This window comes from Hemitrygon akajei, chromosome 2 (genome assembly GCF_048418815.1).
Source record: "Hemitrygon akajei chromosome 2, sHemAka1.3, whole genome shotgun sequence".
Lineage (NCBI taxonomy): Eukaryota > Metazoa > Chordata > Chondrichthyes > Myliobatiformes > Dasyatidae > Hemitrygon > Hemitrygon akajei.
In genome coordinates, this window is record NC_133125.1 from 148,977,619 (window position 1) to 149,049,707 (window position 72,089).

A 72,089-nucleotide genomic window follows, 5' to 3' on the forward strand; every position below is an offset into this window, starting at 1 on the left:
GGTCCTCAGAGAAACACATTAAGGAACTAGTACTGCAACATGTTGACCTTTTAACCATATGGGAAACTGAGGAAGTGACAGATAAGATCTATATGGAGGTTGTCACCCCTAAGTTGGCATGTACCTGCGTGATTGTCAGGAGAGGGAATGGAAGTGGGCAACCAATGCAGACCAACCCTGTGGCCATTCACCTCACTAATAACTGTGTATATTATTGGGCGATGATCTACTGGGGGTTGTGGAGAGGGCACAGCTACTGGGCCTACGGCACAGAGTCTAGCACTATGGCTCAACGGGGGAAGAGGAAGAAGTGGTCTGTATCAGTAATAGTTCGAGGAGCAGACACGAGATTCTGTAAACGTGAAAGTGACCTGATGGTACATTGTCTCCTAGGTGCCAGGGAATCTGATGGCTCAGATCTGGTTTACGACATTCTAAGGGGACGGGGTGAGCATCCAGCAATGTTGGTATATATTGGCAGGGATGACGTAGGTATGAAAAGTAAGGAGATCCTGGAAATAAAATTTTGGAAATAAGGTACAAAATTGAAAAGCAGGAACCCCAGAGTCGTGATCTTTGAATTGTTTCCTATGCCACGTGCGAGTGAGGGAAAGAATAGAAAAACTTTGCAGATGTATGTGTGGCTCATTAACTGGTACAGGAAACAGGGTTTCGGAATCCTGGGTCATTGTGATCTCTTATGGGGAAGGAATGACCTGCCTGCACACAGGGAACTGGTTATTCCTGAACCCTGGGATGGGGCTCGGGGGAGGGTGTGTCCTTTTCGGCAGGTTTTGAAAAGCTATTGGGCAATGTTTAAATTAAATTGGTAGAGGGATGGGAACCAGAATTATAGGGATGAGAATGGTGTATTTGGTATACAACTGGGTGCAATGTGCAGTGAAACTCTCAGGGAAGAAATTGAACTTACAGGGCAAATTGCAATTAGTGGGATGAGTTGCTGTGTAACCTGGGAGCAAACTCTAAAATGATAATGAATGCAAAACTGAGTGAGGCCACAATCAGGTTGAAGGAATAGCACCTTATACTCCATTTGGTAGTCACCACCTGATGGCAAGAACATCGATCTCTTGAACTTTCGGCAATGCCTACCGCCCCACTCTCCTTCACCATTCCCCAGCCCCTTTTCCCTTTCTTATTTTATCTCCTTGTCTACTTATTGCCTCTCTCTGTTGGTCCTCCCCCTTTTCTTTATTCCATGGCATTCTGTCCTCTCCTATTAGACTCTCCTTTCTCCAGCCCTGTATATCTTTCGCCATTCAACTTCCCATCTCTTTACTTTACCACTCCTACTCCCAGTTCCACATATTGCTTTGTCTTCCTCTGTTTCTTCCCCTCACCTTTTAACTTTACTTCTCGTTTTTTTTCTCTCCTGTCCTACTGAAAGTCTCAGACCAAAATGTCAGCTGTTCTCGTTTCTATAGATGCTGCCTGACCTGCTGGGTTCCTCCAGCATTTTGTGTCTGTTACTTGGAGTTCCAACATCTGCAGATTTTGTCTTGTTTGTAACAGAACATATGCTATTTCTGAATACACGTTGCATAGGGAATAAGGTAGATGATCTTGCAGCGCAGTTAGAAATTGGTAGGTATGACATTGCCGGCATCTCTGGTCCATGGATGAAAGAAGGTTGTAGTTGGGAACTTTATAACTAAGAATATACATGCCATCAAAAGGACAGGCAGGTAAACGAGGAATTGGGGAAGGTCCGATGGTCAAACAAAATGAAATCAAATCCTTCGAAAGAGGAGACATATGTTGAAAAGTATAGAATCTTTGCACAGAGAGGTAGAGGCAGTGCTGAGAACTGATTTGTTCTGGTTGTTAACAGCGTGTGTTCACCCTCCGTATGATAGGACTGGTAGTGAGGGACCCACCCCACCCGTCTAAAGGGGATTGCCTATTCAAGGGCTGCGTGTGGCAGGGGTTCCGTGAGAAGGGGGACGGCTGTGTGCTATAACTGTGGGGAAGAGGGACACTTCCGGCGGGAATGTGAGCGGTAGGAAGCCCCTCAGCGAGCGAGCCCCCGAGTATCTAAGTAGGGAGAGGTGTCGGGAAACTTAGAGGAGACCCAGTCAGGGAACGGCCTGGTGTCTCTGGGGCAATACGTTCCCAGCAATGGACCAAGGAACTAACGGACGAGTAGTGGGTGAGCGTTCCTACCCCTGGGGTTAAGGACATGTGTCAGTTTGCCATCACTGTGAAGGCAGAGGGCAAGGAGAGGCCGGATCGAGCAGTGTATCAAATGTGGGCATTTGATGATGCCATACCCCAAGTTAACTGTAACGTGACTGCTCTGAAGACAAATCAGCTGCCGGAATTGAGTTCAGCAGCTCAGTGAGATGATCCTGGCATTGGCCCTATTTGGTCCGCGTTTAGAAAGGGAGACATTGCTCAAGCGGAGAAGACGAAACACGCTTCGGTGCGTCCATTACAAAAAAGAATGGCCTCGGTTGGAGTTCAAGAACCAGATGTTATACTGGGTCACGCCTCCCTCTTGTGCACATGTAAGACACAGTTCCTTTCTGTACGACTTTAGTCTTTCCCTTTTCTGACTTAAACTCCGAAATTTCATTTTCATTTTTAGAATCATTTTTATTGAAACGTAATCTTCTACAGCTATAAAAGGATACAAAACTTTAACAAGATGATAAATATACAATTAATAAAGCTGAAAAAAACTTAAAAAAGAATAATATATGATACTGAAAAAATATTTTTATGTAAGAAAAGAAGGAGAAAAGGGGAACCCCAACTTCCTGAAAAAAGAAACCCGATTAACTACAAGAGGAAGAAAAAGAAAAAGAAAAACAACAACAACATTAGGAATCACTCCCGGAGTAATACGACTTATCATCATCTATATATATATACACACACACATATAAAGTATCATCAATCGCCAATTCATGTTTATATAAAATAAAATTGGAAGGAAGCCATATGAAATTATTCAAATTCGCTGATAATATTTGGCAAAAGAGCCTTATCTTCTCTCAGAATCAAATCAAGGATCAAAAGTTCTGCTTCTGATATTTTTCCAAACTAAGGCATTAAATTACATGAGAAAACCACTGAATTGATATAGGGACAGAGGTATCTTTCCATTTTAATAAAATAGTCCTGCTTGCCAACAATGTAACAAATACATATTGGTCTTACGATTAAATACCCTGAATATGATGTGGAACTATTCCAAATAGAACAGTTAATGTATTAGGTTGTAAATTAATGTTCAAAGCGTTAGAAATTGTAGAAAATAAAGATTTCCAAAAAGATTTTAATGAAGGACATGACCAGAACATATGAAACAAAGTGGCTACTTCAGTTTTACACCTATCACACTGATTGTCTATGTTAGGAAATATTTCAGGTAGTCTCTCCTTTGTTAAATAATAACGGTGAACAATTTTAAATTGAATTAAACAGTGATTGGCACATATTGAAGAAGAATTGACCATTTTCTGAACTCGCAACAAATCTTCGTTAGCCAATGTCATATTAAGTTATCTCTCCCAATCTTGTTTAATCTTTAGTAAGAGGTTATCTTTTAGTAGTAAAAATAAATTATAAATTCTACCAAAATAATCTCTTACTAAAAGATTCAATTTCAAAGTAGTATCTAACAGATCAGATTTTTGCATATATGGAAATTTAGATAAGTGTCATAAGTATGGTGTTGATTCAGGACCCAACTACAGGACACAGACACTGGAGTCTCGGAAACAGGACGAGACGGAACCCAAGGACGGGACGGAATGCAGTCTAGGCAAGGGAAGCAGGACCAGGACGAGACATTGGGAACAAGGACCCTGGAGTGGACTCTGAGTCCGAGACTGGACAAGGACCCAGAATCTGGATCTTGTTTCGGGCTCGGACCCGCAAACCTAGGCGAGGACGTGACGAGGCTTCTCTAGAGACTTGGGGTCTTCAGGCTTGGGTGGAGGCTTGAGGCTAGAGGCTGCAGGCTTGGGTCGAGGCTTGAGACTGGAGGCAGCAGGCTTGGGTCGAGGCTTGAGGCTAGAGGCTGCAGGCTTGGATCGAGGCTTGAGGCTAGAGGCTGTAGGCTTGGATCGAGGCTAGGGACGAGGCTTGGCTAGAGGCTGGGGTCTTGAGGCTTGGCTAGAGGCTGGGGTCTTGAGGCTTGGCTAGAGGCTTGGGTCTTGAGTCTTGGCTAGAGACTGGGCTCTTGAGGCTTGACTGGAGGCTGGTGTCTTGAGGCTTGTCTAGAGGCTGGGATCTTGAGGCTTGGTTAGAGGCTTGGGTCTTGAGCCTTGGCTAGAGACTGGGCTCTTGAGGCTTGACTAGAGGCTGGGGTCTTGAGGCTTGACTAGAGGCTGGGCTCTTGCAGGCCTGGGTCGAGGCTGGAGGCTGCAGGCTTGGAGCTTGGGGAACTCGGAGGCTGGAGCTAGGGGCAGACTAGGAACTATACATCAACATGGAGCCGGAACTTATCCTCCGACAAGCCGGGACTCATCTATAAATCCACACCAAGGTGGGGCAGGACCATCCATCGGGTAACGGCAGAACGGCCTGACTTACCCCACGGGGCGAGGACAGGAAGTTAAATGAAATTGTTTGATAGCTTTTATTTCCAAATCAATCCAAGCTGGTTTTTGGCTTTTGCCGAACCATAATCGTCGAATATTAACAACCCAGTAATAAAATCTTAAATTAGGAAGTGCAAGTCCACCATTGTTTTTAGATTTTTGTAAATGGTACTTATTAATTCTTGGTCTTTAATTACTCCAAATAAAGGACGAAATAATACAGCAAATTTGATCATTTTTTAGTTAAAAAAGATAGGTATATTTTGAATAATATATAAAAATCCAGGTACAGTCATCATTTTCACGGCATTGATACGTCCTATTAAGGAAAGTGTAAGTGGATCCCATCTAGAAAACAGTTGTTTCGTAAAGTCTATTAAAGCAACTACATTAGCTTTATAAAGATCTTTATATTTTTATTAATTATAATACCTAAAGATTTAAAAGAATTAACGATTCTAAATGTAATATCGTTATATATATATATACATATATATAAAAGGAGCTTTTAATGGAAACAATTCACTTTTATTTAAGTTAAGTTTATATCCTGAAAATTTTCCAAAATCATTTAGTATTTCCAGAAGATTAGGAATAGATTCTTCAGGGTTCAAAATCGAAACCAAAAGATCATCTGCATAAACAGAAATCTTATGTATAATCCCATTTATAGAGATACCATGAATATTTTTAGCTTCACGAAGTGCTATGGCCAGAGGCTCCAGTATAAGATTAAATAATAAAGGGCTTAATGGACATCCCGGTCTAGTACCTCGTGAACGTGAAAAAAGGACCTAAGATTATTTGCAATAAGAGTAGCTGTAGGATTCTTATAGATCATTTGAATCCGTCCATTGAAATTATTACCAAAAACATTTTTAATACCTTAAACAGATATATCCACTCAACTCTATCAAATGCCTTTTCTGCATCAAGAGTAATCACATATTGGGTTTTCTTAGATAGTGATGAACATATAATGTTCATTAGTCACCAAACATTGGAGAAAGAGTAACGGTCATTAATAAAGCCTGTTTGATACATAGAAATAATTTTAGATAATATATTTTCAAACGGTTAGCCGTTATCTTAGAGATAATTTTGTGTCCACATTAAATAACGAAATGGGTCTATATGATGAACATTCAGTAGGATTTTTATCTATCTTAAGGGTTAAGGAAAGAGAAGCTTCATAAATAGAAGAGAGTAAATTACCTTTTTCAAAAGATTCATGAAATATTTCCAAAAGATATGGAGAAAATAATTTTTCTTTTTTTTTGTAAAATCCAACCGAATAGCCATCAAGTCCAGGAGCTTTACCTGATTGCATTGACAACATAGCTTTCTGGATTTCATGCTCAGTAATTGGAGCATCAAGCATCTGTTGATTTACAACAGTAATTTGAGGAAATTTAATCTTATGTAAAAAGCATTCATTTTAGAGGAATTTGCAGGAAATTTAGATTTATAAGGATCAGAATATAAATCCTGAAATATGTTATTAATGCCTTCATGGTTATTTACTAAATCTCCATTCTCATTACGAATCTTCAACATTTGTCTTTTAGCTCTAGCTGCCCTTAATTGGAAAGCTTAGACCTTATTATTCTTATCCCCAGAATGAAAAACTGACTTTTCAATTGAAGCAAATAACCTTCAACAGGATAAGTTAATGATAATTTATATTGTGATTGTAATTCCACTCTTCTTGTAAACAAATCAATAAATGGAGAGGTTACATTGATGTTATCTAAATCTTTAATTTGTTTAGAAATTTTATCTAATTCCATTCTTGTCTGTTTCTTCAGCTTAGCTATATACAAAATAATCTGACCAGGCAAATAAGCTTTTAATATATGGCAAATCTCTAACTTTGAAACGTTTCTTGTATTATTAAAGAGAATAAAACTTTTTTATCTGAGTCTCAATAAACTCAACAAATTCTGAACTTTCTAAAAAATATTCTGGGAAGAGCCAAAGTGGTCTTGTAGAAGTAACATCTTTCAATTCATATGTTAAGGTTAAAGAAGCGTGATCAGAGATAACTATTGCATCATATTCACATTTCTGAACATCAAATAAAAGTCTAGGGTCGACTATAAAATAGTGTAACCTCGAATATTTATTATGTACATGTGAAAAGAAGGATTATTCTCTATCACAAGGATGCACGTCTCCAAATTTAAATTAAGCCATGATCCGTTAAAAAGGAATTAGTAAGTGATGCAAAACGATTAGTGAGTTGATGTTTGGATGAAGACTTATCCATTAAAGGATTTAAACAAGTATTAAAATCACTACCCATTAATAACATATATTCATTTAGATCAGGCATTAGAGCAAAAGCCGCTTTAAAATGAGGGATCGTCAACATTTGGTCCATATATATTAAACAAAATCATTTTCCTGTTGTAAATTGTTCCTTTAAGAATCAAAAATCCACCATTATTATCAGCTATAGTATCCTCCTGGTTAAAAGGAATATTGGAATCAATAAAAAGCCAATCACCTCTAATTTTATTTCGAGAATTTTCATGGAACTGAGGCTCTTTCCAAAATTTAAAAAATCGATATTATCACATAATCTGATATGCACCTGTTGTGCAAAGATTATACCAGGTTGGAATCGGTTAATAGCTTTAAATATTTTCTTGCCCTTAACAGAATGATTCCAACCACGTACATTCCAAGTTAAAACATTTAACTGTTTAAATATCATCATGAGCTTTCTATATATAAAAAAAGTAGTTAGACGCATGTCAGAAAAAGGTAGTCTAAAATGGTGGAGATAATCAGCAATAACAATAATTTGCGTATGCTCCTGAATTCCATAATGGGGATCAATAATAAGAAAAGAAAAAAGAAAAAAAAAACATCCAAACTACAAAGCCTCGAAATACATCGATATCAATCGACGCAAGCCCCAACGAATGCATAAAAAACAATTATAACCTCCACCTGCCTGAATAAAAGATAACAATGAAAAAAGTAACCTCTATCTCCTTTTTCCTGATATAGAACTCATTACAGTCAATATACAGTTCATTATAACTGAGCTAAAAAGAACAGTATTTGACATGACCTTCAGTTTTGGACATAGCCTTCATAATATAAGATAAGGAAAAAAAGCACTTGTAGAAAACAATCTTGAAATATTTGCTCAGAAGAGAAACAATCGCCATCTTTTTAATAACAAATCTATCTTTAAAGCGTAACGATACCCAGATAATTACTTAAAAGTTATTTATACATGCATACGAAGTGAAAAAGCAATTAGTTCATTCAAATGCTGCAGAAAAAAAACCATTCTGGATAGTTCAGAGTTATCTACAGTCTTTCTACAGTTCCCTCGCTGTGACTTTTGAGGATAAAACTACTCAAACCAGTCTTTTTCAAAGCAAAAAGAGCATTTTAAGGTCAAGACATTGTACAGCCATCAAATCTTCCAATTTCATCGCTCCTTAAATCGCGAGACAATCCAACATTAATAAATCAATCAATCAATCTTCAGGCTTCAGACTCATCAGGGAGAGAATTAACAAGACGAAGTGTTTCAGCAGGGTCATCAAAAATACCAACCCTGAATTTTTGACGGAAAACCTTAATTTAGCTGGGTATTGAAGAGAAGAGTACAGCTGTTTTTCATAAGCCCTATGCATAACGGCGGCAAATCTCGAACTTTTCTGAACAATTTCAGGTGGAAAATCTTCGAAGAAGCGAATTTCAGAGCTTTGAAATTGAAACAACCTTGTTTTCTAGCAAGCTTAATAATACGGTCTTTGTCTCTGAAATGAAGAAAACGCACAACCACATGCCGATTTTTACATTGACCCAAGGATTTTAAGGAGCCGTCTCTATGAGCCGGGGTTTTCAGCAAGCCTCCAGAAATAAAGATAGAAACATTTAAGCAAAATAATCAAGTGTGCTGGTGGATTCTGATTTCTCTTTTAATACAACAATTCGAATATTGTTCTTACTGGGGGGAGCCTCCAAATCCACTATCCGTTGATCAGGCTTTTCCAAACGAGGAGAAATATCAGCTGCATTTCGACGAACCTCTTTAAGATCAACTCTCAAAGAGTCAATTTTTTCCTTCCAGGGGAGAAATCTTTCTTTTCGTTGAGTTAGTTCAGCAGCAATATAGCTGACCGGAGACTCTAATCTATATACCCAGGGAGGCTCCTCTGAAGTCTTCTCAGCTTTCTTAGGCTTACTGTTACCGGCTTCGAGATTTCTTTTTTTTTTTGAGCTTCTGAGGTTAGACATCGTAATAACAGTCGCTCTATGGAATCCGACTGAATAACGTTGAAATTTCGGAGTTTAAGTCGGAAAAGGGAGAGACTAAAGGCGGACAGAAAGAAACTGTGACTTAGATGTCCACAAGCCGCAGGAGGAGTCCTGTCGGTGTCATGGCCTGGTCCGCGAAGTCCACACTTCAGCTCACAGTCCGGTCCGTGGACTCGAAACGCTGGGTTTTTCGACATTCCCTTGTCTCATTTGGGCTTAATCATTAGCACCTGATTCTCGTCTTGGGGCCTGGAATATGTAGCCCTGGGTTCGAGGGTGGTTGCTGGTTCGTCTTATCAGCATCCTGTACTAGTTTCTGTGGGGTTTGTATCGTCAGTATCGTATGCACGCTGTATGCACAAGATTTTTAAAAATAAATTTCTTGACCATACTCTCCCTTTCATGAAACCACATTACTCTTATCCGATCCAGTCACTGTAAGTGCTCTGCTCTAACCTCCTTTAGAATGAACTCCAGGATTATCTCTACAATCATCGTCAGGTTAACTACTCCACAATCCATTGTTTTATATCTACCGCCTGCTTTTCAAATATTGGTGTGGAACTAGGTACCTTCCAAAACATAAGAACTTCTTTATAGTCAAGGTAATGCTGAAAATTGACATCTAATATATCCCTCAGTTTTCATGCCAACTGGTCACGTACTCTAAGCCATATATGTCAAACTCAAGGCCCGCGGGCCAAATCCGGCCCGCGGTGGAATTATCTTTGGCCCGCGAAATAATATCTAACTACTATTAAAGCTGGCCCCAGTAATCGAAGCGCCTATGGCGTATGATAAGGCTAATGCTGAGTTTATTCAGGTACCAGGTTTTCAGGGTTTTTATTGTTTATTCGGCAGTCTTCTTCATCAGAAACGGAATATGTAAAGTGAAACACTTTGTAGTTATAGCGGAGACTGAGACACATGAGAGCAGGCTGAAAAAACGGAGGCAACGAAAGCTGCGTTCGCACGCGTCCGACTGATCCGGCCTGCATGAAGCTGCATTTTGCTCAATCCGGCCCGTGACCTAAAATGAGTTTGACACCCCTGCCGAGTCTAAGCTTACTATAGCTTAGACTATAGGGCTCTGTGGATTTATCTGCACTGCACCTTTACAATTTTCCTCATACTATTTTCCGCACTCATATATGAGGCTTCCTTTAGGTATTCACACTATCCCGTGTTCCAAGATATATTTGGTTATTTGTGCAGCCAATGCACTATAAGGCATGATCTCTGGGGTGATAACCCTCTGCCCGGCCATACTTTAGAACTCCTGAAGTCGCGTCTCCACTCTTCACTCCCCTTGCACCTTCTTGTCCAAGGCAGTGAAACTCAACAGCTTTTATAGAGACCAAAAGGAATAACATCTCTTACATTGGTTAAAGACTCGTTATCACTAGTCATAACCCAAACATTGCAGTTACAGAGAAACGATTACATCAGCAGTTAACATTACAAGAAAGCCATTACAGTAGCCTTAGCAGTTAACATTAAAGAGAAGCCATTACACTCACCCCCGACCAAAGTTAGTCATGTGCTCATGACGACGAGATAATTCGCGAATCCTTCCTGTACAAATCAAAACCCAATCCAGGTACAAAAGCAATGACATAACGCCCCAAACGGTAGACATAACGCCCTGTTCCACAGGCGTAACTTAGGCCACCCTATCCGATGGTTTCCTAATTCTCTGAGACCTCTATACCCCTCACCTAACCCTTCAAGCTCGGGCATCATTGGGAATAGTTCGGGTCTGCTTGGCGAATCCTCTCTAGATTTATCACTCATACTCCTGCAACTCGGATCCCCCTGCCCAGTGTCCAGTGCCCGCTTCCTCTCCTTCAGTCTCCTGCAGTAACTTGGGCTGCCCGCAGCTAGCATCCACCTCCCCTCACTTCACCTGACTCAGTGGGCGAAGGGCCAAGAGTCTCTTCCTCAGTCATGGGGAAGTTAGCGAAAAACAGCATGTACCACACGTCCAGCTCATCATCCTCGAATCAGCATTCCTCTCCTTTTCCTCGAAATTCACGGTGATGGCAAACTGACACATGGCCTTCACCTGAGGGGCAAGTGTGAGCCCCACTCCTCCTCTATGTCCAGCCCCTCAGGCAGCCATCGGGACAAAACATTGACATTAATGTTCCGGTTGCCTGGCCGGCACTACAGACTGAAATCATAGGCGGACAACGCTGCCACCCTCGGACGGCCCCTGGCATCCAGTTTCACCGAGGTTGTGATATGAGGTAGGGGACTTTTGTCCGTCCGCACCTCAAACTTGGCCCTGTAGATAGAGTCATTAAGCTCATCCACTCCCGCCCATTTCAACTTCAGTATGTCCAACTTGTGCGTGGGATAATTTCTCTCGAAGGCCGACAAACTCCGGCTGACATACGCCACAAATCTCAATCCGGTGCCCTGATCCTGATACATGACGCCCCCTTAACATTCTCCACTGTCATCTGTGTGCAGTACATACTGCAATCGGGCATCCGCAGAAGCCAGCACCAGCACCTGGCTGAGCAATACCTTCAGCCTCTTCACATTTTACATCCCACTCTGTCGAAAGGGCTCCGACATGTTTAAATATTCTCCAACTCCACCCTCTGGTCCTTTTTTTCCATCTCCTTTCTTCCCCAAGGGAGGGTAACCACACAGAAGTGGATTCACCGGGTGTCTCACTTTGGTGTAGCTCTTCAGAAACTCCGATAAAACCACAGAACCCCAGGAGCGAGCACAGAACGCTCACAGTCTGGGGCCTTGTCCAGGGACCTTCTACACCTGCAGGGGCCAGTCGCCACGACTTCTCCTCAAACGTGGTGTCCTCAGCGGTCAACCTTTTCCTCTCGTGGTATTCAGGAACGTCCATTAAGAGGGCTTCTCTCTCAGTCACTCCGGGAAATTTAACAGTCCCCATCACTCTCACTACTTTCCAGGGCCGTAGCACCATTGACTTCGACGGGGTGAACCTCACAGTCCCTCGTTTAAATTCGGTACCCAGCCCAATGCTGCCACACATGTCGTCTGAAGCACTCGAATCACTAGTTGCACTAGAATGACTCCGAACAGCCCTCACCCTCCTTCTTCTTGTAGGACCCATGAGCCTCCTCACAAATGGAGGTTTGATCCACTCCAGAATCGAAACGCCGCCGGTCTCAACAGAGTTCGGATACATCAGCGCTATCGATCTACGAACCTCAAGCACCCACACATCGGCCTCCGGGAACTCGAGCTCTACTGACCAATTACCGTCGTCTGGATAATCACCAGCACTGATACACCAAATCTCTAGAGCTCTGAATGGTGTCAAGGGTAAATGCTTCGGATACAGGTTGTAAAGCGAACGGTACATTAACTTGACCTTCGACTCGGTGTCGAGTATTGTATGGCTTTAGCATAGCTTCCATCTATCCGTAGCGACACACTGGAGCGTGTTGCCACTAAGTCTTCAGGAGTAGGGTCTTTTTTTCCTTCGGGAGGTCCTTTGTACATTGTTGGGAACGTGCTGCCCTAGAGACACGAAGCCGTTTCACCACTGGGCCTCCTCTGTGTTTCGCGACACCTCTCTGATCAGCTGAACAAATGAGGGAGGGGCTATCTGATCCACCCTTAACTTATCAAACTCAGACGCCTGACTAACCCCCCGGCGCCACAAACAATTTCGCTCTCTTTCTAGCCGAAAAAGATACACTGAAATCTTTTCCCCATTCTCCTGACACTCGTTTTCAAAACCTGTCCTGAGCTGCATTTTGCTTCCAGTCGAATCAAACGCGCTTGCAGACAGCTGGCAGCTACCATTACGGGGTAATTGAACCTGATTGTTCTAACAATGTTAGCGGCCCGCCTATTCAAACTTTCAACCAAACTCTGTCGCTTTTGCTCAACCGAGCACGGCCAACCATCTATCAACTGAGAGTTTCGTTCTGACCATGTTTTATACTCCTCCCCCTCCCCCTTTAGGGGTGGGCAATATTGCAGAGAACAGGCGGAGCCTGCCGTAGCTAGAACATTTATTCTGAATGGGGACCAAACCTCCGCTTGTGAGGATGCTCATGGGGGCCTGCAAGAACAAGGGCAGATGCTACCTCAGAATTCTCACTCTTCACCGAGGAACGAGGACTAATTAGACATTCCAAATACGACACTCTTTCCTGACAATATGGACAGCCCATGATCCCGCCTCACCTATGGCACCAATAGACACTGGCAGTTACGAAGCGCTGGTCTGAACTAGGACAAGGACTGAGCCCGCCATTTCATCAAACCTTCGCGCCACACTTATAAATTTGCCACCAGCTTTAACCATACTCAAAGATCGAATTAGCAATTCGTACAGCGTACGAATATACACCCCACTCCACACATTACTAACCGTAATCCCACAGAGACACACCAGCACCGATTTAAACAGGGCGATCACACAGAATCCTCCAGAATCAAATCGACGGGCGAGCCCCCACGTTGTAACACTCACTTTGCCTAATGGAATGATCTCATGATCTCTGGGATGCTAACCCACTGACGGCCAAATTTTAGAACACTCGTTTGGGCGGATGCAGCACGATGTGACCCCAGTTTCAAATCAGTACACCAAAATAACAAGCAGTACACTATATGCTGGTACACAATTAAGATTTTATAACTCTTACTTTGACTGTGATATTAGTAGAGAAACAAAACATAAAATAAAAGGCGCACAGAACTTTATTAAACACTTCGTGCTGAATTCGTTGGAGCTCACGGTTTCCCGTTCGCTGATCCTCCTTCTATCATTGTGTAGTCACGGACTCAAGTCTCGTATCCTCTCTTCATTCCCCTTGCACTTTCTGGCCAAAGCTCGCAAAATCCAACAGCTTTCATACAGACAATAAAGAATAACATCTCTTCCATTGGTCAAAGTCCCGTTATCACTAGTCATAACGCAAACGTTGCAGCAATAGAGAAACCATTAAATCAGCAGTTAACATGACAGAGAAGCCATTATAGTAGCCTTAGCATTTAACAGGACAGAGAAGCCATTACAATTAACTTGATGCTTTTTGGAAATCAGGTCATTTTTGCGCGCTTAGCTATTCACAGTAACTGAAATTTCGACTGGGGTGCCTAGACTTTTGTATGGCACTGTAGATAGTTTCGCTGAGTGGGCAAGGTCTGGCAGGTAGTATACAATGCTGTTAAATGTGAATTTATGCAGTATGGGATGGGGGGGAGAAAACTATCATTCAAATAATAAAGAATTGCAGCATTCTGCTGTCAGAGGGAGTGCAAACAGTCGTCTTGTACGTGCAGCAGGCTATCAAGAAGCGAAATGGGGTGTTGGCCTTCATAGCTAGAGGGATTGAATTTAAGTGCTGAGAGGTTATGCTGCGGTGCAGAGGAGGTTTACCAGATTATTTCCAGGAATGACGGGATTAGACTATTAGGATAGATTAAGTCGCCCCAGACTGTATTCCCTGGAATTCAGAAGAATGAGAGGAGACCGTTACAGGCATATAATATTATGAATGGGAAAGATAAGATAGAGGCAGGAAAAATGAGACTAGATCTATGGGACGTAACCTCAAGCTTAGGGGGAGTAGATTTAGGATGGAGACGTTGAGGATCTGGTTTTTTTTTTCCTAGACGGTGGTGAAACTGTGGAATTCTCTGCCCTTTGAAGCTGTGGAAGCTACCTCAGTAAATATATGTAGGACAAGGTTGGATAAAGTTTGCATAGTAGGGGTATTAAGGATTATGGGGAAGAGGCAGGTAGGTGGAGGAATGAGCCTATGGCCAAATCAAAAATGATAATATAGAATGGCGGAGCAGGTTCGTCGGACCAGATGGCCTGCTCCAGCTCTTGCGCCGAAGGTGTAACAGTGTAATTCTATTGTGTAGTAGCATTATGGTGATACCAGTTGTGGACGTTGCTTTTGAAACAATGTTTACTCTATTTATTTTCTATAGTCTTTGAAATTCCTCTTTGAAGTCAGCATATTTCTGGCGCATTTCACTCACTGATTTCTGTATATTTTGTGTGTTTCTAATGACCATATACATTCAGTAGTTTATTCTTGCTTCTTTATCCTTCAGTATTATATCTGGACGGTTATTATGGATAACCGTACGTTATAATCAAAATTGAGGACTTTAAATCTAGATAAGGCTACTAATTATGAACATTTGGAGAGGCATAGTATGCTTAGTAATAGTCAGCATGGATTGGTTAATGGTATCGTGCATTATGATCTGAATGAATTTTAGGAGGATGTGAGTAAACACATTGATGAAGGTAGAGCAGTAGATGTAGTGTATATGGATTTAAGCAAGGCATTTGATAAGGTACCCGTGCAATGCTTTTGGAGAAAGTAAGGAGGCATGGGACGCAAGGGAATATTCATTTCTGGATCCCAAATTGGTTTCCCACGGAAGGCAAAGAGTGGTTGTAGATGGGTCATATTCTTCATGGAGGTTGGTGACTAGCGTTGTGCCTCAGGGAACTGTTCTGGGACCGCTTCCCTTCGTGACTTTTATAAATGATTTGCATGAGGAAGTGGAGGAAGAGTAAATTTGCTGATGACACAAAGGTTGGTGGTGCTGTGGATAGTCTGGAGGGCAGTCAAAGGGTACAGCGGGACATCGATAGGATACAAAACTGGGCTGAGAAGTGGAAGATATAGTTCGACCCAAATAAGTGTGAGGTAGTTCATTTTGGTAGGTCAATCACGATAGCAGAATATAGTATTAATGGCAGTGTGGAGGATTAAAGGGATCGTGGGTTCCTAGTCCATAGAGTATTTAAATCTGTTGCGCAGCTTGACGCTGTAGTTGAGAAGGGATATGGTGCATTGGCCTTTGTCAACCGTAGGATTGAATTTAAGAGCCGAGAGGTAATATTACAGCTTTATTTGAATCTCGGTCAGATTCCACATGGCGTACTGTGCGCATTTCGTTTCACCTCAGTACAGGAAAGATGTGTATACTATAAATAAGAGGCAGAGGAGATTTAGAAGGATGGTCTTTGAATTGAAGAGCATGCCTGATGAGAACAGGTTGAGTGAACTTGTCCTTTTCTCATTGGAGCGGCGGAGGAGGGGAGATGACCTGATAGAGGTGTATAAAATGATGAGAGTAATTGATTATGTGGATAGTCAGAGACTTTTTTTTTAACAGGGCTGAAATGGCTAGCACGAGAGGGCACAGTATTTAAGGTGCTTGCAAGTAGCTACAGAGGAGATCTTCAGGGGTAATTTTTTTTATGCAGACAGTGGTGAGTGCGTGGAATGGCCTGTCGGCGACGGTGGTTTAGGCAAATATGATAGGGTCTTTTAAGAGACTCCTAATGTTTCTATGCTTCTATTAGCTCAGCTTGTTTATGTGCCAGCTTATACTCAACAAACATCCCCATATACCCCTCACAGTCACAACCAGTACTACATACACACACCTGCACTTCTTTTTCTATTTGCGTGTATTGGGGTGGGAGGTGGAGGATTGGAGTCCTTCCTCCGTAACTGCTCCTACGCAATTGCTGATCCTATACATGATCTACAATTCATCCCATGAGCTACCCGGTCTTAAGGTACAATGGGCAGCTTTTTTTTCCTACATGCATCTTAACGAGCTTCTTTTGACTCATTTCAATTTCGGAGGAAGGAACTTCGATCTGAAAGATAGATTTTGCAACTCTTCCACCAATGGCTGTCCGACTTGTTGAGTATTACCAAAAGCTTCTGTTTATATTTTAAATGTTATCTGTGAACCTGGGATCTAGACTCGGATCAGCTACGTTAAGGAGTCTTGATCGTAAGGATCATTCATCAGTACAATCCTGGTTCAAGGAAGTCAAACAGCTTTAGAAGACTTAGCGCTTTATTTCGATCTGTGTGCACATTATAATATATAAACACATGAAATATAGAAGGTCGCAATTTTGCTCAGTGAGAGTCTCAGCTTCTATCTGCTTAATCTAGGTACTTTACCCTGCTCCTACTCTAACCTTATTGTCTTTACTCTCCAAAAAAACCTCAAAGTAAATGCCGGAAACGCTTTCTATTTTAGCATGCTTTTCAACATTGTACTAATTTCAGCTAATGAAAGACTGCTGCATTTTTTGTCGATGAGTGGAAGGGTGCCTTAGTAAGCCCGGAGATGACAATAACATTGGTAGTGTTGTGGATAGTGTAAAGAACGTCGAGGGTTAGAATGGAACCTTACTAGGATGCAGAACTGGGCTGAAAAGTGGTCCAAAAATGCGATGTGCTTCACCTGCTAAAGTCTGCTTTGAAAACAGAATGACGAGTTAACGTTAGAAATCTTAGCAGTGTGAAGAAACAGAAGGACCTTGGAATCCACGTCCACAGATACATCAAAGATTTCGCCCAAGATCAAAGTGTTGTTGGCGAAGACCTATATTATGTTGACTTTTTAAGTCGGGCAATTGAATTGAATTAGATTTGTTACTTATATCCTTCATATACATGAGGAGTAAAAATCTTTACGTTATGCCAACCTTATAAACTACTCCAAGATCAATCTAACCCTTCCCTCTTACAAAGCCCTCTCCATTTTTCTATTATCCATGAACCTATCTAAAAATTTACACAGAACATAGAACATAGAATAGTACTGCTCATTACAGGTATTTCGGCCCACAATGTTGTGCCGACCCTCAAACCGTCCCTCCCATATAACCCCCCCACCTTAAATTCCTCCATATACCTGTCTAGTAGTCTCTTAAACTTCACTAGTGTATCTGCCTCCAGCACTGACTCAGGCAGTGCATTCCACGCACCAACCACTCTGAGTGAAAAAAAAAACCCTTCCTCTAATATTCCCCTTGAACTTCACTCCCCTTACCTTAAAGCCATGTCCACTTGTACTGAGCAGTAGTGCCCTGGGGAAGAGGAGCTGGTTATCCATCTATCTATTTCTCTTAACATCTTGAACACTTCTATCATGTCTCCTCTCATCCTCCTCTCCAAAGAGTAAAGCTCTAGCTCTCTTATTCTTTGATCATAATCCATACTCTCTAAACCAGGCAGCATCCTGGTAAATCTCCTCTGTACCCTTTCCAATGCTTCCACATCCTTCCTATTGTGAGGCGACCAGAACTGGACACAGTACTCCAAGTGTGGCCTAACCAGAGTTCCACTGATTTGCATCATTACATAGCGTCTCTTAAACTCTATCCCTCGACTTATGAAAGCTAACACCCCATAAACTTTCTTAACTACCCTATCTACCTGTGAGGCAACTTTCACGGATCTGTGGACAGGTATTCCCAGATCCCTCTGCTCCTACACACTACCAAGTACCCTGCCATTTACTTTGTACTCAGCCTTGGAGTTTGTCCTTCCAAAGTGTACCACCTCACACTTCTTCGGTTTGAACTCCATCTGCCACTTCTCAGCCCACTTCTGCATCCTATCTGCAATCTTCGACAATCCTCAACACTATCTACAACACCACCAACTTTTGTGTCTTCTGCAAACTTGCGAACCCACACTTCTACCCCAACATCCAGGTCGTTAATAAAAATCACGAAAAGTAGAGGTCCCAGAACAGATCCTTGCGGGACAACACTAGTCACAACCCTCTAATCTAAATGTACTCCCTCCACCACGACCCTCTGCCTTCTGCAGGCAAGCCAATTCTGAATCCACCTGGCCACACTTCCCTGGATCCCATGCCTTCTGACTTTCTGAATAAGCCTACCGTGTGGAACCGTGTCAAATGCCTTACTGAAATCCATGTAGATCACATCCACTGCACTACCCTCATCTATATAGCTGATCAACTCCTCAAAGAACTCTATCAGGCTTGTTAGACATGATCTGCCTTTCAAAAGCCATGCGGACTGTTCCTGATCAGACCACGATTCTCTAAATGTCCATAGATCCTATCTCTAAGAATCTGTTCCAACAGCTTTCCCACCGCAGACGTAAGGCTCACTGGTTTATAATTACCCGGACTATCCCTGGTATCTTTTTTGAACAAGGGGACCACACTCGCTTCCCTCCGATCCTCCGGTACCATTCTCGTGGACAACGAGGACATAAAGATCCTAGCCAGATATTCAGCAATCTCTTTCCTCGCCTCGTGGAGCAGTCTGGGGAATATTCCGTCAGGCCTCGGGGACTTACCCGTCCTGATGTATTTTAACAACTCCAACACCTCCTCTCCCTTAATATCAACATGCTTCAGAACATCAACCTCACTCATATTGTCCTCACCGTCATCAAGTTCCCTCTCAGTGGTGAATACCGAAGAGAAGTATTCATTGAGGACTTCGCTCACTTCCACAGCCTCCAGGCACATCTTCCCACTTTTATCTCTAATCGGTCCTACCTTCACACCTGTCATCCTTTTGTTATTCACATAATTGAAGAATGCCTTGGGGTTTTACTTTACCCTACTCGCCAAAGCCTTCTCATGCACCCTTCTTGCTCTTCTCAGCCTCTTCTTAAGCTCCTTTCTTGCCACCCTAGATTCCTCAATAGACACATCTGATCCTTGCTTCCTAAACCACATGTATGCTGCCTTCTTCCACCTGACTAGATTTTCCACCTCACTGGTCACACTTGGTTCTTTCACCCTACCATTCTTTCTCTTACTCACAGGGACAAATTTATCCTTAACATCCTGCAAGCGATCCTTAAACATTGACCACATGTCCATAGTACATTTCCCCGGAAAAACATCATCCAAATTCACACCGCCAAGTTCTAGCCTTATAGCCTCATAATTTGCCCTTCCCCAATTAAAAATGTCCCTATCCTCTCTGACTCTATCCTTTTCCATGACAATGCTAAAGGCCAGGGAGTGGGGGCATCACTGTCCCCCAGATGCCCACCCACTGACAGATCTGTGACCTGACCCGGCTCGTTACCTAATACTAGATCTAGTATGGTATTCCCCCTTGTGGACCTGCCAACATACTATGAGAGGAATCCGTCCTGGATACACTTAACAAACTCTGCCCCATCTAAACCCTTGGAACTAGTCAGGTGCCAATCAATATTAGGGAAGTTAAAGTCTCTGCTGCTAAAAAGGGGCCTATAGAATACCCCCAGGGGAGTAACTGCTCCATTCCTGTTCCTAACTTCCAACCATACTGACTCAAATGAGGATCCTGCTACATTACCCACCCTTTCTGCAGCAGTAATAGTATCCCTGACCAGCAATACTACCCTCCTCCACTCCCCCCCATCCCTTTTAAAACACTGAAATCCAGGAATATTGAGAATCCATTCCTGCCCTGGTGCCAGCCAGGTCTCTAATGGTCACTACAACATAATTCCATTTATGTATCCAAGCTCTCAGTTCATCACCTTTGTTCCTGATGCTTCTTGCTTTGAAGTACACACACTTTAGCCATTCTACCTTACTACCTTTATACCCTTTATTCTGCTTCTCTTTCCTCAAAGCCTCTCTATATGTTAGATCTGGCTTTACTCCATGCACTTCTATCACTGCTCTATCGCTCCAGGTCCCACCCCCCTTGCAAATTAGTTTAAACCCTCCTGAACCATGACAGTAAACCTACCTGCTAGCATATTGATCCCCCTCGAGTTCAAGTGCAACCCATTCAATCTGTACAGGTTCCACCTTCCCCAGAAGAGATCACACTGATCCAAAAATCTAATACCGTGCTCCCTGCACCAACTCCTCAGCCACGCCTTCAACTGCCATCTCCTCCAATTCTTACCATCACTATCACGTAGCACTGGCAGCAATCCTGAGAACGCCACACTTGAGGTCCTGTTCTTCAGCCTTCTGCCTAGTTCCCGAAACTTACACTTCAGGACCTCATCCCGCTTCCTGCCTATGTCGTTGGTACCAACATGTATCACGACTTTTGGTTGCTTTCCGTCCCGTACCAGAATGACATGCACCTGTTCAGAGATATCCCGGACCCTGGAACGCGGGAGTCAACAAACCATGCGGGTGTCCTTCTCTCGTCCACAAAATCTCTTGTCTGCTCCCCTGACTATAGAGTCTCCAATGACGACAGCTCTCCTCTTCTCCATCCCATCCTTTTGCACCACAGGTTCACACACAGTGCTCACACCTGGTCGGTCGTTCTCACCAACAGTATCAACAACGGTAAACTTATTATTCAGGGGAATGGCTACAGGCGTGGTCTGCACTACCTGTTTACTCACCTTCGCTTTCCCCTTCTGGCTGTCACCCAACGACCTGCTTCCGGCAGCCTAGGTGTGACTACTTCCCTGTAGCTCTCATCTATGACTGCCTCATTTTCTCTTATGAGTCGAAGATCATCCAGCAGCTGCTCCAGATTCCTCACACGGTCTTTCAGATCGCCCAGCCGCATGCACCTCAGGCAGATGTGACTCTGCGGGAGGGCGAGAGAGGGGAGTTCCACCAAGACTAACACATCTCACAGGAGAGGCATATCACCGTCTCAGGAGGCATTGTAAAGACTAACTGGGAACAAAATCGTCCTTCTCTTCTTCTCGTCGAAGCCTCTCGAGTAAAGGTCTCAAATCTCCACTCCTTCACTGGCCGCTTTCCACAGGCCACTCTGCTTGAGCTTACCCCTCCATTTATTTGTTTGAGCTTTTCAAACAGCTTGGTCACCTGACCTTGATTGCCCAATCAGCTGCTTTCTGCTTAGTCTGAGCTATTCAAATCTTGATTGTCTAATCAACGGCTTTCTGCTGAGCTATTAAAATCTTGATTGACCTGACAGCACAGGAGACAGAGACTTCTCTCCCAGGGCGTAAAGTGAACGCCCAAGGGGGCATAATTTTTAAGGAGATTGGAAGAAAGTAAATGGGAATGTAAGGCAGACATACAGAAAATAGTGGATGAACTGAATGTTTCCGGCAGCAAACTTTGAATGCGCCAGCAGGGAGATTAGTGGGGAGGGACGAAAATAGAAGGAAATGACCAATGATGCAATCCCTGTTGAAAGCGCACAGTGAGGAGAGGTAAAGATGTGTTAGATGGTAGCATTCAGTTAAAGATGGCAGAGGTTGCGGAAATGATGTGTTGAATGCAGGGCCTCATGGCGTAGTAGGAAAAGATAAGAGAAAGCCACAGGCAAGATGAAATGAGTGCAGATGTCCAGGAAATGGAGGAGCGGCGGGCCAGGGTAGCATTAATATAGGAGGAATGGAAACCCAGTTCTTTAAAGCAGGAGGATATCTCTAAAGTTCTGGAAAGGAACATTCATCCTGACAACAGTTGTGACACAGACAAAGGTACTGAAGAAACAGCATTTTTATATTATACAGGGTGAAAAGTGCTATAACTAAGACAGCGAGTTCAATGGCAACACGAGTGAATCTGCAAATGCTGGAAATAATTAAAAACATAAAATGCTGGCAGAACTCAGCAGGCCAGACAGCATCTGTGGGAGGAGGTACTGACGTCGTTTCGGGCCGAAACCCTTCATCTGGAGTGAAGTAATATGGGATGGTCGAGGGAGGATAAGAAGTGGGGAAGGTATTTTATATTTTGTGTTTTTATAACTAAGATAGTCGTGGGCATCGGTAGACGGTTTGTCTATAGAGATGAATGCAGCGAGTTCGAGAAGGGGAAAGAAGTGTCAGAAATGCATCACATAGATTCAAGGGTGAGGTGGAAGTTGGAGGCAAAATTGGTGAAATTGACCAGCTCAGTATGAGTGCCAAGCAGTACCAATGCAGTCCTCAGTGTAGCGCAGAAAGTGTTGGGGAGCATCACCAGACCACGAAAGGCTTGGACCATGGGCTGTTCTGTACAGCCAACGAAAAGGCAGGCGTAGCTGGTATGCATGAGGGTACCCATTGTTTCTCCTCATTCTGGAGAAAGTGAGAGAAACCGAAGGAGAAACAGTTGAGGAACAGGTCTGGTATTACAGTGGCATGCAAATGTTTGGGCACCACTAGTCAAAATTTCTTTTACTGTGAATAGTTAAGTGAGTAGAAGATGAACTGATCTCCAAAAGTCATAAAGTTAAAGATGAAACATTCTTTTCAAACTTTTAAGCAAGATTCGTGTATTATTATTGTTTTGTACAATTTTAGACTGAAAAATAAAGGAAAGGAGCTCCATGCAAAAGTTTTGGCACCCCAAGAGATTTGAGCTCTCAGATAACTTTTACCAAGTTCTCGGACCTTAATTAGCTTGTTAGGGCTATAGCTTGTTCACAGTCATCATTAGGAAAGACCAGGTAATGTAAATTTCAAAGATTTATAAATACCCTCATTCATCATACCTTGTCGCAATAATCAGCAGCCATGGGCCCTTCTGAGCAGCTGCCTAGAACTCTGAAAATTAAAATAAATGATGCCCACAAAGCAGGAGAAGGCTATAAGAAGATAGCAAAGGGTTTTCCGGGAGCCATTTCCTCAGTTCGTAATGCAATTAAGAAATGGCAGTTAACAGAAACAGCAGAGGTCAAGTTGAGGTCTGCAAGACCAAGAACACTTTCCGATATTCTGCTCGAAGGATTGCTAGAAAGGCAAATCAATACCCCTGTTGGACTGCAAAAGACGTTCAGGATGATTTAGCAGACTCAGGATTAGTGGTACACGGTTCTGCTGTGCAGAGACACCTAAAGAAATATGACCGCCATAAAAGAGTCATCCTGGGCCCCCACACAATGCAGCGTTAGAAGTTTGCAAAGGAACATCTAAACACGCCTGATGTAGTTCGGAAACAAGTCCTGTGGACTGATGAAGTTAAAATAGAACCTTTTGGCCGCAGTGAGCAGATGTATATTTCGAGAAAAAAGGGTGCAGAATTTCCTGAAAAGAGCACTGCTGCAACTGTTTAGCAAGGGGATGGGGTGGATCGACCATGCTTTGGGCTTGTGTTGCAGCCAGTGGAGCGGGGAACATTTCACTGGTAGAAGGAAGAATGATTTCAATTAAATACCAGCAAATTCTGGAAGCAAACATCACACTGTCTGTAAAAAAAACTGAAGATGAAAGGAGGATGGCTTCTACAACAGGATAATGATCCTAAACACACCTCAAAATCCACAATAGACTAGCTCAATGGGCGCAAGCTGAAGGTTTAGCCATGGCCCTCACAGTTGCCCGACATAAGCATCATCGAAAATCTGTGAATAAACCACGAAAGAGCAATGCATGCAAGACGGCCCAAGAATCTCAGTAAACTAGAAGCCTTTTACAAGGAAGAATGGGCGAAAATCCCCCAAACAAGAATTGAAAGAATCTTAGCTGGCTCCAGAAAGCGTTTCCGTCTTGCAATCCTTGCCTAACATGATAAAGCCAAAGAAACGGCGATTGCACGCATGGATCCGACAGAGGATGAATTAACGGGCAGGTCCATTGCAAACGGCGAAGAGTGTCCCGGGAGTGTGGAAGGGACTGGATATGGACGCCATGTACGTGTTCATGGAGATGGAGGTGTCGTCCTCAGAGCACGAAAGGAGAAACAACGGTAGGCAGAGTCAATTAAATGTGAGTACCTGGGATCCTACGAAGGTACAAATTGAGAGTCTCGAAAACGAATCCTGAAGCCAACTGGAATAAGTTGGAGGCGGAGATATGTACCAAGGAAGGATATTTGGCTGCAGTAACGGGTGTGGGTCAGAGTGTTTTCGAAAAGTTGAAGGGCCGAAGTAATTACAGATGGGGAACAGTGAGAGAGGGTTTCACTGAACTCTCGTCGAGAGAAGATTTAAACTTCCTCAGTGTAGTCATCACTGGAAGAAGCTTCGCAGTAGTGAATTTAAAAATGCAAACTCAAGGAACTCTGCAGATGCTGGAAATTCAAGCAACCCACACAAAATGCTGCTGGAACACAGCAGGCCAGGCAGCATCTATAGGAAGAAGTACAGTCAACGTTTCGGGCACAGACCTTTCGTCAGTACTAACTGAAAGAGAGTTGAAAGTGGTAGGAGAAGGGGGAGATCCGAAATGTTAGAAGACAAGAGTAGGAGGGATGAAGCTAAGAGCTGGAAATTTGATTGCCAAAAGGGATACAGAGCTGGAGATTGAGAGGATCATGGGACGGGAGGCCTAGAGAGAAAGAATAGGGGAAGGGAGAACTAGAAGAAGATAGAGAGCAGGCAAGGAGTGATTGTGAGAGGGACGGAGAGAGAAAAAGAAAGGTGAAAATAAATAGATAGATAGATAGATAGATAGATAGATAGATAGATAGATAGATAAATTAATGAATGAATAGCTCGATGGATGAATGTATGAATAAGGGATGGGGTAATATGGGGAGGCGGGGCTTTAACGGAAGTTAGAGATATCAATGTTCATACCATCATGTTGGAGCCTACCCATACTGAATATAAGGTGTTGTTCTTCCAACCTGAATGTGGCTTCGTCTTGACAGTAGAGGAGGCCATGGATTGACATATCATAATAGGAATGGGACGTGGAATTAAAATGTGTGGCCACTGGAAGATCCTGCTTTATCTGGCGGACAGAGCGTAGGTGTTCAACGAAACGGTCTCACAGTCTGCGTAGTTGTCACCAATATATAGAAGGCCGCACCGGGAAGACCGGACGCTGTATACCACACCAGCCGACTCATGGTTGAAGTGTCGCCTTACCTGGAAGGACTGTATGGTGCCCTGAATGGTGGTGATGGAGAAAGTGTAAGGGCAGGTGTAGCACTTGTTCCGCTTACTAGGATAAGTGCCGGGAGGGAGATTGAAGGGAAGGGACGGGGGGGGGGGTGACAAATGTACAAGGAAGTCGCGTAGGGAGGGATCCCTGCGAAAAGCAGCAAGTGTGTGTTTGTGTGTGTGTGTGTGTGTGTGTGTGTGTGTGTGAGGGGGTATGGGGACAGGGAAAGATATGTTTGTTGGTGGGATCCCGTTGGAGGTGCAGGAGGTTACGAAGAATTATCTGTTGGACCCGGAGGCTGGTAGGATGGGAGATGAGGACAAGGGGAACTCTAACCCTAGTGGGGTGCCGGGAGGGTGGGGTGAGAGCAGGTATGCGTGAAATGGCAGAGATGCGTTACAGAACAGAGTTGATAGTGGAGGAAGGGAAGCTCCTTTCTTTAAAAAAGGAAGACATCTCAATCGTCCTGGAATGAAAGCCTCGCCCTGAGAGCAGATGCGCCGGGGACGGAGGAATTGCGAGAAAGGGATTGCATTTTTGCAAGAGACAGGGTGGGAAGAGGTATAGTCCAGGTAGCTGTGAGTGTCCTTAAGATTATAATAGACATCAGCAGATAAGCTGTCTCCAGAGATAGAGACAGAAAGATCAAGAAATGGGAGGGACGTGTCGGAAATAGACCAGGTAAATTCGAGGGCAGGATGAAAGTTGAAGGCGAAGTTAATGAAGTCAACCAGCACAGCATGCATGCAGGATGCAGCGCCAATACAGTCGTCGATGTAGCGAATGAAAAGTGGGGGACGTATACCAGTATATGCTTGGAACATGGACTGTTCCACAAAGCCAACTAAATAGCAGGCATAGCTGGAACCCACACGGCAGCCTATGGCTACACCTTTAGTTTGGTGGAAGTGGGAGGAGCCAAAGGAGAAATTATTAAGAATAAGGACCAATTCCGCTAGACGGATGAGAGTGGTTGTAGAGGGGAACTGGTTAGGTCTGGAATATAAAGAGAAGCACAGAGCTTTGAGACCTTCATGGAGGTGAATGGAGGTACATAGGGACTGGACATCCATGGTTAAAATAAGGCGGTTGGGGCCAAGGAACTTAAAATCATTTAAAATATTCAGAGCGTGAGAAGTATCAGCAATATAGGTGTGAAGGGATTGAGCAAGGGGGGAAAGCAATGTCGACGTATGTAGAAATGAGTACATTCGGACAGGAGCAAGCTAAAACAATGGGTCTACCTGGACAAGCTGGTTTGTGGATCTTGGGTAGTAGGTAGAAACGGGAAGTGCGGGGTTTGTGAACTATGAGGTTGGTGGCAGTCGATGGAAGATCCCCAGAGCTGATAAGGCTGGTGATGGTGTGGGAAAGCGTTTACAAGCTGTGATATTTGCTAAAGGGTGTTTTACTATGTAGAGACCACGCAGCATGCCCAAACGATTGCTTCGGGCCGTTTTCCTTTTTTTTATTATCATGAAACCGTAAAAGATGGTATTAAAATACTCTTGCTTAAAATATTAAAGAAATATGTCGTCTTTAACTTTATACCTTTTGGAAATCAGCTCATCTTTTACTCGCTTAGCTGTTCACAGTGACGGAAATTTTGACTGGGGTGCCCGAACTTTTGCATACCAATCTATATCAGTGAGTAGGCGAGGTATTTTTTCATACAGACTTATGGCTGCATAGAACACACTGCTATGTATGTTGGTACAGACAGATGCATTCGGGGCACTTAAGAGACTCGCTGGTAGAAGAATGTAGATGATAGAAAATGGGGGGAATGTGAAGAATAGGGTTAAATTGATCTTTGAGCAGATTTAAATGTCGACACAATACCGTGGGTATTGTGGGTACCGTGGGTACAGTACGATGGTATTCTATATGTTACATCCTATTTGCGTCTTGGAAGAGTTTTATCTTTCACCTTCTCCAGAAGCATCATTCCGTTCTCGATTTCCGCTACGTTTACCACCTCTTTTCTACAGACAATTGTTCTACCGTTCTTCATTCATTGCAATAAATTGACTTTGCTTTTTCCACACATCTCCTTTCTATAATTGAAATTTGTTTCATTTTTATTTTCCCAAAACAGCCTAAAAGCCATTCAACAGAAATCAATGTTATCATCTCTATTATCTCGCTACAGGTAACACTTGAAGTAATTTATTTTCAACTTTGCAGAAGGACTTCACTAAATAGCTATGGCAACGAATATCGACAACTTCATTGTAATATCAACCATTGGAGAAGGAACAGAAGCAGATCTGGTCTCAGTAAATTAGTTCAATGGAAAGAAATATAAAGTGAAGATATTTCATGTACAGCTAGAAACCTCTGGATCAAGAAAATATAAGAGCAAACTCAACACATGAAATAGAGGCACAAATAAGAACCATGGGGGTTATTGTACTGCACTTTCAGAGCTGAGTAAAAGTATACAAATAAGAGGGACAAAACAAGAACATTAGAGTAAGCTAACATGGATTTTCCAAAGATTAGATAGATAGATACTTCATTCATCCCCATGGGGAAATTCAACATTTTTTCCAATGTCCCATACACTTGTTGTAGCAAAAACTAATTACATACAATACTTAACTCAGTAATAATATGATATGCATCTAAATCACTAACTCAAAAAGCATTAATAATAGCTTTAAAAAAAAGTTCTTAAGTCCTGGCAGTTGAATTGTAAAGCCTAATGGCATTGGGGAGTATTGACCTCTTCATCCTGTCTGAGGAGCATTGCATCGATAGTAACCTGTCGCTGAAACTGCTTCTCTGTCTCTGGATGGTGCTATGTAGAGGATGTTCAGGGTTTTCCATAATTGACCGTAGCCTACTCAGCGCCCTTCGCTCAGCTACCGATGTTAAACTCTCCAGTACTTTGCCCACAACAGAGCCCGCCTTCCTTACCAGCTTATTAAGACGTGAGGCGTCCCTCTTCTTAATGCTTCCTCCCCAACACGCCACCACAAAGAAGAGGGCGCTCTCAACAACTGACCTATAGAACATCTTATATCTTATCAACACTACTGTGGGCAGAGAAAGGAGTGCGATCAGAAATCAAGAAGATACTTTACTTATGAACTACAAAACTGCATCTGAGGTTATTAACACGTACAACAATCTTCATGACAGAAGACGATACTCCAAGAAAGAGAGAAATAACATATACTTTGCATGATCCAAAAATTGTAAGATGTGGTAGAATGGCCAGCTGCTTTGAAAAATGAAATCCATTTAGACTGAAATGACAAGCCTAGGTTACTGAGACAAATAAGGGAAATTAAGGCAGAATAATAACCTACAAGCTGGTCTGGACATTTCCAGTAGCACTGTAAGAGTGGCTTGCAGTCATTGCTCTGTGAAACTGACAGCAACTCTGGATTTCCACACCATAATGTTGGCGTGGATAACTGCATTCCAATCAGGACTCTTTCAAGAGCCGATTTGAGGATAATTCCCAATTGACCAATTGCAATGAGTCTTTAAATACTTTGGATGTAGTTGAATAAGGTGGAGGGGATCGCTGTTCAAAACTTCTAAACTATTAGTTCCTTGAAGCATGACCTCTACGTAAAAATAATATATAATTGTTGTAAAACCCATTCTCCTTGATTCCGCGATATTCGTCAATGCTTGATGATTTTGCCATTAGCAGACGACAAATGAGGTAAGTTCTCACTACGGTAAACACAAATAGTCTGTTCTGGACTCTTCTTTGTGGGTCAGTGCTTCTGTGCTATTTATAGACCAAACAACCTTCCATATGTCGTAACGGGTTAAATAACCAAGCTTCCTTGAATATGTAGTGACGACAATGATGTGGTTTTCGCTTTTCTACCTTCGCTAATAACTGCTGAGTACCTCTGCAATTGAACTAGCATGAGATTAAGCGGCTCTATTGCTAACATCAAATGTTGAATAATCCTGTGCTGTCAAGTGTATGTTTTAAGACCATAGGCACAGAATTAAGCCATTTGGTCCGTCGAGTCTGCCGCGGTTTTCAATCATGGCTGATCCGTTTTTCCTTTCCTAAACCCCACTTCCCCACCTTCCCCCCATAACTTTTGATGCTGTGTCCAATTAACAACCTTTCAAGATCTGACTTAAATACTACAAACGACCTGGCCTCCACAGCTGATTGTGGTACTGCATAAGTAAATGCAAATAAATTTTGCCTATCCTTCTGCAACGGTATGGGGGAAGTTCTGAACTCAGATCGATTGCAGTAAAGGTGCTAGCTTCCGCAGGTATAGAAATAAGTATAATGTTGGTGACAGGCAGCAAAGGAGCGATAGGAATAATTATTTTATAATGGCTCTTAGGCCCTGCACAAAACGACACATTTTCTCGGCCCGCTTTTTGGACAGGTAATATCGGGGTGCTACACAGGCTTTGTGTCTTCACCAGCACCGTTTGCTGCCTTAATGAGTGAATTACTGGAACGATACCTTCTTCAGCTTCAGTAGCTATACAGTACCGTTTATGCAAGACAGTGGCACATTCTTTATTAGAGTAACTTTATGCTTCGGAGCTGATTTTTATTTTGTGCCCATAGATTAACTGGTATCCGCACGAAAGCTCTCAGGAGATGTAAAGGGTCTTTTATTTGTGGCTGTTGCTTTTCGAAGATTTATTTCCCAAATCTCGGACCTTAACATAATCCTCCCCTCCCTCTCATTAAAGAATTCTATTCGCACTTCTTGTCCCAATACGGGCAGTGTTATAACATAAACACTCTTCGGTTCATTTATCAATCGCTTTGTCATTGACCCAATATCATTACGTTTTGCTGATGGTTTTACGGACACTGTCAAATGGAGCATTGAGGAGTCCTCCAGTCGGAATCTTACTTCCTGATTTCCATTAAGTCCAACAGGACCCCCAGTCCCTGGGAACCAAACTACGCATATGGTGTCTTCTGCTTTTCCTTATCATGTAATTAAGGAAGTACAACTTGATCATGGTGCGTGTCAGTTAGCAAAATGCCGTGCAGTGGAGCTTCTTCTTTCCTGGGCTGGTATTAATCAAATAATGCAAATTTTGCATTTCGAGGTTGGCTTGTCCTATCAATGGGTCATACATCTTATCGAAGTGTCAAGCATAGGAATTGCTATCCAGCTGCCAACGTATAATATCGGCTGTGCTTCTTTTTACGTTTCTGGCCCGTTCATTAATTTTAGCATTTGTGGGGTGATAATTTATGGAGGCTTCAGCCGTCCAGTGTCCCTAATTTACAAAGGGTTTGTCGACCCGGTAGGAGAAGCGGGGCTGTTTTAGATATAATGAATGCTCCTCTTAAAAGCCTATCCCCACCTCTACAGAGGCTAGTGTGGAGTCAGGCTCTCTCATGGAAATACTTGATATTCCAATGGTTTCAGAAATTAGTATTACTCACGAGGATGTCTGCGGAGGAGGGGTGGGTATAGACAGAGGATTTAGTGGCGTCGATATCAATCAGACAATCTAAATAACTATTTCCTATTCTTTCAGTTTCTTCCTTCATATTTTGGACAATCTGATTACCGTTGTCTGTAACACCATTTATCCGGGGCACCGCTAGGCTGACGGGTTAGGGCTCAAGTTGAACTCAATCATTTTCTGATCTGTGGTTCCATGGGGCTCTCTAACTTAAACTCATTAATCACTTCCGATTCGTTACATAACACCCTGTCCAGTATAGCTGACCCTCTAGTAGGTTCAACGATAAACTGCTCTGAAAACAAAACACCGCATATGCATTGAACAAACTCACTGTCTTGAATTCCGTTTCCAACGTTATTTTTCCAATCCACCTGCATGTTGCAATCTCCCATGTCGATCATAACATTACCCTTATGACACGCCTTTTATTTTTCCCGCTGTAATGTGTGGTCCAATCCCAGCTACTGTTTGGAGGCCTGTATATAACTGCCATCAGGATCCCTTTACCCTTTCAGTTTCTTAACTCAACCCACAATGATTCAGCGACTTCTGATCCTATTGCCCATCATTTTTTAAAAAGATTTTATGCCTTTTTTTTTAACCAGCAGAGCCACAACATCCTCTCTTTCTACCTTCCTGTTTCTTCGATACAAAGTGTAGTCTTGCACATGCGCCTTCCATCTGCAATAATCCTTCAGCCGCGATTCGGTAATGGGAACAACATCATGCCCGACAATCTGTAATAGTGCAACAAGATCATCTACCTTACTTTATATACTCCGTGCATTTAGATATAACTCTCTGAGTGCAGCATTTGCTAACATTTTTTGATTTTACATCCCTAATGCACTGATACGCAGCCTGCAATTATGTCCTATCATCTGCATGCCCCTACTAGCAGTCTAATTGCACGCTATCTTTGCTTTTTACCATCTGTCCTATACCGAGTCTCTTCATTGCGGTTCACACACCCCTGCCAGATTAGTTTAACGTCACCCACCCCAACAGCTCTAAGAAACCTGCTCGCGGAATGCTGGTTCCCCTTGGGTTCAGGTGCAACCAGATACTTTTGAACAGGTTCTGCCTCCCCGAGAGTAGATCCTAATGATCTAAGAACACGAAGCCCTGTCCTCTGCAGCAGATTCTCAACCACACAATAATTTACTAAATCATCCCGTTGCTACCCTAACTGGCGCGTGGCATAGTGAGCAATCCGTAAATCATTACTCTGAATGTCCTGCTTCTCAGATTTCTGCCCAGCTCTTTAATTTTTCTGTCCTGGATCTGTTCACTTTTCCCTCCTATGCCATTGGTACCAATATGTATCAAAATATCTGGCTGTTTTGCCTTCCTCTCCAAGATGATTAGTTTAGACAAGCCTCATCACTTCTCTGTCAAAGGCATTCAAACGGATCAAACTTCTTGAATCCCTGAACGAAAAATAAATCAAACCTTTCACATTGCATTAAATCCATATAAATTCTAAATCTAAAACTTCATCTTTTACCAAATTTATTATTATAATCGGCTAAGTGGTGTATAATTATATTGGGGATAAATACCCATGTTTTTGTTTATTAAGAAACATAGTTATCATAGATGCCTAATACATTGTAACAAAACATATGCAATATTATTTTAAAATATTAAAAATACTATTCAGTTGGGCGACTTCCGGGTCACCAAGGGAATGGCAGCGTAGGGAAACCTCTCTCGACAAAAAAGAATGTAAACTGCCCCAAAGTCGAAATTAGAAAAATATTTAGTATTGTATAACTATATTAATAAAAGGGACAAGAACGATGTTTAAGTACAAGAATAAAAAGTCCGCTCAGAAGGCTGATAAATACAACGAGACGCAGTAAGACGAGGGGCCTAGCTTCTCCACAGCTAGCCAGGACGGAGATCATGAGGAAGAATCGATGAACCTGATTTTGTTTCTCAGAGAGATTCGTAATTTCCGACAAGATATAAACAAACAGCTGGAAGATATTAAAGGAGAAATATCAAAAAACTAATTTCAGGTTAGATAAAGCCGAAGCGAGGATTGTAGGGACTGAGAAGCTGTTAAACGCAAAGGATGTGATAGCAGAAATGCTAAGACTACAAGACCAGCTCCAGTGGATTCTAATAGACCAAGAAGGCTGTTGAAGAAAGGAAAATACGAGGATCTATGGAGTTCCCGAAACAACTGAAGGTAAACCCATATTGGTGATGCCCTTCGTGGAGAAGCTGCTTAGAAAGAACCTTTGTGTACCAGAAGCAAAAGACCTACAGATACAAAGGGCCCACCAGCAGTCGGCACTGCAGCCTCTGGCAGGCGCCCAGCCCAAGTTGATTCTCGTCAGATTTCCCAGTTACAGAACGAAAGAAGAAGTGCTTAAGCTGGCATGGCAAATGAAAGGCCTTATGTGGAGCAATTGTGAAATCAGCTTTTATCACGATTACGCACCGGCGATCCTTGCCAGACGGAAGGAATACGCGGAAACATGGAGGGTCCTGAAGAAAAACAACATCAGATTCCAGACCCTGTACCCAGCTAGGCTAAGAGTTTTTACGACGAGGGGACAAAAACTTACGCTACAGTGGAGGAAGCAACGTCGGACCTGGCGGAGCGGGGACTACCCATAAAAGTTATCACCCAACCGGAGTCGCTACTGGAAAGGATTATGCAGAAGTCGTGGCAACCAGTGCGGTGAGGACACTCCACTCGAACCAGAGTGTCACGCTATAAGGAAAAGTATTTCGACGCGAACGTAGAGAGAGTATAGATCGATAAAAAGAAATTGCTGAAAGTAATCGGACTTAAAGGGAAAATTAAAGCTGGAACTGAAAATAAACTCGACGGAATAACTTGAATGATAGCAATATGGTCGAGGCATAAAAAGGAGGGAATTCTCTATGACTGTTCACACTGATGAGGGCCCTCGAACACAGGCTGGAGATGGAGGTTATCCCTCTGAACTGAGGGAGGTCGGTGCTCAGGCCTCACATAATTCCCTAAAAGTTGCGTCACAGGTGGATAGCTTCGGAAAGAGAGGTTTTGGTACATTGGCCTTTATAAATCGAAGTATTGAGTATAAGAGTTGGAATGTAATGGTGAGGTTGTATAAGACATTGGTGTGACCGAATTTGGAGTATTGTGTGCAGTTTTGGTCACCTAATTACAGGAAAGATATTAATAAGGTTGAAAGAGTGCAGAGAAGGTTTACAAGGATGTTACCGGGACTTGAGAAACTGAGTTACAGAGAAAGGTTGAATAGGTTAGGACTTTATTCCCTGGAGCGTAGGAGAATGAGGGGTTATTTGATAGAGGTGTATACAATTATGATGGATATAGATAGAGTGAATGCAAACAGGCTTTTTCCACTGAGGCTAGGGAAGGATAAAACAGAGGTCATGTGTTAATTGTGAAGGGGGAAAAGTTTGAAGGGAACATTGCGGGGGGCTTCTTCACTCAGAGTGGTAGGAGTGTAGAATGAGCTGCCAGATGAATTGGTGAATGCGGGCTCACTTTTGACATTGAAGAAAAACTTGGACAGGTGTATGGATGAGAGGGGCTTGGAGGGATATGGCCCGGGTGCAGGTCAGTGGCACTAGGCTGAAAATGGTTCAGCACAGCCAAGAAGGGCCATAAGGCCTGTTTCTGTGCAGTAATGTTCTATGGTTCTATGGTTCTAAATCACTGGATATTAGCATATAAGTTACGTAAACAACAGACAGACAATACAATTCCTGAAATAAAGAATCCAAAGACAAAGATTGTTGAGAATACTATAGGGGAAATTCAAGAGGGTTTTGAAACATATCATCGAGTGCTGTACTCTCAACCCCGGGCCTCAAATGAGCCCCATATAGACACTTTTCTGAATTCTTTAGAATTACCGAGGCTCACAGATTTACAAAATCAATGATTATTAGCACCAATAACTGCTAAAGAACTGAACGTGGCCATCTCTAGATTAAAGGCCAGAAAGTCTCCAGGACCTGGGTTTACCTCAGAGTGGTACAAATCCGTGAAGTCACAGTTAGCTCCATTATTACTTAACACCTTTAATTGGATCTTACAGAGAAGAGAAATTCCACCTTCCAGGAGAGAGGCGATTATCTCAGTTATTCCTAAAGAAGGTAAAGATTAACTAGAATGCAGTAATTATCGGCCAGTCAGTGTCAATTTGAAATACAAATTGTTTACATCTATATTAGCTCGTAGACTGGAAAAGCTTCTGAATGGACTCATCCACTTCGACCAGACTGGATTCATTCAGCAAAGACAAACTCAGGACAACATAAGGAGAACTTTACACATACTAGAACAGGTTACTGAGAACGGGACAGAGGCAATGGTAGTGGGATTAGACGCCGAGAAAGCTTTTGATTCTGTTAGATGGGTATTCCTATATAAAGTATTAGGAAGATGTGGCTTTCAAGAGGAGTTTATTTAAGTAATCCAGACTTATATCACAGTCATACAGCTGGAATTAAGATAAATTGAATCCTCTCTGATTCTTTTATTTTAAACAGAGGAACTAGACAGGGGTGCCAAATTTCCCCTCGCTTCTTTTCACTATACATTGAATCTGTTGCCCATATTAATAAGACAGAGCGAAATTGTAAATGGTATCAAGGTGGCAGAGATTGAACAGAAATTAGTGCTATTCGCGGATGATGTATTAGTTTATTTCAGTGAACCAAAAAAATCATTCATAGGATTGTTTACACCGTTGGATGAGTTCGGGAAAATATTAGGTTATAAAATTAACGTTAAGAAAACGCAGGTTATTATGCAGCATCCAAAACACTGAAGGATGCATAAGACCTTAATTGGAAAGCTAAATCATTAAAATATTTAGGAATAACCCTGCCAAAAGATCTTTCAACGTTGCCACTGATTATGGGCCTTTAGTTTCAGAGACAAAAGCAGATATACATAGGTGGAATTTTATCCCCTTTTTAAGTTTAAATTCAAGGATGAATACAATAAAAACGAATATTCTCCCTCGGTTACTTAACATTTTTTTTCCAGAATTTAACTGTGGAGGTAGACGGTAATCAACTTAGGGAATGGGACAAGTGGATTTCCCTCTCTATCTGGCAAGGAAAGAAACCTAGAATCCGATTTATCGCCTTACAGTTAGGAAAGGAAGGAGGAGGTATGACACTTCCTTGCTTGAGAAATTATTTTTATGCTTCAGAGATAACCCATCTGTTATATTGGTGTAATGGGGAATACAAGGCTAGATGGAAGGAAATAGAATTTGGATTGAATCACAGTTTTCCTCTACAGGCCTCAATTACGGACAAACGATTGATGGCCCAATTGGAAAAAAAGATTAAAAACAGGTGGATAAATCTCACATTAAACGTATGGCAGAAGGTGACTAATTTATGTGAAATTTACAACATGTTAAAACTTATTAGATGGTGTGCCAATAATACCGAATTCTTTCCCAGCAGAGGAGATAAAGATTTGAACTATGGATAAAGAAAGGTCTTACAACCTACCTCTCATTCACAAATAAAAGTGCATTACAAAGTTTTCAATCCCTGAAGGACAAACACGGCCCAGAACACAACTACTTTTTTAGGTACCTTCAAGTACGACACTATTTTAACCATAATTGTAGAAGTACAGACGTATCAACAGCAGAATTGGAGATTTTCAAGATTTTGAATTCGGCTTGCAGCTCAATACCAAGTAAATCAATTTCTCGATTATATGATGCCCTCTCTCGTGCCAAAAATGAAAATACATTGTATATTAAAGAGAAGTGGGAGAAAGAAGCGGGCATGATACTTTCAAAGGAGGTTGGGGGGAAATATGCAGCTTTCAGTGGTCTTCAACTAACTCTTTGGTTTGGAGAGAACATTGCTGGAAAAATATTATTAGATACTTCAAGACCCCATGCCAGGAAAAATATAAAGACACTTTAACTTGGCGTGTTGGAGAAGATGTGGCTCCAAGGAAGCACATTTTTTTGGGGTTTGCCCTAAATTAAGTTTATATTGGAAAGGTATTCACAGAGCATTAGTTAAGGAATTTAAGATACAGATACCTCTGGACTTTATGACTCACTATTTGGGGCATGTATTGTTTTCGGAACAGAAGAAAGATATAAAGTTTATGCACGCCTTTTTAGCGACAAGTCAGAAATCAATCACCAGAAAGTGGCTAAATCCAGTATCACCCACTTTAGAAGATCGGCATGAAATTATTTTGGAAATATTTAAAATGGAAAAGATGACTTACTCCCTGAGAATTCAAGAAGAAATAAATATCAAATTTGGAATAAATGGATTGAATGTACAACCCCAATACGAGCAGATTTTAACTGATCCACCTAATGGTTCATACTGCTTTTCTCATCAACTTAGTAATAATTTTAACATAGGTTCCCTTGGTTTGAATGCTCACTGTTTTATCTCTGGAAAACGTGCAATTAACACAAGTAAAAGGAAAGATTTAGGGAAAAAAAGACAACTTGAACTAAATAAATACACAGGAATTGGATAAATACGTTTATGGGTAGAAGCAAACATGAATGTGTTAAGATACAAACACCTACAATGGAAGTTACATAGGGTTACACACATTATTTTGGACAAGAAAGAAGTGGAGACAGGGAAATTATTATTCAACCACTATTATTACTATTTTTAACAACAATTATTATTATTTAGTTTATTAGTATGGATTTACAATTGCACATATATATCTATTTAAATGCCTAATCATTTTTAATATCATCTCAGTGTGTACTTGTGAATGTATAAATATATAGATTTATACATATATAAAAATTGAAAAGCCTTTATATGTAAAAACGTTTGTGGAATACTTGTGAATACCTTATCTAAATAAAAATAAAATTAATAAAAATAAAATTCAAAGGCGAAGTAGGGTCATTTCAGTTCACCTGCAGATTACCTTTCAGTCAGATAAGTTGAAACACATGAAGATAGCTGTTGTCAATTTCAACTAATGTTCAAATAGTTACCTGTGTTTTCCCCAATTATAACTTTGAACATTGACAGATTCGCTCAATATGTAATTAATATCTCTAATGTAAATTTGACTTCATTTAAAGAGACCAAATGTCTTGAGTGCATCATTATTTATTATACAACCACCTCGTTTCAATCGTCTGATGCGATCTGTATAGCAATTTCTTTCTTTCTGTGACTGCGTGGGTTTCCCTGCGTGCAGTGGTGTTTTCTACCAAATAACAAGAAAGGTAAAAGGTGAATTAGCTAAATGATCCTCGCGTGTTGATGATTCGTAGAATCTGCAGAAAGAGCTGATGGAAACGCCAAGAGAATAGAATAGGTTCAATTTACAATTAAATTGCATTAAGCCAAAGGGCTTCACCTCGATCATAAAAAATGTCTAAGCAGTACACTTTGAAAATTCCGATGTTCAGGATTCATTACAACAAAATCTTAAATTTTTAGATAACAGTATTTTATTTTAAGAAGCTATTTATATTTTCTGATTATCCTGATAATGAGACGGAAGGGAGTCGTAATCAAATATTTTAATTCCTCTCTAAATTTCCTCTGGGACACTGCATATATACAAGTGTTTGTGCAACAACTCAAACACCTCAGCATATATCCAGTTTGCTCGGTTATGGTGGAAGGGTCGTTGTAACTTGCTTCCAGAAATTGGGTGTCACTAATTTGCACATATAGGTAATATATGAAAACTACCATCCATAACAGAATAAATGTGCCTGAAATAGCGAGAAGCAAAATTATTGATTTTCTTCGGTTGTCCACCTCCGAATCAGTGTCCTTCTTAATCTGATTATTTCCACGAAGTCCGCTCCTGAGTCTGTTTGCCTGGACAATATGTCTGATAGTTATAGAGTTCAGCAGCAAAATTAGCACAAAAGGGGTAATTATCGTCATGACAGTTTCTAACCACAAAAATGCCACCCATATGGGCGAAGTGTAAAAACTTGATTTTACACGGCAGGACCACTGTATGTTGTTAATTATTTCTCGTGGTTCATATATAAAATGGAATGGAACATTTTCCAAAATACTCAAGGAACACACTACCGCTATCACAATAGCTGCGACCCTTTCAGTACAATAATTCGTTCTCAGCGACTGGCAGCAAATAGCAACAAATCGATCAAAGGTAAAAGCTACAGTCATCCACACAGAACAGTCAATGGACATTAAGTGCATGGCAAGGTTCCATTTGCAAAACGATGTCCGATTGAAAACGGAATATTGCAAGTAGCCGTCTACAATCTCATAAAAAATTACTCCAGTTATAAGGACCATTAGGTCGCCCATCGCCATGCCCACCAGGTAACGAGTGATGCATTTCGAGAGACCACAGTGTCCACGGGAGAAAATGATGATTGCCAGCAAATTAGCTGTGAAAAGATTAAAACAAATTAATATCTAATTACGGTTGTTTTTGTTTAAAATTGCTATGTTTACTTTCCTACACCATTGCCCTTGCTTTCTGACACAATTCAGTTGATGTTGAGTATAAACGAAAACTAATGTTTGGTTGATTCGAGTTGAATGACTCTTTGCTTGGCAGGGTTCTACTGGATTGTGGTTTACGTTTTCCGATGGGCGGTGAGCTTTACCTAACGAAAACGAAGCATCCACACACCGACACCTCATCATTGTATTCCACGAGAAACCAATCAAAGCTACCCTGGCGAATCCATCCTTAATGATAGACAATGTACGACTCCGCCCAATATTGCATACGTGCGATTTGGAATAATTTACAACTCAAGTAATAGGGAAAATATGAAAATAGCGGGTTGCGGAATTCGCAACTGAACCCTGCATTGTTGAATTATCTCTTGGAAACCCATTTCGAGGACGTAAAATAGCGTGCTGCCACGTGACTCTCACTAACGGAGATTCTTTGAAGATGCCGGGTTTATTCTATCTATACCGTATTGTGGCATTGGATTCTATTTTATTTTGCTGAAGAATGTGAATAATTGAATACGAAGAGGCCACACCAACTGTTTTTCCTTATCAGCTATTCAGTAATATCTGAATTGATTCTCTAAACTAGTATCACATTCCTCCAAAGCAATATCTTACAGATTCCCTTAATCGTTATAATGTTCAAATACTTTATATTTCTGCCAATACTACAGACTGTAATTTTTCATGAGAATCCCAGGTGGCACCTTAGAGATGAAGCGTAGAAACTAGAAACAGACATTCGCAGTATCTCGGTAACTACTTCTCGAGTTCTGTCAGGCCCTTTCATGCATTCTTGTAGAGGAATCGACCGTAAAACGGCAAATCAATTGCCATATACATATCTGTTCTGCTGCATACAAACTCTAACATATTAACTGATACTTTAGACATAATATGCCTGTCTCTGCCAATCCTCATAGTTTTTTCAAGTGTGGTCATCTAGCCAGAGTGCACTGCAGTTGTATATTAGTGGATGACTACTGGCCGGGCGAAATTTCGTCCATAATTACAAAGGCCAGTCATTGAATCGGATTAAAAAAACTGAAGCCATTCTTGAATTAAGAAAAAAACTCTTCTAAATTTAAGTTCACCGTTAACTTTCATGCCCTGTAAGGAAGATGAAACGCAGTTATGATTTAAATGTCTTCAGTTTGACTGTGGCCACTACCGAGTCAACGACACACTAAATCATAAAAATAGATGCCGATCTTGCCAGCGACGTTCTCAAATTCTGCACAGATAACTTAGCAGCAGTTGACCACACCGAAGTTTGTGCTCAGTCGGGACTGGAATCTACCCGAGGCCTGCGTGCAGGGAGCTTGCGCCTGCTTTATTCGTAAAGTGTTTTTTTTCAGCGCACTGATAAAAAGAGTATAAGACGATAAGACATAGAAGCAGAATTAGTCCATTTGGCCCATATTTCACTATTATTATATTTATTGTTTAAAATCTCATAGTTTTCTGAAAATACTTTTCACCTTGTTTGTTCACGAGGGAACTTTGACCTGTGCTTAATTTAGCTACAGGAAGGATGTAATTAATTGGTTCAGACACAAGGCAGGCATATAATTAGCTCAAGAATTCCGGTCAAAATATCTACTTGGATACCAAGAATTTGAGCTATCTATTCGACGCTGTAAATTACCGCCGGTAGATTAACCATTACGAATAGAACTAACAAATATATGAAAAAGTACTTGGAAAGTACTATTGAACTATTTTTGGCTCCTTACCGGGAACACCAACAACAGCAAGAATAGGATAGAAAATGTTTTCTATTTGTACGATTACCGGCTGCCTCATGTTCATGGACAACGTACGTAGATGATCGTAATCAGTTTGCTTATCTATTGCTTCAACATAACCGTTTTTATACCTGAAAAATAATGTTTGACACCGAAATTGCGTAATGATTGTCAATAGCAAAACGTGTTTTTACATAGATTAAATATAGATTATTACTAATCCTTTGGGTATGATACCTTCTAAGGATTATATTTCCACACCCATACTGTTATTTTGATCAGCCCGACACCACTATTAAATGGAATCTGACAGAACAAATTAAATATTTACTACAAATTAGCATTCGCTTAGATTTAGTTACAACCGGTGGTTCTTTTGATTTTATTTCGGTGCTTTGTTGTCAGATTCACACAGAAAAACATTGAGGAGAACCAAGAACTTCCTTAGACATCAAAACTCTTAAGTATTTATAGGAAATAACAAACCCTGCGCCGGGAGAGTAATGTTCAGGTGTACAGTCTGTGCAGTCAGATATAGTTCATAAAGCCTTGAGATTTTGAAATGTCAGTATTGTAGACTTCAATTTGAGGCTACAGTATGTGCTTGATGGGTTACCTTTACATCGTCCTTCCTGCACAGTAAATTTAAAGAAACAGCTATACATGGATTAGCTATCAATTATATTCAATAGATTAAGAGTAGAAGATTTATAACGCGAGAGGATGAAAAAAAATAGAAACTTCAGGTGTTTAACCTAACATTATTAGGAGAGACATGCGAGAGAGGTAATTATTAAAACTACGAGATTACATTAGCAATGTATTTGGAAAACGTCAACACGTTGTGAACTGGAGTTGAGTCCTCTGACATATGTTGTACCCAGTTCAAAAGAAGCATGCTGAATTGCAAATGTAAAATAAGTGGTTTTGTTTTTAAATTCATAGAATGCCACATAATTCCTGGATAACATTTTGCATCGAAGCTAACTATAAAAAAATATTAGATATACATTCCAAGAAATATAACATCCTATAATTCACAGATTCAACACATTCCAAAAGATAAAGCAATGTGGGTGAAAATGCTCCATGTCTGTAGTCTGTATTAGTTGTGAACCCGTCCTGGTGAGGGGAAACTAGCCAAAATTATGCAGCAGTGCAACTCAAATTATCTTTCATTTCAGAAAATTACAAATTGTATGTCAAAATGATTACAGAAAGGATATATATCAATTATAATGTAAGAGCTAATAGCAATAACTCTGAAAATATTGCAATGTTTATTAATAAGCTGCGCAGCCTCTAGTCAGGTAGTCACATACTATGGTAACATGCCTTGTGGACAATCGAGTCATTACCGGCCATTAAGCACACTAATCATGCACGATCTGCATTTTATTTAATGCTCCCTTCATTCTGCCTCACCACACCGATCTTGCATCTGTGCCAGCGTGAAGTACTGTAACTTAAGTGACCGTAGTTAAAGTTACCCAAGTAATTTACTTTCACATTGAATAAAGACTCATCACCTTCCTGTATTGGCCTAGTTGTTCGCATATTTATGTGGTTTGTGTGTAATTTCTTTGAAAAGCTCATGTGACTTGCAGCTGGACAGGAACTCAGATACCTCAGCATATACAGTGTCATTTCAAAATTGTGAAGCGACCGTTGAAAATTAAGAGACAGAAAATTACACATACGCACCGTGCAAAAATTGGCACCCATACCAATATAATGCTGTCAGAGTTAGGGAAAAGCAATATTGTTGATTGGTTTCCCTCCTCCACCTTAAAAATAGTGTGATTTCCAGCATGTTCCACGAAGTCCACTCCTAACTCTGTTAACCACAACAATTGATGCAAGAGATTTAGCAGCTTCTGGAAATCCAGAGTAACACACAAAAATGCTGCAGAAACTCAGCTGGTCAGGGAATATCTATGGACGGAATAAATAGTCGACGTTTTGTGCTGAGACACTTTGCCAGAAGTGGAAAGAAAGGAGGGATGGGGAATCTAGAAAAATTGTTGCCGTGGGGGAGAGACCAGGAGTCATGTTAGAAGGTGAGAGAGGAAGCCAAGAGAAAGGCGAGTGCGGAGGGGAGATGAACTGAGAAGCTGGGAGTTGATTAGTTAAAATGTGGCTGAAGAAGAAAGAAACTGATACGGGAGAAAAGTGTACCGTAGGAGAAAGGGAAGAATGAAGGGCATCATAATTTAGTCATGGGCAGGTGAACAGAAGAGAAGAGATAAGACGATAGCCAGAATGGGAAATTTTTTAAAAAAGGAGGGAGAGGAGGGCAAAAATTACTGGAATTCGGAAAATTCGATGCCTATACCGTCAGGTTGGAGACTACCAAAACGGAGTATGAGGTCCTGCTTCTCCAAGCTGACACTGGCCTCCTCGTGACAGTAGAGAAGGCCATCCATCGATATTTTGAAACAGCAATGGGGACTGGAATTAAAGTTGTTTGTGACTTGGAACTACAGTTCGCTGCAGCCGAGACGAATGTGCTCGGCAAAGCGGTCCCACAGTCTACATCGGATCTCACTGATGTAGAGAAGGCGTCTCCAGAAGCATCGGATGCAGTAGATGATCCTGACGACAAGACCCAATCATTCTTTCCAAGTGAGGCAACACTTCACTTGCAAGACTTTCGCACTAGAAGAGGACAAACAGAATGAACAAATTTTCTCTTTGAATCGTTGAAAAATAATTGTCAGTCTGCTCTAATTTAATCCCGTGCAAAAAGTAGTGACGGGAACACGGTTTAGCCATGGTTGAGCCTGTGCAGATTTGTAGTTTACATTGGATATAGTTAATAGGGCATATCCGTGATTTGTTCTTCTGTTAGCTCCTGGATGTGTGTAATAAACAATTGGTCAGCTGCACTCGTTGATACAAATACTTAACCCGGACACACTAAATAACTTTCTGTTAATTATCCACTAAGTAAGGATGTAACAAAGTTTTCTTTTAAATTAGCAGAAATTACTTGATCTTTTTTGAATAGGCTACTGATATCTGCAACGAAACACGTTATATCAGCGTTGCAGTATTATTAGAAGCTGCAGCACGATGTAAAAAAAACTAAAAACGCACTTATATATTTTTTTTTACAAATAAGAGGAAATCTGCAGATGCGGTAAATCCAAGTAACACACACATATGCTGGAAAAACTCAACAGGCCAGGTAGCATCAGAAAAGAGAAAAGAGTACTGTCAACGTTTCGGGCCGGCCTTCCTTCTGACAATTCGGCAGATTTTTTTTCTATTTGTAAGAGAACCGGGATTGCCACAATAGGAGAGAACCGATCAAATCTACACAACCAAATTACTTGCGGCAGAAAGAATATTATCTTTAGATGATGGAAGCCGTAGGAAACTCGTAAGTATGGCATAACATTTGTTACTATTTTGTGGCACATATCGTTCCTCCTGGACACTTAGCTCCCGCTGGAGCATAGCCGTCGGTCATTTCCAATCCCCATCGTCCTCTGTTCTGAGCCACTTTCTCGACGCAAGACCAGGAGTGTCTCTGTTGTGCAATTTCGGTGTCCATATAGTTTTTGAACGTCCTATTTTTCCTCCTTCCGTGGAGATTCTATTTTAATGCCTGCTTGGTGATGTTGTTAATTAGATTCTTCAAGGTGTGGCCCACTCAGATTTAGTGCAACACACAAAAAAAGCTGGTGCAACACAGCAGGCCAGGCAGCATCTATAAGGAAAAGCACTGTCGACGTTTTGGGCCTCGGCAGTCGACAGTGCTTCTCCACCAGCATTTAGTGTGTATTGTTTGAATATCCAGCATCTGCATATTTCCTAGTGCTTGCTCAGTTTTAGTGCGTGCGTTTGTATTTATATGGATTCCTGGTTGCAATTTAACCGCAGTTTCCGGTTAGTTACTTTGTCAGTACATCAGATGCTTAGCATTATGCTCAAGCAGTGGTTAGTGAAAAGGTACAGATTTTTGTAGTGTTTTCTTTGTTGTTTTCCAGTTTTTAGACACATATAGAAGCACTCTTTAAATATTTGAGTTCTGATTCTGTTTTACCTTGATATGAGTCTGGAAATTACTCTCACTTTGCTTTGACATTCTCATCCGTTACTCCATATGCACTCACAACGCTTCCAAAATAGGCAAAGTAAGTCAATACTTCCAGGTTTATCTTTCATCACGAGGGTCTATTGTGGGTGAAGTTTGATTTCATATTTGATCCTAGACCCAACGTAGTGGAATTAGCTGTGACGATTGTTGAGAAGGTGAAGGAGAAAGTGTAACACCTGTCCAGCTTGCAGAAGTAAATGTCAGGAGTAAGACCAATGAGCTGGGAACAAGGGAGTCACTGAATGAATGATATCTGCGGAAAATGGAGTGTGTGTGTGAGAGATGAATGGATTTATGATAGCGCCACCTCGTTGCCCTTTCGAGTTGCTCTGCGGAAACAGCTGAAATGCCTGTCTCTAGTGTTTCGTTTTCTTTCCTTTCACAGGTGGTCGGTGTTCCATTGAATTCTTTATCTGCAAATGGCAGTCAAACCGTATTTTCTTTTACAGCTGATGAGTTCCTGTTCCTGGAGCTCGTTTGTCGACTGCTTTTCAACATTCTCCCGGAGTGGCATGGAAGAAGACGCTTCCGGGCTGCGGCCCTTGGCAGACCCATTTCCAGGCCGGTGTTGGGAAAAGAGGCATTGCGGAAAATGGGACATCAACATTTTGCTGCGGCGCTTGTACGGGAAAAGCCACGGGTAAAAGGGACTTTCAGTCTCACCTGCCGTTATGAAAATGAGTGATAACTCACTATGGCTTTTTAATGAGGGAGAGCCTGTGCCATGTCGAACTATTAGGTGGACAATAGATTTTGCTGACTGTAGATCATGGTATTTGAGTGTTTTGCTACTACTTGGTAGGTGGTAAGCGCTCACGCATTTTGTTGTAACAGGTGGGGTGGCATACGCTTATGCTTGCTGCTGATTTTGCGTGGGTAGAGGGAGAGGGGAGCTTTGGGGTTCTAATGCTTTTCTGTCATTCATTTTTTTGGAATTCTTCTGTTTTTCTTGGTTGCCTGCCCGTGCAAATATTTCAGATTGTATATTGCATACATTCTCTGATAATAAACGGAATCATCTGAACCATTGACACTCGATGGTTGTGTATTTTATTCCTGGGTAATGACCATGGGAAAATGCTACGGTCGCTTCGTGTTAATTCAGTGAGTCAAAAATCAAACTTACAAACTTTAGCGAAAATGGTGATGGAAACATTTGCGATAATTACAAAAAGATATCTACCAAGAACAGTCAACAACAGCGGCATAATTTGTGCGGTGTGAACTTGCAAGCACGATCTTTCTTTGCCACTGAGAGTGATAACCCTCATTTATTAAGCAGCAGGACATAAAATCATTATTTTCCCAAAGAGTTAACTTCAGACTTAAGACGCATTGATTAGAATATGATGCACCCCATTCGGAGCAAGCCGGCTGCGGGTCAACGGCTAAGGATTTTCGGAGCGAAGGCAGCTTTACTGCTTGGGGTAAAAGAGAGGCAAGACTGCGCAGGCAGGTGACGTCAGCTAGCAGAGCGGGAGAAGTTTAAAAAGAAGGCCGCCATATTCAGTGGGCAGCACTCGGAGCGAGCAGCGGAGTGAGCCGTAGCAGAGTGATAGGGTTTTGGCTCAACGGGCTCCGGCGGTAACGAGGCGAGGTAGGTCTACCTGTGTTAATTGCGGAAAGTAAGTAGTATGTGTGTGAGGCCGGTTTTCTGTACTCGGTGTCAAATGTGGAATGTCCTAGAGTCGCCCAACCTACTGGAGGGCCATATCTGCACCCGGTGTGTCGAGCTGCAGCTGCGAAGGAGCGCTTTAAGGAACTAGAGATGCAGCTCAATGACCTTCGTCTGATCAGGGAGAGCGAGCAGTTCATAAAAAGGAGTTATAGGCAGGAGGTCACACCGGGAACACGGGAGACAGACAAGTGGATAACAGTCAGGAGAGGGAATGGCAATAATAAACTACAAGAGAGTACCCCTGTGGCAGTACCCCTTGAGAATACGTACTCCTGTTTGAGTACTTTTGGTTGGGGACAGCCTTTCTGGGGGAAGCAACAGTGGCTGTGCCTCTGACACTGAGTCATATCAAGGGATATGGGGAGAAGGCAGGAACGGGGTTCTGATTGTGGATGATCAGCCATGATCACATTGAATGGCTGTATTGGCTCGAAGGGCCGAATGGCCTACTCCTGCACCTATTGTCTATTGTTTGTTGAGTTCTGGGCTGTGGCTCAGAAGGGTAGGGGAAGTGTTACGTACCCCGTAATTGGGTGTCAGAACAGCAAAGATAGAAGTATCCGTTGGAGTCTGGTGGTACTATATTCAAAAGTGTTTATTAGTAAAGTAAGCAAAACAATAACAATAATGCAAATATACATATAACACAAGTTAGCAATAATAAACCTGAAAGTGTAGGAATAATAATAAGCAATAATAAACAAGCTCTGTCGATGTCTGGGGTAAATGAATTGTCATAGAAAAGTATAAAGTTCAGTTCAGTTCATGCGTGCTGAGGTAGGTATAGTTGTTGTATGGTAATCGTTGGAGAGAGAGAGAGAGAGCGCGCGAGCGAGGTGTAACAGCTGCAGCAGGCAGACCTTTCTGTGGCTTTTTGATTCCGTTGCACCGTTGTCGTCATTCGACTATGACCCCGCCGTCCTTCAGGTAGACCGTTCTTCTGTGGTGGACTCGTCACTCTGGCATGAGTGTACACACACACAAGTCCCCACAGGTCCTGCTGTTACACGGAGAGCTTTACTGACCGATCTCCTTGTTCGGTATCCGAAACTCCCAACCTTCCTTGTGGGGTCACAACCCTCAGTCAGGGTCCACTGGTGTGTCTGAAGGGTGTCTCTCCAAACCTGTCTTTTATCCCTACTAAGGGGTCTCAGCTATCAATCAATTCTGAATGACTGTGTCCATCAAATCAGGCCACTCCTGCAGTCCCCTGAGGAATGTTAACGAGCAAAATAATGTCCTTGCAGCGAAAAGGTAAATAATCCAGGAAGAGTCACAATACAGTAGATCAGCCAGCTCCCTCTCTCTTATCTGTCGCAGTTGTTCTTGCCTGTGTTTCGTCTCTCTCTCCCATGAACGGCATAGCAACAACAATAGTTCATGGTTCTGGGGCGGGGGGGGGGAAGTGATGGTTAACTCTGTACCGCGTTGTCCATCAGATCTGCTCATCACTCATAAGAGAAGGAAGAGGAAGGCAGCAGTGATAGGGGAATCTATATTTGGTGGTCAGACAGGAGATTCTGTCAATGCAGGAAAGAAACTCAGATGATTGTTTCCATCCCAGTTGCCAGGGTCCGGGATGTTTCAGATCGCCTCCAAGATGTCCTTCAGTGGGAGGGGGAACTGTCAGCTGTCGTGGTACATATCGGTACCAATAACCTAGGTAGGAAAAGGGAAGATGTCCTGAAAAAAGACTACAGGTAATTAGGGAGGAGGTTGAGAAGCAGGACCGCAAAGGTAGTCATCTCGGGATTACTGCTCTGCCACGCGACAGTGAGTATAGGAATAGAATGAGATGGAGGATAAATGCGTGACTGAAGGATTGGAGTGGGGGCAGGGATACGATTTTCTGTATCATTGGAACCACTTTTGGGGCAGGTGTGACTGGTGCGAAAAGGACGGTTTGCACTTGAATCCTAGGGAGACCAATATCCTGGCGGGGTGTTTTGCTAAGGGCATTGGGAAAGTTTAAACAAGAAACTGTTGGAGGGTGGGAACCGAACTGAAGAGATTGGGGAAGAGACGGTTGGCTCACAAATGGAGAAAGATTGGAGGCTGTGTGTGAGGGAGGATAGGCAAGTGATAGAGAAGGGATGCGCTCAGAACGACGGTTTGAAATGTGTCTATTTTAATACAAAGAGAATTGTGAACAAAGCGGATGAGCTTCGAGCGGAGATCAGTACCTGGAGTCATGATGTGGTGACCAGTACTGAGTCATGGATGGTTCAGGGATAGGAATGCTTACTTCAAGTACCGGGTTTTAGATGTGTCAGAAAGGACAGGGAGGGAGGCAAAAGAGGTGGGTGCGTGGCACTGTTGATCAGAGATAGTGTCATGGCTGCAGAAAAGGTGGACGTCATGGAGGGAGTGTCTACGGAGTCTTTGTGAGTGGAGGTTAGGAACAGGAAGGAGTCAATAACTTTAGTTGGTGTTATTTGTAGACTGCCCAATAATGGGTGAATTACTGGAACAATACCTTTTTCGGCTTCAATAGCTATACAATACTGTTTAATGCAGGGCATTGGCACATTCTTCATTATTCGGAGCTGTTTTTTACCTTGTGCCCATAGATTAACTGGTACCCGCTTTAAAGCTCTTAGTAGAAGTGGAGGGTCTTTTACTAGTGGCTGTTGCTTTTCGAAATTTTTTTTCCCAGATCTCGGACTTTAACATAATCCTCCCCTCCCTCTCATTAAAGAATTCTATTTGCACTTCATGTCCCAATACGGGCAGTGTTAGAACACAAACAGTCTTCGGTTCTTTTCTCAATGGCTTTGTCATTGACCCTATATCGTTACGTTTTGCTGATGGTTTTACGGACACTGTCAAATGGAGCATTGAGGAGTCCTCCAGTCGGAATCTTTCTTCCTGATTTCCATTAAGTCCAACAGGACCTCGAATCCGTCTGTACCAAAATACGCATATGGTGTCTTCAGCTTTACTTTATCATTCAATTAAGGATGTACTTCTTGATCATGGTGCGGGTCAGTTAGCAAAGTACCGTGCAGTGGAGCATCTTCTTTCCTGGGCTGGTATTAATCAAATAATGCAAAGTTTGCATGTCGAGGTTGGCTTGTTCAATCAATGGTTCATACATCTTACCGAAGTGCCAAGCACAGGAATTGCTATCCAACTGCCCAAGTATAAATATCGGCTGTGTTTGTTTTTACCTTTCTGGCCCGTTCATTAATTTTAGCATTTGTGGGGCGATAATTTGAGGAGGCTTCATCCGTCCAGTGCCCCTAATTTGCAAAGGGACTGTCGACCCGGTAGGAGAAGCGGGGCTGTTTTAGATATAATGAATGTTCCTCTTAAAAGCCTATCCCCACCTCTACAGAGGCTAGCGTGGATTTAGGTTCTGTCATGGAAATACTAGCTATTCGAATGGTTTCAGAAGTTAGCATTACTCACGAGAATGTCTGCGGAGGAGGGGGTGTGGTGTAGACAGAGGATTTAGTAGCACCGATATCAATCAGACAATCTAAATAACTATTTCCTATTCTTTCAGGTTTTTCCTTATATTTTAGACAATCTGATTACCTTTGTCTGTACCACCATTGATCCGCGGCCCCGCTAGGCTGACGGGTTAAGGCTCAAGTTGAACTCAATCAATTTCTGATCAGTTGTTCCTTGGGGCTCTCTAACATAAGCTCCTTAATCACTTCCGATTCGTTACATAACACCCAGTCCAGTATAGCTGACCCTCTAGTAGGTTCAAAGACAAACTGCTCTGAAAACCAAATACCTCATATGCATTGAACAAACTCATTGTCTTGAGATTCGTTTCCAGCCTTATTTTTCCAATCCATCTGCGTGTTTCAATCTCCCATGTCCATCACAACATTGTCCTTGTGACAAGCCTTTTATATTTACTGCTGTAATGTGTGGTTCACATCCAGGCTACTGTTTGTGATTTCAGTTTCTTAACTCCACCCTGGCGCCATTTTTCACCAGCAGAGCCGCAACATCCTCGCTTTCGACCTTCCTGTCCCTTCGATACAACGTGTAGTATTGGACATTCGCCTTCCATCTGCAATCATCCTTCCGCCACGATTCGGTGATGACCACAACATCATGCCCGACAATCTGTAATAGTGCAACAAGATCATTTACCTTACTTCATGTACTCCGTGCACTGAGATAAAAATCTTCGAGTGCTGCATTTGCTTCCTTTTTTTGATTTTGCATCCCTAATGCACTAATACTCGGCGGGCAATTATGTCCTATCATCTGCATGCCCCTACTGGCAGACTAATTGCACACTATCTTTGCTTTTTACCACTTGTCCTATACCGAGTCTCTTCACTGCGGTTCACACTCCCTTGCCAGATTAGTTTAACGCCCCCCACCCCAACAGCTCTGCTCGCAAGAATACTGGTTCCCCTTGGGTTCAGGTGCAACCAGTCACTTTTGAACAGGTTATACCTCCCCCAGAGTAGATCCTTATGATCTAAGGACACGAAGCCCTGTCCTCTGCAGCTGATTCTCAACCACGCAATAATTTACTAAACCATGCTGTTGCTACTCCCACTGGCACGTGGCATAGGGAGCAATCCGTAAATCATTACTCTGAATGTCCTGCTTCTCAGCTTTCTGCCCAGCTCTTTAACTTTTCTCTTCAGGATCTTTTCACTTTTCCCTCCTATGGTGTTGGTACCAAAATGTCCCATGATATCTGGCTGCTATATAACCATATAACAATTACAGCAAGGAAACAGGCGAATCTCGGCCTGCCTAGTCCGTGCCGAACGCTTACTCTCACCTAGCCTCACTGACCCGAACTCAGCCCATAACCCTCCATTCCTTTCCTGTCCATATACCTATCCAATTTTACATTAAATGACAATACCGAACCTGCCTCGACCACTTCTACTGGCTTATTCCACACAGCTACCACTCTCTGAGTAAAGAAATTTCCCCTCGTGTTACTCCTAAACTTTTGCCCTCTAACTCTCAACTTATGTCCTCTTATTTGAGTCTCCCTTACTCTGAATGGAAAAAGCCTATGCACCTCAACTCTGTCTATCTCCCTCATAATTTTAAATGTTTCTATCAAGTCCCCCCTCAACTTTCTACGCTCCAAAGAATAGAGACCTAACTTGTTCAACCTTTCTTTGTGACTTAGGTGCTGAAACCCAGGTAACATTCTAATAAATCTTATCTGTGCTCTCTCTATTTTGTTGATATCTTTCCTATAATTTGGTGACCAGAACTGTACACAATATTCCAAATTCGGCCTTAAAAATGCCTTGTGCAATTATAACATTACATCCCAACTCCTATACGCAATGCTCTGATTTATAAAGGCCAGCATACCAAAAGCTTTCTTCAGCACCCTATCCAGGTGAATTTCCACCTTCAGGGAACTATGCACCATTATTCCTAGATCACTCTGTTCTACTGCATTCTTGAATGCCCTACCATTTAGCATGTATGTCTTATTTGGATAATTTCTACCAAAATATAGCACCTCACACTTACCAGGATTAAACTCCATCTGCCATCGTTCAATCCACTCTTCTAACTGACCTAAATCTCACTGCAAGCTTTGTGTACCTACTTCATTTCCACAACGCCACTTATCTTAGTATCATCTGCATACTTACTAATCCAATTTACCACCCTATCATCCAGATCATTAATGTATATGACAAACAACATTGAACCCAGTACAGATCCCTGAGGCACACCAATAGTCCCCGGCCTCGAAACCGACAAACAGTTATCTAACACTGGCATCTTCCATCCAGCCACTGTTGAATCCATTTTACGACTTCTATATTAATACCTAACGATTGAACCTTCCTAATTAACCTACCATGCCATACCTTGTTAAAGGCCTTACTGAAGTCTATATAGACAGCATCCACTGCTTTACCCTCGTCAACTTTCCTTGTAACCTCTTCAAAAAATTCAGTAAGATTTGGGAAACATGACCTTCCACGCAAAAATCCATGTTAACTGTTCCTAATCAGACCCTGTCTATCCAGATAATTAATATACCATCTCTAAGAAAACTTTCCATTAATTTACCCTCCAGTGAGGCCGACAGGCCTATAATTGCTAGGTTTTCTCTTAGAAACCTTTTTAAACAATGGAACAACATGAACAAACATGCTCTGCCTTCCTCTCCAAGATGTTAAGTTTAGACGAGCATCATCACTTTTCTGTCAAAGATATTCAAGAGGATCAAACTTCTTGAATCCTTGATCGAAAAGTAAATCAAGCCTTTCACTTTACATTAAATCAATATAAAGTCTTAAACTAATATGTTACTTTTTACCAAGTTTATTATTATAAGCAGGTGAAGTGGTGTATAAATATTTTGGGTATAAATATCCTTGCTCGTGTTTATTAAGAAAGATGTAGAAACATTGTTAGCATAGATGCCTAATACATTGTAGCAAAACATATGCAATATTATCTTAAAATATTAAAAATACAATTCACGGGTGGAGGACTTCCGGGTCACCAAGGGAATGGCAGCATAGCAAAAATTTGCTCGACAAAAAATAATGTATACTGCCCCAAAGTTTAAATTAGAAAAATATTTAGTATTGTATAACTATATCAATAAAAGGGGCAAAGATGGTGTCTAAGTACGAGAATAAAAAGTCCGCTCAGAAGGCTGATAAATACAACGAGACGCATCAGGACAAGGGGCCTAGCTTCACCACAGCTAGCCAGGACGGAGATCATGAGGAAGCATAGGTAAACCTGACTTTGATTCTCAAAGAGATTCGTAATTTCCGACAAGATATGAACAAACAGCTGGAAGATATTTAAGGAGAAATAGCAAAAACTAATTTGAGGTTAGATGAAGCTGAAGCGAGGATTGTAGGGACTGAGAAGAGGCTGTAAAACGCACAGGAAGTGATAGCAGAAGTGCTAAAGCTACAAGAGCAGCTGCAGTGGAAGCTTTAGACCAAGATGGCCGCTCAAGAAGGAAAAATGTGAGGATCTATGGAGTTGCCGAAGCAGCTAAAGGTATATCCAGATTGGTGATTCCCTTCGTGGAGAAGCTGCTTAGAGAGAATCTTGATTTACCAGAAGCAAATGACCTACAGCTACAACGGGCCCACCGGGCGTTAGCACCATAGCCTCCGGCTGGCGTCCAGCCCAGATCGATTCTAGTGAGATTTCTCAGTTACAGAACGAAGGAAGAAGTGCTTAAGCTGGCATGGAAATGAAAGGCTTTATGTGGAGCAATTGTAAAATCAGCTTTGACCACGATTACGCATCAGGAATCCTTGCCAGAAGGATTGAATACGCGGAAACATGGAGGGTCCTGAAGGAAAACTACATCAGATTTCAGACCCTGTACCCAGCTAGGCTGAGTTTTTTTTTACGACGAAGGGACAAAAACCTACGCTACAGTGGAGGAAGCAACGTCAGACCTGGCGGAGCGGGGACTACCCATAAATGTTATCACCCAACCGGAGTCGCTGCTGGAGAGGATTCGGCATAAGTCATGGCAGCTGGTGCGGTGAGGACACTCCACTCGAACCAAAGTGTCAAGCTAAAAGGAAAAGTATTCAGACGCGAACATACAGAGAGTATAGATTAATTAAGAGAAATGACTGAAAAGAGTAATCGGACTTAAAGGGAAAATTATAGCTGGTAACTGAAAATAAACTAGACAGAGTAACTTGAATGACAGCAATATGGTCGAGACATAAAAAGGAGAATTTTTTCTACGACTCTTCACACTGCGGAGGGCCCTCTAACACAGGCTGGTTATCCCTCTGAACTGAGGCAGGTCGGTGCTCAGGTCTCACTGTTGGAAGTCGGGGAACTTTTTCAAATGTTCTACGTCCAAAAATGCCTAGGGTTTGGTTTTGTGTTTTGGTGTACTGTTGAGAAGGGGTTGCTTACTGTTTGCTTAGAAAAGGAGAGTGGTTTTTTTTTCTACTAGAGAAAAATGTAAATTGAAGCGGTAAAAATAATTTTCTGTAATGTTAATGGGGTTTTGAATCCAATTAAGGGAAATAAGATTAAGTCTAAATAGAAAAAAGAGAGGGCACAAACAGCTTTCCTTCAGGAAGCCCATTTGAGCCAATCCGAACATGCAAAATTAAAAGGAATGAGCTTTAAGCATGTATTTTATTCAACATATAAACTGAGCCACAAAAAGAGGAATAGCTATGTTAATATCAAGTGTTCTTAAATATGAACATATTTCAGAGATTAAAGACAAGGATCGATGACTTGCAAAGATTACAGGAAGAATAGAAGGTACTGAAATAACATTGCTGAATGTTTATGCTCCAGCAGGTAGTGAATGATCATTTTATAGACACGTTTTTGACCTAATGGTCAGCCCTCAAGGGGTAGTAATTTGCGGTGGGGATTTTACTATTATGTGAAACCCTGTATTAGATTATTCAGGAACCCTTATTCAGAATAAACCTCTGACTAGGAAAGTGAAATAATTGATGGAGGAGTTGGGAATAATAGATGTGTGGAGGGAATTACAGTCCACTAGTAAGGACAATACACATTACTCTTTCCCTCAGTCAGCTTATTCAAGGATAGACCTTTTTTTTATATTTAACATAGATAGATACAGGATAAAAGTATGTAACATTACAACAATTGATCTGTCGGACCATAGCCCAGTCTGTATGTCTCTAATTCTGGAAAGGAAAATGAGGAAGATACTATGGAAATTAAATTCACATATACAGTACTCAATAATCAGAAAGTAATGGAGAGAATAAGGGGAGAAATTTAAAAAAATACCTAGACCTTAATGACACGGGAGAAACATCACCTGTGATCTTATGGGATACATTGAAAGACGTACTGAGAGGGAAAATGATTTCCATTACCACTTAAGTGAAAAAATTCAAAGCACAAAAATTAGCAGACATTCAAGGAAAATCAAAGCAACTTCAAGTTTTAGATAGAAGCAAAATTAATTCTAATTTAAAACAGGAAATTATGAAATTGCAAAGTGAAATTGATGAAATTTACACATTGGAAACTCAAAGAAATTTTCTTTACCTGAGTTAAAAGAATTATGAAGTAGGAGGTAAATCAACTGGATTATTAGCACATACGTTACATAAACAACAAGCAGACAATACAATTCATACAATAAAGAATCCAAAAACAGAGATTGTTGAAAGTATAATATGAAAAATCCAAGAGAGTATTGAAACATATCATCGAGAGCTGTACTCTCAACCCCCGGCCTCCAATATAGACACTTTCCTGAATTCTTTAGAATTACCCAAGGTCACAGATTTACAAAATGAATGCTTATTAGAACCAGTATCTGGCAAAGAACTGAACTTGACCATCTATAGATTAAAGGCTGGAAATTCTCCAGGCTCTGATGTGTTTAACTCAGAATGGTAGAAATCCGTTAAGTCACAGTTAGCTCCATTATTACTTAGCACCTTTAATTGGATCTTACAGAGAGGAGAAATTCCACCTTCCTGGAGAGAGGCGATTATCTCAGTTATTCCTAAAGAGGGTAAAGATAAACTAGAATGCGGTAATTATCAGCCAGTCAGTGTCCTTAATTCGAATTACAATTTGTTTACATCTATATTAGCTCATAGACCGGAAAAGCTTCTACTTGGCCTCATCCACTTCGACCAGACTGGATTCATTCAGCAAAGAGAAACTCAGGACAACATAAGGAGAACTTTACACATTCTAAAACAGGTTACTAAGAACGGGGCAGAGACAATGGTAGTGGGATTAGACGCCGAGAAAGCTTTTGATTCAGTTAAATGGGTATTCCTATGTAAAGTGTTAGGAAGATTTGGCTTTCAAGAAAAGTTTATTAAAGTAACCCAGACTTTATATGACAGTCCTACACCTCGAATTAAGATAAATGGGGACCTGCCTGACGCTTTTATTTTAGAGAGACGATCTAGACAGGGATGCCCAATTTCCCCTCTCCTCTTTTCACTATACATTGAACCTCTTGCCCAATTAATAAGACAGAGCGAAATTGTAATGGTATCAGGGTGGTAGGGATTGAACAGAAAGTAGCGCTATTCGCAGATGATGTCTTAGTTTATTTGAGTGAAAGAGAAAAAAATATTCATAGGATTGTTTACACTGTTGGATGAATTCGGGAAAATATCAGGTCATAAAATTTAATGTTAAGAAAACTCAGGTTATATCCCTAAATTATACAACATCCAAAAAACTGCAGGATACATATGATCTTAAGTGGGAAGCTAAATCATTAACTTATTTTGGAATAACCCTGCCAAAAGATCTTTCAACGTTGCCACAGGTAAATTATGATCCATTAGTTTCACAGATAAAAGCAAATATACATAGATGGAAACTTACCTATTTTTAAAAGTTTAAATTCAAGGATAAATACCATAAAAATGAACATTCTCCCTCGGTTTCTTTACTTTTTCTGGACTTTACCTATGGAGGTAGACGGTAATCAATTCAGGGAATGTGATAAATGAATTTCCCGCTTTATCTGGCAAGGAAAGAAACCTAGTATCCGATTTAACACATTACAGTTAGGAAAGAAAGGAGGAGGTATGGCTCTTCCTTGCTTGAGAAATTACTTTTATGCTTCACAGATAACCCATCTGTTATATTGGTGTAATGGGAAATACGAGGCAAGATGGAAGGAAATAGAATTTGGATTGATTGATGATTTTCCTCCACAGGCCTCAATTACGGACAAAGGATTGATGGTCTAATTGGAAAAAAATAATAAAAAACAGCTGGATAAATCTCACTTTAAAAGTATGGCATAAGGTGACTAATTTATGTGGAATTTGCAGCATGTTAAAACTTATTAGATGGCATGCTAATGATACTGAATTCTTTCCCAGCAGAGGCGATAAATACTTGAACGATGGATAAAGAAAGGTCTTAAAACCAACCTCTCATTCACACATAAAAGTGCATTACAAAGTTTTCAATCCCTGCAGGACAAACAGGGCCTAGAACACAATGACTTTTTCAGGTACCTTCAAATACGACACTACTTTAACCAGAATTGTAGATGTACAAACTTATCAACAGCAGAATTAAAGATTTTCAAGATTTTGAATTCGGCTTACAGCTCGATACCAAGTAAATCAATTTCTCGATTATATAATCCCCTCTCTCATTTCAAAAAATAAAAATACATTGTATATTAAAGAGAAGTGGGAGAAAGAAGCGGGGCTGGTACTTTCAGAGGATGTTTCGGGGAAAATATGCAGCTTTCAGTGGGCTTCATCAAACTCTTTGGTTTGGAGAGAACATTGCTAGAAAATATTATAAGATACTTCAAGACCCCATACCAGGAAAAATATAAAGACACAAACGTGGCGTGGTGGAGAAGATGTGGCTCCAAGGAGGCATATTTTTTTGGAGGGGGGGGGATTGCCCTGTGTTAAAATTATATTGGAAAGGTATTCACAGAACGTTAGTTAAGGTATTTAAGATACAGATACCTCTGGACTTTGTGACTCTCTATTTGGGGCATGTATTGTTTTCGGAACAGAAGAAAAATATAAAGTTGCTGCAGGCCCTTTTAGCGACAAGTAAGAAATCAATGACAAGAAAGTGGCTCAATCCAGTATCACCTACTTCAGAAGATCGGCATGAAATTATTTTGGAATTATATAAAATAGAAAAGATGAGAATTCAAGAGAATTCAAGAAGAAAAAAAATATCAAATTTGTAATAAATTGATTGAATTTATAACCCTAATGCGAGCAGATATTAGCTGATTCTCCTAATGGCTCATACTTCTTTTCTCATCAACATAGTAATAGTGTTAACGTAAGTTCACTTGGTTTGAGTGTTCAGTGATTTATTTCTGGAAAACGTGGAATTAACACAAGTAAAATAATAGATTTGGGGGAAAACAGATAATTTGAAGTAAATAATTAGACCTCTGGACTTTGAATTGGATATTGGATAAGTATGTTTTTGGGTAGGAGCCAAAATGAATGTGTTAAGATACAAACATCTACGATGGAAGTTACATAGGGTTACACACATTATTTTGGACAAGAAAGATTATTATTATTTATTTTATTAGTGTGGATTTACAATTGCCCATAAATATCTATTTAAATGCCGAATTATTTTTAATATCATCTCGGTGTGTACTTGTGAGTGTATAAATATAAATTTATACATATATAAAAATGGAAAAGGCTTTTTATGTAAAAACAAAATGTTTGTGTAATACTTCTGAACACCTTGTCCAAATAAAAATTAAATTAATAAACATACGATTCAGAAGCGAAGTAGGGTCATTTCAATTCACCTGCAGATTACCTTTCAGTCAGTTAAGCCGAAACGCATGAAGATAGGGGTTGTCAATTTCACCTAATGTTAAAATAGTTACCTGTGTTTCCCCCAATTACAACTTTGAGCATTAACAGGTTCGCTCAATATGTAAGTAATATTCCTAATGCAAATTTGACTTCATTTAAGGAGATCAAATGGCTTGAGTGCAACATTATTTATCTTTCAACCACCTGGTTTCAATCCTGCTGTCTGGTGCGACCTGTGTAGCACTTCCTTTCTTTCTGTGACTGCGTGGGTTTCCCTGCGTGCTGTGGTACTTTCTACCAAATTGCAAGAACGGTAAAAGGTGAATTGGCTAAACGATCCTCGTGTGTTGATTAGTAGAATTTGCAGAAAGAGTTGATGGAATCACCAAGAGTATAGAATAGGTTCAATTTACAATTAAATTGCATTAAGCCAAATGGCTTCATTCTATCATAAATAATCTCTAAGCAGTACACTTTGAAAATTCCGATGTTCAGGATTCATTTCAACTAATTTTCTCACTTTTAGATAATAGCATTTTTATTTTAAGAAGCTATTTATATTCTCTCATTATGTTGGTAAGGAGACGGAATGGAGTCGTAATCAAATATTTTAATTCCTCTCTAAATTTCCGCTGGGACACTGCATATATAAAACTGTTTGTGCAACAACTTAAACACCTCAGCATATATCCAGTTTGCTCCGTTATAGTGAAAGGATCGTTGTAACTTGCTTTCAGAAATTGGGTGTCACTAATTTGCACATACAAATAATATATGAAAATGACCATCCATAACAGAATAAATGTGCCTGATATAGCGAGAAGCAAAATTATTGATTTTTTTCGGTTGTCCATCTCCGAATCAGTGTCTTTCTTAAACTGATTATTTCCACGAAGACCGCTCCTGAGTCTGTTTGCCTGGACAATATGTCTGATAGTTATAGAGTTCAGCAGCAAGATTAGCACAAAAGGGGTAATTATCGTCACGACAGTCTCTAACCACAAAAATGCCACCCATATGGGCAAAGTGTAAAAACTTGATTTTACACGGCAGGACCACTGTATGTTGTTAATTATTTCTCCTGGTTCATATATAAAATAGAATGGAACATTTTCCAAAATACTCAATGAACACACTACCGCTATCACAATAACTGCGGTCCTTTCCGTGCAATACTTCGTTCTCAGCGACTGGTAACAGATAGCAACAAATCGATCAAAGGTAAAAGCTACTGTCATCCACACAGAACAGTCAATGCACATTAAGTGCATGGCAAGATTCCATCTGCAAAACGATGTACGATTGAAAACGGAATATTGCAAGTAGCCGTCTACAATCTCATAAAAAATTACTTCAGTTATCAGGACCATTAGGTCGCCCATCGCCATGCCCACCAGGTAGCGAGTGATGCATTTCGAGAGACCACAGTGTCCACGGGAGAAAATGATGATTGCCAACAAATTAGCTGTGAAAAGATTAAAACAAATTAATAACTAATTACGGTTGTTTTTGTTTAAAATTGCTGTCTTTACTTTCCTACTCAATGAACCTTGCTTTCTGACACAATTCAGTTGATGTTGAGTAGAAACAAAAACTAATGTTCCGTTGATTCGAGTTGAATGAGTCTTTGCTTGGCAGCTTTCTACTGGATTGTAGTTTACGTTTTCCGATGGGCGGTGAGCTTTACCTAACGAAAACGAAGCATCCACACACCGACACCTCATCACTGAATTCCACGAGAAACCAGTCAAAGCTACCCTGGCGAATCCATACCTAATGATAGACAACGTTAGGCTCTGCCCAGTATTACATACGTGCAAATCGGAATAAATTAAACCCAAGTAAAAGGGAAAATATGAAATATAGCGGGTCGCGAAATTGGCAACTGAACCCTGCATTGTTGAAATATCTCTGGGAAACCCATTTCGAGGACTTAAAATGTTAGGCTGCTACGTGACTCTCACTAACGGAGATTCCTTGAAGATGCCGGGTTTATTCTATCTTTCCCGTATTGTGGCATTGGATTCTGTTTTATTTTGCTGAAGAACTTGCGAAATTGAAGACGAAGAGACCACTCCAACTTTTATTGCTTATCTGCTGTTCAGTAATATCTGACTTGATTCCTTAAACTAGTTTCACATTCCTCCAAAGCAAAATCTTACAGATTCCCTTTATCGTTATTCTGTTCAAATACTATATATTTCTGCCAATACTACAGACCGTAATTTTGCATGAGAATCCCAGGTGGCACCTTATAGACGAAGCTTAGAAACTAGAAATAGACATTCACAGTATCTGAATAACTGCTTCTCGAGTTCTGTCAGGCCCTTTCATGCATTCTTGTAGAAGAATCGACCGTAAAACGGCAAATCAATTTACATACACATTTCTGTTCTGCTGCATTCAACTCTAACATATTAACTGATACTTTAGACATAATATTCCTGTCTCTGCCAATCCTCATAGTTTTTCTAGTATGATCATGTAGGTAGAATGCGCTGCAGTTGTATATTAGTGGATGACTACTGGCCGGACGAAATTTCGTCCCAAATTACAAAGGCCAGTCATTGAATCGGATTCAAGCAACTAAAGCCATTCTTGAATTCAGAAAACAATCTTTTCTAAAGAAACGTTCACCGTTAACTTTTATGCCCTGCAGGGAAGATGAAACGCAATTATGATTTAAACTGTCTTCAGTTTGACTGTGGCCACTCTCCAGTCAAAGAGCACACTGAAGCATGGAAATAGATGCCGATCGTGCCAGCGACGTTCACAAGTTGTGCACAGATAACTTAGCAGTAGCTGAACACACCAAAGTTTGTGTTCAGTCGGGACTCGTATCTTCCCGAAGACTGCTTTCAGGAAGCTTGCGCCTGCATTGTTCGTAGAGTGTTTTTCTTCGCACTGATATAAGACTATAAGACGATAAGTCATAGAAGCAGAATTAGGCCATTCGGCCCATATTTCACTATTATTATATTTTTGTGTTTAAAATCTGATAGTTTTCTAAAAATACTTTTCACATTGTTTAGTCACTTGAGGGAACTCTGACATGTGCTTAATTTAGTTACAAATAGTTTGTAATTAATTGGTCCAGGGACAAGGCAAGCATATAATTAGCTCAGGAATTCCGGGCTAAACATCTATTTGGATACCTAGCGTTTGAGCTACCTATTCGACGCTGTAAATTACCGCCTGTAGATTAAACATTACGAATACAACTAACAAATACATGAAACAAATACGTGGAAATTACCATTGAACTATTTTTGGCTCCTTACCGGGAACACCAACAACTGCAAGAATAGGATAGAAAATGTTTTCTATCTGTACGATTACCGGCTGCCTCATGTTCTCGGACAAACAACGTACCTGATCACAATCAGTTTGCTTATCTACTCTTTCAGCATAACCGTTTTATACCTGAAAAATAATGTGTGACACGAGGATTGCGTAATGATTGTCATTAGCTGAACGCGTTTTTTGCAGAGATTAAATATAGATTATTACTAATCTTTTGGGTATGATTTCTTATAAGGTTTATATTTCCACACCCATATAATTATTTTGAACAGCCCAACACCACTATTCAATGGAATCTGACAGAACATAATAAATATTTGCTACGGATTAGCCTCCGCTTATATTTAATTACAGCCGGTGGTTCTTTGACTTTTAGTTCCATGCTATCTTGTCGGATTCACACAGAGAAACGTACATTCAAGAGAACCTAGAACTTCCTTAGTCATCGAAACGCTTAGGTATTCGTAGGAAATAACAAACCCTGCGCCGAGAAAGTAATGTTCAGCATACTGTTTGTGCGGTCAGATATAGTTTATAAAGCCTCGAGTTTCTGAAATGTCAGTATTGTAGAGTTAAGTTTGAGGCTTCCTGATGCCTGATGCATTACCTTTACACCGTCCATCATGCACAGTAAATTTAATAAAAAACAGCGAAACATGGATTAGCTATCACTTATATCAATAGATTAAGAGTAGAAGATTTAGAAAGCGAGAGGATGAAAAAAAAATAGAAACTTCAGTTGTTTAATCTAACATCATATAGGAGAGACATGCGATAGAGGTAATTAGAAAAACTATGGGATTGCATTAGCAATGAATTTGGAAAATGTCATCACGTTGTGAACTGGAGGTGAATCCTCTGACATGTTGTACGCAGTTCAAAAGAAGCATGCTGATGTGCAAATGTAAAATAAGTGCTTTTGCTTTTAAATTTATAGAATGCAAAATAATTCCTGGATAACATTTTGCATCGAAGCTAACTATGGAAACATTAGATATATATTCCAAGAAATATAACATCCTATAATTCACAAAATCACCAGATTCGAAAAGATAAAGCAATGTGGGCGAAAATCCTCCAAGTCTGTAATCTGTATTAGTTGTAAACCCGTCCCGGTGAGGGAAAACTAGCCAAAATTATGCAGTAATGCAACTCAAATTACCTTTCAGTTTTGAAAATTACAAATTGTATGCCAAAATAATTACAGAAATGATGTATTTTAGCGGTGTGCTACACGCAGCGCTGAAATAACGACACGTAGTCGGTGAGCTGCAGTTGCAAAAGAGGTTTATCCAAATTTCGCGGCCTCGCTTTAAAGCCTTCCCATTTCCGCCATCCCCGGGCGGGAATACTGTAAGGGACGCATATTCACAGTCCCGTTCCGCACGCGGGCTTTTCCCCTTGCTGGTGATGCAGACTTGGCGCCCTTTTTGGGACCGGCCTCAATGCCGGCGCGCGCCATTTTGTGAGCCGGTTCGAGTGCGCTGGGAAGTGGGTCGAAACCGTATATCAATTCTAATGTAAGAACTAATAGCAATAGCACTGAAAATTTTGCAGTGTTTATTAATAAGTTGCGCAGCCTCTAATCAGTTAGATCTGCATTTTATTCTCTTAATGCTTCCTTCATCCTGCCTCACCACACCGCTCTTGCCTCTGTGCCACCGCGAAGTACTGTAAGTTATTTTCATTTTGAATAAAGACTCAGCACATTCCTGTAGTGGCCGAGTTGTTCGCATACTTATCTGTTTTGTGTGTAATTTCTTTGAAAAGCTCATCTGACTTGCTGCCGGACAGGAACTCAAATACCTTAGCATATACGGTGTCATTTCTAAATTGTGAAACGACCGTTGAAAATTGAGAGACAGAAAATTGCAAATACGCAGTGTGTAACAAATTGGCACCCATACCAAAAAAACTGCTGTCAAAGATACCGAGAAGCAACATTTTTGATTGTTTTCGCCCCTCCATCTTAAAATCAGTGTGATTTCCAGCATGTTTGCTTCCACGAAGTCCACTTCTAACTCTGTTAACCACGACAATTAACGCAAGAGATTTATCAGCTTCTGGAAATCCAGAGTAATGCACAAAATCTGCTGCAGAAACTCAGAAGGTCAGGGAATATCTATGGACGGAATAAATACTCGACGTTTTGGGCCGAGACACTTTGTCAGAAGTGGAAAGAAAGGAGGAATGGTGCAGATAGAAGAAGTAGTTGCCGTGGGTCGAGGGCAGGAGTCTTTTTAGAAGGTGAGAGATGAAGCCAAGAGAAAGTGTGGGTGGGGAGGGTAATAAACTGAGAAACTGGGAGCTGATAAGTTAAAATGTGACTGAAGAGGAAAGAAACTGATACAGGAGAAAAGTGGGCCATAGGAGAAATGGAAGGATGAAGGGCAACAGAATTTAGTCATGGGCAGGTGAACAGAAGAGAACAGATAAGACGGTAGCCAGAATGGGAAATTCAAAAAGCAAAAAGAGGCCGAGGAGGGCAGAAATTACCAGAATTTGGAAAAATCGATGCCTATACGTCAGGTTGGAGACTACCAAAACGGAGTATGAAGAGCTGCTTCTCCAAGCTGACACTGGACTCCTCGTGACAGTAGAGAAAGTCATCCATCGATATTTTGAAACAGAAATGGGGATTGGAATTAATGTTGTTTGTGATTCTGAAGTACTGTTCGCTGCAGCCGAAACGAATGTGCTCGACAAAGCGGTCCCACAGTCTAGACCTGATCTCACTGATGTAGAGAAGGCCTTTCCGGAAGCACAAGTTGCAATAGATGATCCTGACGACAGGACCTAATCATTATTTCCAAGTGAGGCAACACTTCACATGCGAGACCTTTGCCCTAGAAGTGGACAATCAGAATGGACAACTTTTCTCTTCACATCGTTGAAAAATATTTGCCTCTCTGCGCTAATTTTACCCCGTGCGAAAAGCAGGGAAGGGAACACGGTTTAGCCATGTTTGAGCCTACGCATATTTGTAGTTTACATTGGATATTGTTAATAGGGCAAATATGTGATTTGTTCGTCTGTTAGCTCGTGCATGTGTGTAATAAACAATTGGTCGGCTACACTCGTTGATACAAATATTTGACCCGGACACACTAAAGAACTTTCTGTTAATTATCCACTAAGTAAGGATGCAACAGTGTTGGAGTGTATCCTAGTGGAGAAGGCATTGGACTAGTAACTTTAAGGTCACAGGTTCGAGCCTCAGCTGAGGCAGCGTGTTTGTATCCTTGAGCAAGGCAGTTAACAACACATTGCTCTGTGACGACACCGGTGCCAAGATGCATGGGTCCTAGTGCCCTTCCCTTGGACAACATCGGTGGCGTGGAGAGGGGAAGGCTTGCAGCCTGGGTAACTGCCAGTCTCCCATACAACGCTGCCCAGGCCTGCGCCCTGGTAAAACCTTCCAAGTCCAAATCCATGGTCTCATGAGACTAACAGATGCCTATTATTATTAAGGATGCAACAAAGTTTTCGTTCAAGTTAGCAGAAATGTCGCACATATGCTGGATGAACTCAGCAGAAAAGAGTACAGTCAACGTTTCGGACCGAGTCCTTTCAGACCTTGCTTCTGACAATTGGGTAGACGAGAGAACAGATTAATTCTACACAACCAATGTATTTGCAGCAGAAAGAATATTATTTTTATAATGATGGCAGCCTTAGGAAACTAGTAAGTATCGCATAACATTTGTTAGTAGTTAGTGACACATATCGTTCCTCCTGGACACTGAGCTCCCAATGGAGCATATGCCGTCGATCATTTCCAATCTCCATCGTCCTCGGTAGACCAGGAGTGTCTCTGTCGTGCAAATACGGTGTCCGTATACTTTCTGGACGTCCTATTTTCCCTCATCCCTTGACGATTCTATTTTAATGCCTGCCTGGTGATGTTGTTAGTTGTTTTTTTCCAGGTGTGGTCAGCTCAATTTTAGTGCGTGTGTTTGTATTTCTACAGATTCCTGGTTGGTGTTTACCCTCAGCTTGTCAGTATACCTGATGCTTAGCATTATGATCAAGCAGTAGTTAGTGAAGAGCTACCGATTTTTGTAGTGTGTTCTTTGTTGATTTCCAATTTTTAGAGACATATAGAAGCACTCTTTAAATATTTGAGCTGCAGGTTCTGATTCGGTTTTTCCTTGATATGAGTCTGGAAATTACTCTGACCTTGCTTTGACATTCTCATCCGTTACTGCATATGCACTCGCAACGCTTCCAGAATAGGCAAAATAAGTCAATACTTCCAGGTTTATCTTTCATCACGAGGGTCTATTGTGGGTGAAGTTTGACTTCATATTTGATCCTAGACCCAACGTAGTGGAATTAGCTGTGACGATTGTTGAGAATGTGAAGAAGAAAGTGTAACACCAGTCCTGCTTGCGGAAGTAAATGTCAGGAGTAAGATCAGTGCGCTGGCAACAAGGAAGTCACTGAATGAATGATATCTGCGGAAAATGGAGTGCGTGTGTGAGATGAATGGATTTATGATAGCGCCACCTCGTTGCCCTTTCGAGCTGCTCTGCGGAAACAGCTTAAATGCCTGTCTCTAGTGTTTCTTTTCCTTTCCTTTCACAGGTGGTCGGTGTTTTATCGATGTCTTCATCTGCAAATGGCAGTCGAACTGTATTTTCTTTTACAGCGGATGAGTTCCTGTTCCTGGAGCTCGACTGTCGACTGCTTTTCAACATTCTCCAGGAGTGGCATGGAAGAAGACGCTTCCGGGCTGCGGCCCTTCGCGGACCCATTTCCAGGCCGGTGTTGGGAAAAGAGCCGTCGCGGGAAATGGGATATCAGCATTTTGCTGTGGCGCATGTACGGGAAAAGCCACGGGTAAAAGCGACTGTCAGTCTCACCTGTCGTTATGAAATGAGTGATAACTCACTATGCCTTGTTAATGAGGGAGAGCCTGTGCAATTTCGAACTATTAGGTGGACAATAGTTTTTGCTGACTGCAGATCATTGTATTTGAGTGTTTTGCTGCTACTTGGTAGGTGGTAAGCGCTCACGCATTTTGCTGTAACAGGTGGAGTGGGGGAGGTGGATACGTTGATGCTTGCTGCTGCTTTTGCGTGGGTAGAGGGAGAGGGGAGCTTTGGGGTTCTAATGCTTTTCTGTCATTCATTCTTTTTGAGTTCTTCTGTTTTTCTTGGTTGCCTGCGCGTGCAAGAATTTCAGTTGTATATTGTATACATTCTCTGATAATAAACGGAATCATCTGAACCATTGACACTCGATGGTTGTGTATTTCATTCGGGGGTTATGACCATGAATGCTGCGGTCGCTTTGTGTTAATTCGGTGAGTCAAAAATCAAACTCACATACTTTAGACCAAATGGTGAAGGAAACATTTGCAATAATTACAAAAAGGTATCTACCAGGAACACTCAGCAACAGCGCCATAATTTGTCCGGTGTGAGCTTGCAAACACGATCTTTCTCTGCCACTGAGAGTGATAACACTCATTTATTAAGCACCAGGATATAAAATCATTATTTTCCCAAAAAGTTAACTTCAGACTTAAGACGCATTGATTAGAAAATGATTCACCTCATTCGGAGCAAGACGGCTGCGGGTCAACGGCTAAGGATTATCGGAGCGAATACAGCTTTACTACTTGGGGTAAAAGCGAGGCAAGACTGCGCAGGCAGGTGACGTCAGCTAGCAGAGCGGGAGAAGTTTAAAAAGAAGGCCGCCATATCCAGTGGGCAGCGCTCGGAGCGAGCAGCGGAGTGAGCTGTAGCAGAGTGGTAGGGCTTTGGCTCAACGGGCTCCGGCGGTAACGAGATGAGGTAGGTCTACCTGTGTTAATTGCGGAAAGTAAGTAGTATGTGTGTGAGGTCGGTTTTATGTACTCGGTGTCAGATGTGGACGGTCCTGGAGTCTCCCAGCCTCCTGGAGGGCCATATCTGCACATGATGTGTCGAGCTGAAGCTGCGAAGGAATGCTTTAAAGAACTGGTGATGCAGCTCGATGACCTTGGTCTGATCAGGGAGAGCAAGCAGTTGATAAAAAGGAGTTATAGGCAGGAGGTCACACCGGGACCACGGGAGACAGACAAGTGGATAATAGTCAGGAGAGGGAATGGCAATAATAAACTACAAGATAGAACCCCTGTGGCAGTACCCCTTGAGAATACGTACTCCTGTTTGAGTACTTTTGGTAGGGGACAGCCTTTCTGGGGGAAACAACAGTGGCCGTGCCTTTGCACTGAGTCATTTCAACGGATATGGGGAGAAGGCAGGAATGGGGTTCTGCTTGTGGATGATCAGCCATGATTAAATTGAATGGCGGTACTGGCTCGAAGGGCAGAATGGCCTACTCCTGCACCTATTGTCTATTGTCTATTGAGTTCGAGGCTGTGGCTCAGAGGGGTAGGGGAAGGAAGAGGAAGGTAGTATTGATAGGGGAAGCTATAGTTGGGGGTCAGACAGGAGATTCTGTCAATGCAGGGAAGAAACTCGGATGGTAGTTTCCATCCCAGTTGCCAGGGTCCGGAATGTTTCAGATCGCCTCCAAGATATCCTTCAGTGGGAGGGAGAACAGGCAGCGGTCGTGGTACATATCGGTACCAATAACCTAGGTAGGAAAAGGGAAGATGTCCTGAAAAAAGACTACAGGTAGTTAGGAAGGAAGTTGAGAAGCAGGACCGCAAAGGTAGTCATCTCGGGATTACTGCTCTGCCACGCGACAGTGAGTATAGGAATAGAATGAGATGGAGGATAAATGCGTGACTGAGGGATTGGAGCGGGGGCAGGGATACGATTTTCTGTATCAATGGAACCACTTTTGGGGCAGGTGTGACTGGTGCGAAAAGGACGGTTTGCACTTGAATCCCAGGGAGACCAATATCCTGGCGGGGTGTTTTGCTAAGGGCACTGGGGAAGTTTAAACTAGAAATTGTTGGGGGGTGGGAACCGAACTGAAGAGACTGGGGAAGAGACGGTTGCCTCACAAATAGAGAAAGATTGGAGGCAGTGTGTGAGGGAGGATAGGCAAGTGATAGAGAAGGGATGCGCTCAGAATTACAGTTTGAAATGTGTCTTTGCAAAGAGAATTGTGAACAAAACGGATGAGCTTCGAGCGGAGACCAGTACCTGGAGTCATGATGTGGTAACCATTACTGAGTCATGGATGGTTCAGTGACAGGAGTGTTTACTTCAAGTGCCGGGTTTTAGATGTGTCAGAAAGGACAGGGAGGGAGGCAAATGGGGTGGGTACGTGGCACTGTTCATCCGAGATAGTGTCTGGGCTGCAGAAAAGGCGGACGTCATGGAGGGATTGTCTACGGAGTCTTTGTGAGTGGAGGTTAGGAACAGGAAGGAGTCAATACTTTAGTTGGTGTTATTTGTAGGCTGTCCAATAGTAATAGAGGTATCCAGGAGCAGATAGTGAAACATCCTGGAAAGGTGTAATAATAACAGAGTTGCCGTGATGGAAGATTTTATCTACCCAAATATCGATTGGCATCTCACTAGAGGAAGGGGTTTTGATGCGGCAGAGTTTTTCTGGTGTGTTCAGGGAGGTTTCATGACAATATGTAGATAAGCCTACAAGAGGGAAGACTGTACTTGATTTGGTATTGGGTAAAGAACCTGGTCAGGTGTCAGATCTCACAGTGGGAGAGCATTTTGGAAATAGTGATCCTAATTCTATCTCCGTTATAATAGCATTGGAGAGATATTTGAACAGACCAGTCGGAAAAGAGTTTAATTGGAGGAACGGAATTATGAGACTATCAGGCAGGAGATTGGGAGCTTAAACTGGGAACAGATATTCTCAGGGAAAAGTACGGAAGAAATGTGGCAAAAGTACAGGGGATATTTGTGTGGACTTCTCCATAGGTACATTCCAATGAGACAGGAAAGTTATGGTAGGGTACAGAAACCGTGGTGAACAAAGGTAATAAATCTAGTGAAGAAGAAAATAAAAGCTTATTTAAAGTTCTGAGAGTTAGGTAATATTATAGATTGAGAAGATTATAAGGCTAACAGGAAGGAGTTTAAAACGAAATTAGAAGAGCCAGAAGTGGCCATGAGAAGGCTTTGGCCGGACAGAAATAAGGTAAACCCTAAGCAATCTACAAGTATGTGAAGAGGAAGAGGATAAGACGGAAAAGTGTAGGACCCATCAAGTGTGACCGTGGGGAAGTGTGTATGGAACTGGAGGAAATAGGAGGGGTACTTAATGAATACATTACTTCAGTATTCACTATGGAAGAGTATCTTTGTGATTGTAGTGCTGAAATGCAGCAGAATGAAAAGCCTGAGCATGTAGATATTAAGAAACAGAGTGTACTGGAGCTTTTGCAAAACATCAAGTTGGATAAGCCACAAGGACAGGATGAGATGTACCCCAGGCTACTGTCAGAGATGAGGAGGGAGATTGCTGAGCCTCTGGCTTTGATCCTTGAATCGTCAGTGGGCAGGGGAGAGTTTCTGGACGATTGGAGGGTTGCGGATGTTGTTCCTTCATTCAAGAAAGACAGTAGAATTAGCTCAGGAAATTATAGACAAGTGAGTCTTACTTCAGTGGCTGGTAAACTGATGGAAAATATTCTGAGAGTCCGGATTTATGAACATGTGGAGAGGTATAATATGATTAGGAATAGACAGCATGGCTCTGTCAAGGGCAGATCGTGCTTTACGAGCCTGATTGAATTTTCTGAGCGTGTGACTAAACACATTGATGAAGGAAGAGCAGTAGATGTAATGCATATGGATTTCAGAGATGTATTTATTATGGTACCCGATGCAAAGCTTTTTGAGAAAACAAGAAGGCATGGGATCCAAGTGGACATTGCTTTGTGGATCCAGAACCGTTTTGCCAACAGAAGGCAAAAAGTGGTTCTGGACGGGACATATTCTGCATGTAGGTCGGTAACCAGTGTTGTGCCTCCGGGATCTGTTCTGAGACCTTTGCTTCTCGTAATTTTTATAAATGACCTGCATTAGGGAGTGGAGGGATGGGTTAATAACTTGCTGATGGCACAATGGTTAGAGGTGTTGTGGAGGTGTGTCAGAGGATGCGGAAGGCAGCGGGACATTCACTGTGCTGCGAAGCGGCAGATGGAGTTCAACCCAGATAAGTGTGAATATTGGTAGGTCAAATATATTGGCAGAATATAGTATTAATGGTAAGACTCTGGGCACTGTTGAGGATCAGAGGGATCTTGGGTTCCGAATCCATAGGACCCTCAAAGCAGCTGCACAGGTTGAAGGCATATGCTGTGTTGACGTTCATTAATCATGGAATTGAATTTCAGAGCCAACAGGTAATGTTGCCGCTATACAGTATAGGAAACTGTTCAGACCTAGTTGGAGTACTGTGCTCAGTTCTACTCCACTCACTACTGGAAGGATGTGGAAGTCATAGGAAGGGTGCAGAGAAGATTTAGAAGGATGTTGCCTGATTTGCGGAGCATGCCTTATGCGAATAGGCTGAGTGAACTCGGCCTTTTCTCCTAGAAGCGATGGAGGAAGAGAGGTGACCTGATAGATTTGTACGAGGTGATGAGAGGCATTGACAGTCTGGATAGTCAGAGGCCATTTCCCAGGGTTCAAATGGTTGCCACAAGACGACATAGGTTTAAGGTGTTGGGGAGTAGGTACAGAGGAGATGTCAGGGATAAGTATTTCACTCAGAGAATGGTGAGTGCGTGGAATAGACTGCC